Source organism: Drosophila sechellia, unplaced genomic scaffold (assembly GCF_004382195.2).
Source record: "Drosophila sechellia strain sech25 unplaced genomic scaffold, ASM438219v1 U_302, whole genome shotgun sequence".
NCBI lineage: Eukaryota > Metazoa > Arthropoda > Insecta > Diptera > Drosophilidae > Drosophila > Drosophila sechellia.
This window is the reverse complement of record NW_022611249.1, coordinates 1-53,898: the sequence shown is the minus strand read 5'-3', so window position 1 is coordinate 53,898 and position 53,898 is coordinate 1. Positions and strand designations below refer to the sequence as shown.

Genomic DNA, 53,898 nt, shown 5'->3' with positions numbered 1-53,898 from the left:
CCAGGATTCTATTGAAGGTCCAGTTTTCGCCAAGGCGCTGCACTCCAAGTCCATCGAGGTTTCGCAAATCTGCATATAGAGGACAAGCGCACAATATGTGCATCCAGTCCTCATATGGATCACCACAAGCGCAAGCAGTGGTATCGCTGAGGGCTCTCCCTTGCAAAAATGCGTTAAACGACCCGTGACCTGTCAGCAGGAAAGACGTCCTCATCGAGAATCCAAAGCTTGGATCTCGATAGGCGAGAGTGACGTATGGGATGAACTTGTGCGTCACCCGTCCTGGTTCGCTGTCGTCATCCCATCTGTTTTGCCAATTCTGCAGCAAGCACTCCTCTAGGCGAGTCTTCCTCTGCTTCCAGCTTAGACACGTAGTGTCCTCGCCGTATAGCCAGTCGTTCTCCTCCAGCGGGTATCCACGCTTCAGCTTGTACTTGACCGCTAAAAACTTAGCAGCCAAGTCAAGCGGGGGAGCTCCGCCAAGTACCTGCAGTGCCACTGTGGACACTGTTCGGCATACCGAAAGGCATCCAAGCAGGATTAGCCTCTGGCAGGAGGCTAGTCGTCTCCGGCGGCTACCTGTTCGCGGTGTCATACCATACCGGGGCACCAAACAGCACACAAGGTGCCATGAGTCGTCATATATGGTCCGCCTGGCTCGAGACTGAAGCCCCATCGGCTCGAAGCACACGCGCCAATGCTCCAACGACTCCGGTCATCCGCTGGCGAAGCGAAGCTATGTGCGTGAGGAATTTCATTCCTTCACTGACCTGAGCCAAGGTACGACAGCTACGCACATACGGAAGGTTCGCTCCAGCAAACCTCACCGTAGGGCACGTCTCAAGGCACCTTTCAGCAGCATTATTACCGTCTTGCTGGTCGAGACGGTAACGCCAACTTCCGCTCCCCACGCTTCTACGATGGACATCAGCTCTGCACTTTTTCCTCTAGCTCAGCTCGGAATTTCCCTCGACGAGAAGCAGCAAGTATCCGCGTATGCACTCAGCTGCAATACGGCTGGAGACGCTGAAGCAGTACATCCATCAGTATGTCCCAGATAAATGGGCCACTGATTGACCCCTGCGGGCAGCCTCTAGTTACCGGTACATCCACAGTACCGGAACTGCTTCGGATCACTGCTCTTCGGCCGGAGAAAAAGCTCTGCACAAGCCCATCTCCCGGCATCCCAAGTCGGCTAGTCGGCGGAGTGCAGCACTCCATTCGACGTTGTCGAATGCTCCTTTGAAGTCCACGAATGTGCCGAGCACGTATTGCGCCGGGCTGGCACAAACACTGCTCTTACGTGCCTCCAAGCATCCTCCACACATCGTCCTTGGCGAAATCCAAATTGCCATCTGCAGCCTTCCGGAAGAACTTCTCTCACACGATTCACCATGATGGCCTCGAGCACCTTACAAAGACTGGTAGCAAGCATATTCTCTATATGAGGAGGGCTCACATTTGTCCTTATCTGGCCCTTTGAGCAGCGAGACAACTCGTGGCACTTCCACTCAGCGGGAAAGTATCCTAATCGGATGCATCGGGAAAACAACGATGCAAGGTGCTCGGGTATGGCGCGCCAGACTGCCTTGCAGATAGTGCCATTAATGCCGTCCAAGCCGGGAGAGCGCCTGCTCTTCAACCGGGCAACACATGCATCAACCTCGAATACTTCGAGGGCCGGTGGGACTTCCTCCGCGATGGCAGTCGGTGCTTCGGACTCCGCAACTGGGAAGAAATTGCGGAGGAGCACTCGTGCACAGTCACCCCAATCGGTGATCATCTCGCCATTCACGCGGAGGCACCCAATCTCCGTGCACTTCCTGCGGCCTCGGCAAATCTTATAGACGCGCCCCCATGGGTCGTCGGCATGATCTCCCACGAAGCGTTTCCACTCATCCATTTTCGCCCTCCAAATGAGCTTCTTGTAGTTGGCTGAGGCCCGCCTCAGGTCGACCATACACGCTCTATTGCGGCATCATCATCATGACGCCTTCCATTTTGAAGTAGGCGACGAAGTCTCCGGACTTCGCGCCTTGCATCACAGAGGTCGGCAGTCCACCAACGTGCTCTCCTGCTGGGCAATCGGATGGACTTTCTTCCCAGCGCAATATCACATACATTATGTACTATACTGCGCAGGGTCGAAACTTGCTGGTCCAACGGCGACTCTGAGAAGTTTTCCGGAAGTTCGGCTGCTCTACTCACCATTTCCTCTTGAACATCGCCAACGTGCATTGGAGAAGTTCCAGGACGGCACAGGAGCTATGCTCTCAACTGCGCGCGCGGTAGTTGGTTCGGCCACAACAGTAATGATGTTGTGGTCACTCAATTCCCACTCGTCCACTCTCCACTCATATGTGGCCCACATAGATGCTGCCTCATTGACGATTGTCACGTCGATATCGCTTGTAGCTCTGTAATTATCGAACGTGTACACCTCTGTTGACTGGTTTAGGGCGGCGACTCTTGCCTCCAGCATCCACTCTGACAGCAGCTCACCCCGTCTGTAGTTAGCTTGCCCCTCGGCATGACGAGAGAGTTTGCTAAGCCACATGGGGGACACTGCATTCGCGTCGAGGCCCAGGATTGCGGGGGTTCTGCTGGCCTGCAGCAGGACCGCATCCATGTACCGGATGTACGGTTCCAGAGGTGCATCATACTGGCAGTATGCGGCGCAAAGGAAGATTGAGCCAAAACTCCCTTTCACGACCAGACATACGCCATAATCTGTGTGAGGGTCTCCACTGGCATACAGATGGCTTCCTGGTGATCCACTAGGATGGCTGCCTTCCCTCGCCGATCGATGAAAATTCTCATTCCTTCAGGCAGCACATCCATTCCGTCCCCGCCGAGATACGGCTCCTGCACCAGCGCGAACATAGACTCCGATCTCCTGAGTCGGACTCCGAGCTCGATGGTCGCAGCTCGGCCTCGGCCACAGTTCGCTTGGATGAAGCTAAACATTAGTGTCTAGCTTGCACCCTCGCCAGCAACGCCCCGTATATCGGGCAAACGCTCGAGAGCATGTAATGCCCCGAGGGTTGCCCTCTGTGGCGGCAGTTCCGGCAGTCCACCGGGTTTTGGCACTTTGCCGCAGTGTGGCCTTGTTGCCCGCACTGGCGACAGACACTATCCTTCTGCCGGCATTCGCTGACCTTGTGGTCGAAACCCACACATCTGTGGCAGGCGTATGTGCGGACCTGTGACCGGCATCGGAATGAGAACCACTTGATGTAGACACGACCTACATCAAGCTTCGCCATCGCCCGGTCGTCAACCTCCAGCGTCACATTTACTGTGGCGCCGTCAGCTACCGACCACGCCTTGGTCACCAGGTGCACTGACTTCTTAAACTGGGCCAGATTCATTTCGCTGTCGAAGTTGTTTTCGTGGAGCTCCTTCATAAACTCCTCAGGGCCGATAGCTGTGTCGACGTCATATACGACGACCTTCGGCTTCTCGGCCGCATTCCGTGCCACATTTAGGCCAACCTCGGCGAATCTTTTTGAAGCGACCACCTTCTGCAGCTCTCCCACCGAAGGAGTGCGAATGATCGCACCACCACCTCGACGGAGCTCACGGACCTCGTGTACTCTGACTCCGAGAGAGGGTGCAACCATCGTTCGCACCTTTTCCGCTATGTCTTTCCCCGATAGCGCAGGGTCGTCGCACTTCACCACCGCTGACCACGTCTCGCGGACCTTGGTAGTCCGCGGGGCAGCGATGGGTGCAACCTGCTGCATCTGGGGAGCATTGGCGGCCGTATTTTCAACAGATTCAACGACGGCGGCGGCGGTGGCGGCATAGCAAGCCGCGTCTCCAGCTCTCCGCACCGGAGCATTAGCGCCAACACCAGCTCATCGTAGCGGCTGATAGCATATGAGAGCTCTTCCGTGTCCACTTCTCCTAGTCTGCGGAAGCTGCTTCTCACCATGCGCTGTGTGGCCGACAGCTCTGCCATCATGGCTGCTTGCCCAGCACGGGCGGCAGCGGTGGCGGCAGTGGCAGTGGTGGCAACAATTTTAGCAGCAGTGAAAACGGCGGAGGCAGCAGTGTGGTCGGCAGCAGGGGCAGCAGTAGGATCAGCAGCGGTGGCAGCAGCGTGGGGGGGGGCAGCATCAATGGCAGCGTTCTCCGTAGCCGCCCGGGCGTCCTCCAGCGACGAAAACGGCTCCTCCAGTACCCCAACGGGTTCTGGCACTCCATTCGATGCCAGGGCAACCAATTTCGCCTGCGTTGGCGCCGAGCTCTTAGATGCCAGATGGCTTCTGCGCCTGCCTCGTCTGGACTTCATCGAGGCACTACTTCCGCTCAAGGCACTCGCGCTGCTGTCGCTCTCCATCGGCATAAATACGATGGTGGCTCCACCTACCGTCGACGCCAGCAACCGTATGCTCGTTTACTCGCTGACAAAAGGTAGTTGCTCTGGAACTCGAGCTCCACCTATCGGTAGAGTCTGGTAGCACTAAAACTCTCCCTAGACACAAACCTTAGCAGTGACTCCCACCAATAAGCTTTGTGACAGCTGATCAAAAAGCTTACTCGAAAAACTTACTCGTAAGTTCGCCTTCAGCACGTGCTAAGTGGAAAATTCCCAACAATTAATTGTTAATTACTTCCAAACCGCTTGTTTATAACACACGAAAATTAGCACACGACTTTCGCGGAGCACTAATTCACCGATTTTATTACTTTCCAAACACGGAAAACCAAGTTCTTCGCAATCTGTACACGAGCGCAACGAAAACACGTCCGTCGTTAATCCATTCATGCGCGTCACTCACTAGATAGGGACAGTAGGAATCTCGTTAATCCATTCATGCGCGTCACTAATTAGATGACGAGGCATTTGGCTACCTTAAGAGAGTCATAGTTACTCCCGCCGTTGACCCGCGCTTACTTGAATTTCTTCACTTTGACATTCAGAGCACTGGGCAGAAATCACATTGTGTCAACACCCGCTAGGGCCATCACAATGCTTTGTTTTAATTAGACAGTCGGATTCCCCAAGTCCGTGCCAGTTCTGAATTGATTGTTAATTGATAATCGTTATAATTGATAAGAACTAATTGGTTTAACCCAAATAGTATTCTTAAAAATTTTAGCAAGAAAGTTCCACAATTGGCTACGTAACTAAACTATCCGGGGAACAAGTAACTAACATAAATGCTAGAAACTCTATTTACCCAGAACGAGCACATAAACCATGTTATTGTTTCCCAATCAAGCCCGACTATCTCAATCTTCAGAGCCAATCCTTATCCCGAAGTTACGGATCTAATTTGCCGACTTCCCTTACCTACATTATTCTATCGACTAGAGACTCTTCACCTTGGAGACCAGCTGCGGATATTGGTACGGCCTGTTGAGAAGTTTGCGTGTCCCCACCATAAATTTTCAAGGTCCGAGGAGAAAATATCGACACAACAGTATATGTCATGCTCTTCTAGCCCATCTACCATATCTCTCTGCGAAAGACTTCCATGGTAGTACGGCTATAAAACAGAAAAGAAAACTCTTCCGATATCTCTCGACGGCTTCTTTATGGTCGTTCCTGTTGCCAGGATGAGCACGAGGCCCATATTTAATAACAAACGGATACTCAACAGGTTACGGAATTGGAACCGTATTCCCTTTCGTTCAAAATTATTCAAGTGTATTATATTCGCTTTGTTTATATAGTTAGGCATTTTTGTTTTACTTGAAAATTTTCGGCTTTCGCCTTGAACTTAGGACCGACTAACTCGTGATCAACCACTGTTCACACGAAACCCTTCTCCACTTCAGTCCTCCAAGGTCTCATTCGATTATTTGCTACTACCACCAAGATCTGTACCAATGGCAGCTCCATGCAGGCTTACGCCAAACACTTCTACGCATACCATTGTACCTTCCTACTCACTAAAGTTTCAAAATTTATATCACAAGTAATATAAATCATCTACTTTAGCGGTAATGTATAGGTATACAACTTAAGCGCCATCCATTTTAAGGGCTAGTTGCTTCGGCAGGTGAGTTGTTACACACTCCTTAGCGGATTTCGACTTCCATGATCACCGTCCTGCTGTTTTAAGCAACCAACGCCTTTCATGGTATCTGCATGAGTTGTTAATTTGGGCACCGTAACATTACGTTTGGTTCATCCCACAGCGCCAGTTCTGCTTACCAAAAGTGGCCCACTGGGCACATTATATCATAACCTTGAACTTCATATCAAGAAAGTTAAGGTTCTTACCCATTTAAAGTTTGAGAATAGGTTAAGATCGTTTCGACCCTAAGGCCTCTAATCATTCGCTTTACCAGATAAGATTATTTTATATAATATTAAAATGCACCAGCTATCCTGAGGGAAACTTCGGAAGGAACCAGCTACTAGATGGTTCGATTGGTCTTTCGCCCCTATACTCAATTCTGACAATCGATTTGCACGTCAGAACTGTTTCGGTCTTCCATCAGGGTTTCCCCTGACTTCAACCTGATCAAGTATAGTTCACCATCTTTCGGGTCACAGCATATATGCTCAAGGTACGTTCCAGTTAGAGGCATAAATAATATAAATATACATTATACATAACTATATAGAACGCCCCGGGATTGTGTTAATTAGCTATAAATAGCTAAAAAACTAATCCCATTATTAGTCAAGTTAATTACGCTATTAGGTTTACATCCCAATAACTTGCACATATGTTAGACTCCTTGGTCCGTGTTTCAAGACGGGTCCCGAAGGTATCCTGAATCTTTCGCATTGTTAATCATACAAGAGCATATAATAAACACAAAAATCAATGATAATTATGCCATTATATAATTCCGAAAAATTAACGCTCTGTAATAATATAAATCTATCAGCACTTTATCAAATTAATAACATTTATTCTGTGTTAAAATGCAAGCAATTTAATTGGAATAAACTATAAGTTATATTTTATGATAAATTTGGGATATGCTAATAGATTACAATGTCCTTATATGGAAAAAATGCACATTATTCTTAATAATATTATTTAAATATTACAATTTTAATGATGAATTTTCCATAACGGATATTCAGGTTCATCGGGCTTAACCTCTAAGCAGTTTCACGTACTGTTTAACTCTCTATTCAGAGTTCTTTTCAACTTTCCCTCACGGTACTTGTTTACTATCGGTCTCATGGTTATATTTAGTTTTAGATGGAGTTTACCACCCACTTAGTGCTGCACTATCAAGCAACACGACTCTTTGGAAACATCATCTAGCAATCATTAACGTTATACGGGCCTGGCACCCTCTATGGGTAAATGGCCTCATTTAAGAAGGACTTAAATCATTAATTTCTCATACTAGAATATTGACGCTCCATACACTGCATCTCACATTTGCCATATAGACAAAGTGACTTAGTGCTGAACTGTTTTCTTTTCGCTCGCCGCTACTAAGAAAATCCTTGTTAGTTTCTTTTCCTCCCCTAATTAATATGCTTAAATTCAGGGGGTAGTCCCATATGAGTTGAGGTTGTATATATAACTATATTTTGCCATAAATTCTTTATATATAAATGATAAAACAATCAATTAAATTCGTTATAAATAGTTCCAATAGTTCTTGTAAGCAAAGTCATTTTTATCCATTTAACGAACCAACGAAGAATAATAACAAAACCAAGATTTTTCTTTTTCCGAATCATTAATAAGAGACAATTCTAGATGAAAAATATTTCAATTTTTTATGCTAGACATTTCTCAGTATTATTTGATTGAAAAAGAAAATATTTCTCTTCGTTTTTCACATTCAAATGTGAGATAATGTTTTTCATTTCTTTTTTAATATTATGAATAAAATCATTATTTAATCCAATAATATACCATATGCTTATAAAAAATTTATAAACAACTTAATTAGCATAGTCTTACAACCCTCAACCATATGTAGTCCAAGCAGCACTATAAAATTAATTAAAGTACATAACAGCATGGACTGCGATATGCGTTCAAAATGTCGATGTTCATGTGTCCTGCAGTTCACACGATGACGCACAGTTTGCTGCGTTCTTCATCGACCCATGAGCCGAGTGATCCACCGCTTAGAGTTTTATAATTCAATTTTATATAATGTCAATATTGTTTTTATTGAAAGAAATTAAAAATACACCATTTTACTGGCATATATCAATTCCTTCAATAAATTTATTTTTATACCTAAAATAAATGTTGCGAAATGTCTTAGTTTCATATAAGCATTATGTATCATAATAATCTGGTTATGGTTTGCTATTTTGGGTGACACATACTGCAAAATTTATATAAAACATTAACCTGATGGATGACAGGTACAAACATTGTATATTTTAGGTTGTTGCATTAGCCAACGTATGCTCATAACATAGATGAACAATACATATTCGCAACGCGTGTATATTATGGTCCATATACACACACACTTATTTTGATTACCACACATTCAAAATTATTTTTATTTTAATTCGACTTCTACTTTCGAATTTAGTTTAGTTTCTTCGATTTCCATTTTCGAGAATTTGTTTTTATAGGAAACGCCGTTGTTGTAGTAAGTACTGCCACAAATACGCACAGCAACATTAATAATGTTAAAGTCTTTTTATGAGGTTGCCAAGCCCCACATATAAAATAAAAGCCATCTTCATTTTATTTTGACTTTAACTTTTGATTCCGTGGAATCATTTTGTAATATTTTTATTTTGGTAAATTGTATTTATTTGTATTATAACAAATATTTATTAACGATAAGGATATTATACAATAATGATCCTTCCGCAGGTTCACCTACGGAAACCTTGTTACGACTTTTACTTCCTCTAAATAATCAAGTTCGGTCAACTTTTGCGAAACAACCGTAACACGCAAGGCGTCACAGTGATCACGTCCGGAGACCTCACTAAATAATTCAATCGGTAGTAGCGACGGGCGGTGTGTACAAAGGGCAGGGACGTAATCAATGCGAGTTAATGACTCACACTTACTGGGAATTCCAAGTTCATGTGAACAGTTTCAGTTCACAATCCCAAGCATGAAAGTGGTTCAGCGGTTTACCCGGACCTCTCGGTCTAGGAAATACACGTTGATACTTTCATTGTAGCGCGCGTGCAGCCCAGGACATCTAAGGGCATCACAGACCTGTTATTGCTCAATCTCATTATTGCTAGACGCAATTTGTCCATTTAAGAAGCTAGTGTCCTTATAATGGGACAAACCAACAGGTACGGCTCCACTTACATAAACACATTCAAACACAATAAACATTTTACTGCCACCATGAATGAAGGCTAACATAAGCTTCAGCACCATAATCCTGAAGATATCTATTTAATATATTTGAGTCTCGTTCGTTATCGGAATTAACCAGACAAATCACTCCACGAACTAAGAACGGCCATGCACCACCACCCATAGATTCGAGAAAGAGCTATCAATCTGTCTTACACACTTATGTTCGGACCTGGTAAGTTTTCCCGTGTTGAGTCAAATTAAGCCGCAGGCTCCACTCCTGGTGGTGCCCTTCCGTCAATTCCTTTAAGTTTCAGCTTTGCAACCATACTTCCCCCGGAGCCCAAAAGCTTTGGTTTCCCGGGAAGCGACTGAGAGAGCCATAAAAGTAGCTACACCCAATTGCTAGCTGGCATCGTTTATGGTTAGAACTAGGGCGGTATCTGATCGCCTTCGAACCTCTAACTTTCGTTCTTGATTAATGAAAACATCTTTGGCAAATGCTTTCGCTTAAGTTAGTCTTACGACGGTCCAAGAATTTCACCTCTCGCGTCGTAATACTAATGCCCCCAAACTGCTTCTATTAATCATTACCTCTTGATCTGAAAACCAATGAAAGCAGAACAGAGGTCTTATTTCATTATCCCATGCACAGAATATTCAGGCATTTGAAGCCTGCTTTAAGCACTCTAATTTGTTCAAAGTAATAGTACCGGCCCACAATAACACTCGTTTAAGAGCACTAGTGCAGGTTTTTAAATAGGAGGAACATATGAAAAAATACAAGTATTTAATCACATATAAGAACTCCACCGGTAATACGCTTACATACATAAAGGTATAGTACTAACCACAATTGTAAGTTGTACTACCCGTATGAAGCACAAGTTCAACTACGAACGTTTTAACCGCAACAACTTTAATATACGCTATTGGAGCTGGAATTACCGCGGCTGCTGGCACCAGACTTGCCCTCCAATTGGTCCTTGTTAAAGGATTTAAAGTGTACTCATTCCAATTACAGGGCCTCGGATATGAGTCCTGTATTGTTATTTTTCGTCACTACCTCCCCGAGCTGGGAGTGGGTAATTTACGCGCCTGCTGCCTTCCTTAGATGTGGTAGCCGTTTCTCAGGCTCCCTCTCCGGAATCGAACCCTGATTCCCCGTTACCCGTTGCAACCATGGTAGTCCTAGATACTACCATCAAAAGTTGATAGGGCAGACATTTGAAAGATCTGTCGTCGGTACAAGACCATACGATCTGCATGTTATCTAGAGTTCAACCAATATAACGATCTTGCGATCGCTTGGTTTTAGCCTAATAAAAGCACATGTCCCATAAGGTTCATGTTTTAATTGCATGTATTAGCTCTAGAATTACCACAGTTATCCAAGTAACTGTTAACGATCTAAGGAACCATAACTGATATAATGAGCCTTTTGCGGTTTCACTTTTAATTCGTGTGTACTTAGACATGCATGGCTTAATCTTTGAGACAAGCATATAACTACTGGCAGGATCAACCAGAATAATGTTTTTCCTTCATATTCCATTCATATTTTTTGAATCGAAATAAGCAATATAATAGATATATAGATTTTTCACTTTATATAATTCCATGATTTTTATTATATTGAATAAAATTCAATATTTCGCCTTTGGGTAAAATTTTAAATATATAAATATAAGTAAAAAATCTATTCGATTACGGCCATTTTTATATAGCATTCGTAATCCATATTTTCATTTTTAATTTATACTTGTTTTACCAATATAACAAGAATTTCATATAATTATTGTAATATATATGTTTCTATAATTTTATCTTTTTATATATACATATTTCATTATAAAATATCATTTTATTTCCAACATACATAATTATTGTATCCACACATGTACAATTTTTGTTTAACCAATATAAATATTAAGTTAAATCATTTGCATTTTGAAGATAAATTTAAAATTTATCTCTTTTCATATATCTCTCTGGTAATATATAACATAAAACCAAGCGCATATGATAATATTTCCACATTTAATATATAATTTTATATTTCTTTCATAAGAATCCATATTTGTATTATACCGTAACGATATAATAATCCAACTATACGGCAGGTAATAAATTAATATTTGCCTGCCTCCAAAAATTAACGATAATATATGGAAACGATTTGTTATTCTATATATAATAGAAACTTGACTTTTGTTTCAACGATATTATCTAAAAAGCGTATATTCCTATTATCCGCGGAGCCAAGTCCCGTGTTCTATAGAACTGAGAAACAAATTTGTACGGATAATAATATACTTTATTTTATGTAACCAATATAAACATAATCCGAAATAAATATTTCGAATAATGCGGGAGGTCGGCAACCACTGCCTACCTATAGTAGTTTTTGAACCCGCTGTCCTCAAAGCGGGTATTTTCAATTCCGTTTGCCACCCAACATACGGTCTATTCTCTTATATATTAAGAGATTATAGGAACATTTCATTTTTTTTCCATTATTCATATATAATATGATTATTTTTTTTTTTATACATATAATAAATATTAATTTTTATATGTTTATTATTTAATTTACTCATATAATTGCCAAATTCATATGAATACATAAGTTTTGAACAATATGAGAGGTCGGCAACCACTGCCTACCTATAGTAGTTTTTGAACCCTCTGTCGTAATTCCGGTCGTTTACACTACTATACCCTCTCACTATAATGGCTTTTCTCTATAATACTAAGAGAATATGGGAATATCTCAGCATTTTTTCCCATATACATATAATAATTAACCATTTTCATATGTATATTATTTAATTTAATCATATAATTGCCAAAATCATATGAATACATAAGTTTTGAACAATATGAGAGGTCGGCAACCACTGCCTACCTATAGTAGTTTTTGAACCCTCTGTCGTAATTCCGGTCGTTTACACTACTATACCCTCTCACTATAATGGATTTTCTCTATAATACTAAGAGAATGTGGGAATATTTCAGCATTTTTTCCCTTATACATATAATAATTAATCATTTTCATATGTATATTATTTAATTTACTCATACAATTGCCAAAATCATATGAATACATAAGTTTTGAACAATATGAGAGGTCGGCAACCACTGCCTACCTATAGTAGTTTTTGAACCCTCTGTCGTAATTCCGGTCGTTTACACTACTATACCCTCTCACTTAAATGGCTTTTCTCTATAATACTAAGAGAATATGGGAATATCTCAGCATTTTTTCCCATATACATATAATAATTAACCATTTTCATATGTATATTATTTAATTTAATCATATAATTGCCAAAATCATATGAATACATAAGTTTTGAACAATATGAGAGGTCGGCAACCACTGCCTACCTATAGTAGTTTTTGAACCCTCTGTCGTAATTCCGGTCGTTTACACTACTATACCCTCTCACTATAATGGATTTTCTCTATAATACTAAGAGAATGTGGGAATATTTCAGCATTTTTTCCCTTATACATATAATAATTAATCATTTTCATATGTATATTATTTAATTTACTCATACAATTGCCAAAATCATATGAATACATAAGTTTTGAACAATATGAGAGGTCGGCAACCACTGCCTACCTATAGTAGTTTTTGAACCCTCTGTCGTAATTCCGGTGGTTTACACTACTATACCCTCTCACTTAAATGGCTTTTCTCTATAATACTAAGAGAATATGGGAATATCTCTGCATTTTTTCCCATATACATATAATAATTAATCATTTTCGTATGTATATTATTTAATTTACTCATACAATTGCCAAAATCATATGAATACATAAGTTTTGAACAATATGAGAGGTCGGCAACCACTGCCTACCTATAGTAGTTTTTGAACCCTCTGTCGTAATTCCGGTCGTTTACACTACTATACCCTCTCACTTAAATGGCTTTTCTCTATAATACTAAGAGAATATGGGAATATCTCTGCATTTTTTCCCATATACATATAATAATTAACCATTTTCATATGTATATTATTTAATTTAATCATATAATTGCCAAAATCATATGAATACATAAGTTTTGAACAATATGAGAGGTCGGCAACCACTGCCTACCTATAGTAGTTTTTGAACCCTCTGTCGTAATTCCGGTCGTTTACACTACTATACCCTCTCACTATAATGGATTTTCTCTATAATACTAAGAGAATGTGGGAATATTTCAGCATTTTTTCCCTTATACATATAATAATTAATCATTTTCATATGTATATTATTTAATTTACTCATATAATTGCCAAATTCATATGAATACATAAGTTTTGAACAATATGAGAGGTCGGCAACCACTGCCTACCTATAGTAGTTTTTGAACCCTCTGTCGTAATTCCGGTCGTTTACACTACTATACCCTCTCACTATAATGGATTTTCTCTATAATACTAAGAGAATGTGGGAATATTTCAGCATTTTTTCCCTTATACATATAATAATTAATCATTTTCATATGTATATTATTTAATTTACTCATACAATTGCCAAAATCATATGAATACATAAGTTTTGAACAATATGAGAGGTCGGCAACCACTGCCTACCTATAGTAGTTTTTGAACCCTCTGTCGTAATTCCGGTCGTTTACACTACTATACCCTCTCACTTAAATGGCTTTTCTCTATAATACTAAGAGAATATGGGAATATCTTAGCATTTTTTCCCATATACATATAATAATTAACCATTTTCATATGTATATTTTTTAATTTACTCATATAATTGCCAAAATCATATAAATACATAAGTTTGAACAATATCAGAGGTCGGCAACGGTCTTTCCTCTATAATACTAAGATAATATGGGAATATTTCATCATTTTTTCCCTTATACATATAATAATTAATCATTTTCATATGTATATTATTTAATTTACTCGTATAATTGTCAAAATCCTATGAACACATAAGAGAATACAATATGAGAGGTCGGCGCAACCATAATATAGTAGTTGATGACGAGGTGTTTGGCAACTTGACACAATCCATTAAAGTCTTTATATTAATTATATGAAAGGGACAATATCATATGCGTCACTAAATTGATGACGAGGTGTTTGGCAACTTGATACAATTCTTTAAAGTCTTTATATCAAAAATTATATGATAGGGACAATATCATATGCGTCACTAAATTGATGACGAGGTGTTTGGCAACTTGACACAATTCATTAGAGTCTGTATATTAATTATATGATAGGGACAATATCATATGCGTCACTAAATTGATGACGAGGTGTTTGGCAACTTGATACAATTCTTTAAAGTCTTTATATCAAAAATTATATAATAAGGACAATATCATATGCGTCACTAAATTGATGACGAGGTGTTTGGCAACTTGACACAATCCATTAAAGTCTTTATATTAATTATATGATAGGGACAATATCATATGCGTCACTAAATTGATGACGAGGTGTTTGGCAACTTGATACAATTCTTTAAAGTCTATATATCAAAAATTATATGATAGGGACAATATCATATGCGTCACTAAATTGATGACGAGGTGTTTGGCAACTTGACACAATTCATTAAAGTCTGTATATTAATTATATGATAGGGACAATATCATATGCGTCACTAAATTGATGACGAGGTGTTTGGCAACTTGATACAATTCTTTAAAGTCTTTATATCAAAAATTATATGATAAGGACAATATCATATGCGTCACTAAATTGATGACGAGGTGTTTGGCAACTTGACACAATCCATTAAAGTCTTTATATTAATTATATGATAGGGACAATATCATATGCGTCACTAAATTGATGACGAGGTGTTTGGCAACTTGATACAATTCTTTAAAGTCTTTATATCAAAAATTATATGATAAGGACAATATCATATGCGTCACTAAATTGATGACGAGGTGTTTGGCAACTTGACACAATTCATTAAAGTCTTTATATTAATTATATGATAGGGACAATATCATATGCGTCACTAAATTGATGACGAGGTGTTTGGCAACTTGACACAATCCATTAAAGTCTTTATATTAATTATATGATAGGGACAATATCATATGCGTCACTAAATTGATGACGAGGTGTTTGGCAACTTGATTCAATTCTTTAAAGTCTTTATATCAAAAATTATATGATAAGGACAATATCATATGCGTCACTAAATTGATGACGAGGTGTTTGGCAACTTGACACAATTCATTAAAGTCTGTATATTAATTATATGATAGGGACAATATCATATGCGTCACTAAATTGATGACGAGGTGTTTGGCAACTTGATACAATTCTTTAAAGTCTTTATATCAAAAATTATATGATAGGGACAATATCATATGCGTCACTAAATTGATGACGAGGTGTTTGGCAACTTGACACAATTCATTAAAGTCTTTATATTAATTATATGATAGGGACAATATCATATGCGTCACTAAATTGATGACGAGGTGTTTGGCAACTTGACACAATCCATTAAAGTCTTTATATTAATTATATGATAGGGACAATATCATATGCGTCACTAAATTGATGACGAGGTGTTTGGCTACAGGAAAAAATCATTTATTTATCGAATCATCAAGCAAAGGATAAGCTTCAGTGGATCGCAGTATGGCAGCTGCTCAACCACTTACAACACCTTGCCTGTTACAAAAGTCGTTTACAATTGATTCTAGGCTTTGTCATTGTATTAAATAATGCTTTTATATGTAACTAGCGCGGCATCAGGTGATCGAAGATCCTCCTAATTTACTATGTTACAAATTACATTGGCATCACATCCATTGTCGTTTATAAAATAAATTATAAACTTTAAATGGTTTAGAAGCCATACAATGCAAATTGCCCCTTATTTATCATTGCAGTCCAGCACGGATACGACCTTAGAGGCGTTCAGGCATAATCCAACGGACGTAGCGTCATACCACTGTTCGCTCGAACAAGTATTGTGCCATTGGTCCGTACCTGCGGTTCCTCTCGTACTACGCAGGAATGCTGTCGCAACAACGTTTTGTCATTAGTAGGGTAAAACTAACCTGTCTCACGACGGTCTAAACCCAGCTCACGTTCCCTTGCATGGGTGAACAATCCAACGCTTGGTGAATTTTGCTTCACAATGATAGGAAGAGCCGACATCGAAGGATCAAAAAGCGACGTCGCTATGAACGCTTGGCCGCCACAAGCCAGTTATCCCTATGGTAACTTTTCTGACACCTCTTGTTAAAAACTCTTTAAACCAAAAGGATCGATAGGCCGAGCTTTTGCTGTCCCTGTGTGTACTGAACACCGAGATCAAGTCAGCATTTGCCCTTTTGCTCTATGTGTGGTTTCTGTCCGCACTGAGCTGGCCTTGGGACACCTCCGTTATTATTTGAGAGATGTACCGCCCCAGTCAAACTCCCTACCTGGCAATGTCCTTGAATTGGATCATACCTGAGTAATTGGAGTTATACCAAATTTTCAAATCAAAAATACATAAATGCATCGTTTTATTAAAGAATTTGTTTGCGATTATATAACAAACTCGTGATACTTTGATCAAGAAGCTTGCATCAAAACCCAATACCATAAGATATAATAAATATATCCGTATAATGGCTAGGAAATGATACACGTTCCATTTAATCAAGTAAGTAAGGAAACAATAAGAGTAGTGGTATTTCATTGACGATACCAAACCGAGGTCTAATATCTCCCACTTATTCTACACCTCTTATGTCTCCTTACACTGCCAGATTAGAGTCAAGCTCAAAAGGGTCTTCTTTCCCCGCTAATTATTCCAAGCCCGTTCCCTTGGCTGTGGTTTCGCTAGATAGTAGATAGGGACAGTGACTTTCGGACCTCTCCGAACTTGTTTTACGTGGCGTGTTCCACACTGAAGGGATTACAACCACGACACCCTGAACACCCACAAGTGGTGCATGTATCAACATGGTGCATGAGTCTGGATACGCCAGACAAACGTCCCGGACTGGAAGCTATAGCTATGTACATAGCGACCACCCCGGTAGCAATTCGAGTACTTGCTTGCCGGGCAAGCACTCCCCCTTGCTGAGGAGCGAGATCTACCTAAAATCTCTACTGATCTCTGGGTCACAGCACCCGAGTTTTGCGCAACTAGCACCGTAACTCAAACGTCGAACACGAAGGCTCTACCCGCGATATGGGTATCAACCACAGCCACCACGATACTCCCACCAGGGGGCCTACCTCAATGTGCTGTCTTGGAGCAGCACAACCCGTGGTACCGAAAGAGAGGCTCGGTGGGCCTCCTCCTTTTGCTCCGACAAGCATGGTTAGAGGAACCAGTCGCTATATTAGTCGCCTCTTACGACAAGCAATAGCGGGCTGTGGAAGTATTCTCGCCCGCTAACCACACGGCGAAGTTTTGGGCTAAATACCCCTCCTCCTACGGAACACCTCGTCCGCAAACGCTGCCAGCCGTTGAATCCTCTGCTGATCTTCCAGGATTCTATTGAAGGTCCAGTTTTCGCCAAGGCGCTGCACTCCAAGTCCATCGAGGTTTCGCAAATCTGCATATAGAGGACAAGCGCACAATATGTGCATCCAGTCCTCATATGGATCACCACAAGCGCAAGCAGTGGTATCGCTGAGGGCTCTCCCTTGCAAAAATGCGTTAAACGACCCGTGACCTGTCAGCAGGAAAGACGTCCTCATCGAGAATCCAAAGCTTGGATCTCGATAGGCGAGAGTGACGTATGGGATGAACTTGTGCGTCACCCGTCCTGGTTCGCTGTCGTCATCCCATCTGTTTTGCCAATTCTGCAGCAAGCACTCCTCTAGGCGAGTCTTCCTCTGCTTCCAGCTTAGACACGTAGTGTCCTCGCCGTATAGCCAGTCGTTCTCCTCCAGCGGGTATCCACGCTTCAGCTTGTACTTGACCGCTAAAAACTTAGCAGCCAAGTCAAGCGGGGGAGCTCCGCCAAGTACCTGCAGTGCCACTGTGGACACTGTTCGGCATACCGAAAGGCATCCAAGCAGGATTAGCCTCTGGCAGGAGGCTAGTCGTCTCCGGGCGGCTACCTGTTCGGCGGTGTCATACCATACCGGGGCACCAAACAGCACACAAGGTGCCATGAGTCCGTCATATATGGTCCGCCTGGCTCGAGGACTGAAGCCCCAGTCGGCTCGAAGCACACGCGCCAATGCTCCAACGACTCCGGTCATCCGCTGGCGAAGCGAAGCTATGTGCGTGAGGAATTTCATTCCTTCACTGACCGTGATGCCAAGGTACCGACAGCTACGCACATACGGAAGGTTCGCTCCAGCAAACCTCACCGTAGGCGCACGTCTCAAGGCACCTTTCAGCAGCATTATTACCGTCTTGCTGGTCGAGACGGTAACGCCAACTTCCGCTCCCCACGCTTCTACGATGGACATCAGCTCTGCACCTTTTTCCTCTAGCTCAGCTCGGGAATTTCCCTCGACGAGAAGCAGCAAGTCATCCGCGTATGCACTCAGCTGGCAATACGGCTGGAGACGCTGAAGCAGTACATCCATCAGTATGTCCCAGATAAATGGGCCACTGATTGACCCCTGCGGGCAGCCTCTAGTTACCGGTACATCCACAGTACCGGAACTGCTTCGGATCACTGCTCTTCGGCCGGAGAAAAAGCTCTGCCACAAGCCCATCTCCCGGCATCCCAAGTCGGCTAGTCGGCGGAGTGCAGCACTCCATTCGACGTTGTCGAATGCTCCTTTGAAGTCCACGAATGTGCCGAGCACGTATTGCGCCGGGCTGGCACAAACACTGCTCTTCACGTGCCTCCAAGCATCCTCCACACATCGTCCTTGGCGAAATCCAAATTGCCATCTGCAGCCTTCCGGAAGAACTTCTCTCACACGATTCACCATGATGGCCTCGAGCACCTTACCAAAGACTGGTAGCAAGCATATTCCTCTATATGAGGAGGGCTCACATTTGTCCTTATCTGGCCCTTTGAGCAGCGAGACAACTCGTGGGCACTTCCACTCAGCGGGAAAGTATCCTAATCGGATGCATCGGGAAAACAACGATGCAAGGTGCTCGGGTATGGCGCGCCAGACTGCCTTGCAGATAGTGCCATTAATGCCGTCCAAGCCGGGAGAGCGCCTGCTCTTCAACCGGGCAACACATGCATCAACCTCGAATACTTCGAGGGCCGGTGGGACTTCCTCCGCGATGGCAGTCGGTGCTTCGGACTCCGCAACTGGGAAGAAATTGCGGAGGAGCACTCGTGCACAGTCACCCCAATCGGTGATCATCTCGCCATTCACGCGGAGGCACCCAATCTCCGTGCACTTCCTGCGGCCTCGGCAAATCTTATAGACGCGCCCCCATGGGTCGTCGGCATGATCTCCCACGAAGCGTTTCCACTCATCCATTTTCGCCCTCCAAATGAGCTTCTTGTAGTTGGCTGAGGCCCGCCTCAGGTCGACCAATACACGCTCTATTGCGGCATCATCATCATGACGCCTTCCATTTTGAAGTAGGCGACGAAGTCTCCGGACTTCGCGCCTTGCATCACAGAGGTCGGCAGTCCACCAACGTGCTCTCCTGCTGGGCAATCGGATGGACTTTCTTCCCAGCGCAATATCACATACATTATGTACTATACTGCGCAGGGTCGAAACTTGCTGGTCCAACGGCGACTCTGAGAAGTTTTCCGGAAGTTCGGCTGCTCTACTCACCATTTCCTCCTTGAACAATCGCCAACGTGCATTGGAGAAGTTCCAGGACGGCACAGGAGCTATGCTCTCAACTGCGCGCGCGGTAGTTGGTTCGGCCACAACAGTAATGATGTTGTGGTCACTCAATTCCCACTCGTCCACTCTCCACTCATATGTGGCCCACATAGATGCTGCCTCATTGACGATTGTCACGTCGATATCGCTTGTAGCTCTGTAATTATCGAACGTGTACACCTCTGTTGACTGGTTTAGGGCGGCGACTCTTGCCTCCAGCATCCACTCTGACAGCAGCTCACCCCGTCTGTAGTTAGCTTGCCCCTCGGCATGACGAGAGAGTTTGCTAAGCCACATGGGGGACACTGCATTCGCGTCGAGGCCCAGGATTGCGGGGGTTCTGCTGGCCTGCAGCAGGACCGCATCCATGTACCGGATGTACGGTTCCAGAGGTGCATCATACTGGCAGTATGCGGCGCAAAGGAAGATTGAGCCAAAACTCCCTTTCACGACCAGACATACGCCATAATCTGTGGTGAGGGTCTCCACTGGCATACAGATGGCTTCCTGGTGATCCACTAGGATGGCTGCCTTCCCTCGCCGATCGATGAAAATTCTCATTCCTTCAGGCAGCACATCCATTCCGTCCCCGCCGAGATACGGCTCCTGCACCAGCGCGAACATAGACTCCGATCTCCTGAGTCGGACTCCGAGCTCGATGGTCGCAGCTCGGCCTCGGCCACAGTTCGCTTGGATGAAGCTAAACATTAGTGTCTAGCTTGCACCCTCGCCAGCAACGCCCCGTATATCGGGCAAACGCTCGAGAGCATGTAATGCCCCGAGGGTTGCCCTCTGTGGCGGCAGTTCCGGCAGTCCACCGGGTTTTGGCACTTTGCCGCAGTGTGGCCTTGTTGCCCGCACTGGCGACAGACACTATCCTTCTGCCGGCATTCGCTGACCTTGTGGTCGAAACCCACACATCTGTGGCAGGCGTATGTGCGGACCTGTGACCGGCATCGGAATGAGAACCACTTGATGTAGACACGACCTACATCAAGCTTCGCCATCGCCCGGTCGTCAACCTCCAGCGTCACATTTACTGTGGCGCCGTCAGCTACCGACCACGCCTTGGTCACCAGGTGCACTGACTTCTTAAACTGGGCCAGATTCATTTCGCTGTCGAAGTTGTTTTCGTGGAGCTCCTTCATAAACTCCTCAGGGCCGATAGCTGTGTCGACGTCATATACGACGACCTTCGGCTTCTCGGCCGCATTCCGTGCCACATTTAGGCCAACCTCGGCGAATCTTTTTGAAGCGACCACCTTCTGCAGCTCTCCCACCGAAGGAGTGCGAATGATCGCACCACCACCTCGACGGAGCTCACGGACCTCGTGTACTCTGACTCCGAGAGAGGGTGCAACCATCGTTCGCACCTTTTCCGCTATGTCTTTCCCCGATAGCGCAGGGTCGTCGCACTTCACCACCGCTGACCACGTCTCGCGGACCTTGGTAGTCCGCGGGGCAGCGATGGGTGCAACCTGCTGCATCTGGGGAGCATTGGCGGCCGTATTTTTCAACAGATTCAACGACGGCGGCGGCGGTGGCGGCATAGCAAGCCGCGTCTCCAGCTCTCCGCACCGGAGCATTAGCGCCAACACCAGCTCATCGTAGCGGCTGATAGCATATGAGAGCTCTTCCGTGTCCACTTCTCCTAGTCTGCGGAAGCTGCTTCTCACCATGCGCTGTGTGGCCGACAGCTCTGCCATCATGGCTGCTTGCCCAGCACGGGCGGCAGCGGTGGCGGCAGTGGCAGTGGTGGCAACAATTTTAGCAGCAGTGAAAACGGCGGAGGCAGCAGTGTGGTCGGCAGCAGGGGCAGCAGTAGGATCAGCAGCGGTGGCAGCAGCGTGGGGGGGGGCAGCATCAATGGCAGCGTTCTCCGTAGCCGCCCGGGCGTCCTCCAGCGACGAAAACGGCTCCTCCAGTACCCCAACGGGTTCTGGCACTCCATTCGATGCCAGGGCAACCAATTTCGCCTGCGTTGGCGCCGAGCTCTTAGATGCCAGATGGCTTCTGCGCCTGCCTCGTCTGGACTTCATCGAGGCACTACTTCCGCTCAAGGCACTCGCGCTGCTGTCGCTCTCCATCGGCATAAATACGATGGTGGCTCCACCTACCGTCGACGCCAGCAACCGTATGCTCGTTTACTCGCTGACAAAAGGTAGTTGCTCTGGAACTCGAGCTCCACCTATCGGTAGAGTCTGGTAGCACTAAAACTCTCCCTAGACACAAACCTTAGCAGTGACTCCCACCAATAAGCTTTGTGACAGCTGATCAAAAAGCTTACTCGAAAAACTTACTCGTAAGTTCGCCTTCAGCACGTGCTAAGTGGAAAATTCCCAACAATTAATTGTTAATTACTTCCAAACCGCTTGTTTATAACACACGAAAATTAGCACACGACTTTCGCGGAGCACTAATTCACCGATTTTATTACTTTCCAAACACGGAAAACCAAGTTCTTCGCAATCTGTACACGAGCGCAACGAAAACACGTCCGTCGTTAATCCATTCATGCGCGTAGATAGGGACAGTGACTTTCGGACCTCTCCGAACTTGTTTTACGTGGCGTGTTCCACACTGAAGGGATTACAACCACGACACCCTGAACACCCACAAGTGGTGCATGTATCAACATGGTGCATGAGTCTGGATACGCCAGACAAACGTCCCGGACTGGAAGCTATAGCTATGTACATAGCGACCACCCCGGTAGCAATTCGAGTACTTGCTTGCCGGGCAAGCACTCCCCCTTGCTGAGGAGCGAGATCTACCTAAAATCTCTACTGATCTCTGGGTCACAGCACCCGAGTTTTGCGCAACTAGCACCGTAACTCAAACGTCGAACACGAAGGCTCTACCCGCGATATGGGTATCAACCACAGCCACCACGATACTCCCACCAGGGGGCCTACCTCAATGTGCTGTCTTGGAGCAGCACAACCCGTGGTACCGAAAGAGAGGCTCGGTGGGCCTCCTCCTTTTGCTCCGACAAGCATGGTTAGAGGAACCAGTCGCTATATTAGTCGCCTCTTACGACAAGCAATAGCGGGCTGTGGAAGTATTCTCGCCCGCTAACCACACGGCGAAGTTTTGGGCTAAATACCCCTCCTCCTACGGAACACCTCGTCCGCAAACGCTGCCAGCCGTTGAATCCTCTGCTGATCTTCCAGGATTCTATTGAAGGTCCAGTTTTCGCCAAGGCGCTGCACTCCAAGTCCATCGAGGTTTCGCAAATCTGCATATAGAGGACAAGCGCACAATATGTGCATCCAGTCCTCATATGGATCACCACAAGCGCAAGCAGTGGTATCGCTGAGGGCTCTCCCTTGCAAAAATGCGTTAAACGACCCGTGACCTGTCAGCAGGAAAGACGTCCTCATCGAGAATCCAAAGCTTGGATCTCGATAGGCGAGAGTGACGTATGGGATGAACTTGTGCGTCACCCGTCCTGGTTCGCTGTCGTCATCCCATCTGTTTTGCCAATTCTGCAGCAAGCACTCCTCTAGGCGAGTCTTCCTCTGCTTCCAGCTTAGACACGTAGTGTCCTCGCCGTATAGCCAGTCGTTCTCCTCCAGCGGGTATCCACGCTTCAGCTTGTACTTGACCGCTAAAAACTTAGCAGCCAAGTCAAGCGGGGGAGCTCCGCCAAGTACCTGCAGTGCCACTGTGGACACTGTTCGGCATACCGAAAGGCATCCAAGCAGGATTAGCCTCTGGCAGGAGGCTAGTCGTCTCCGGGCGGCTACCTGTTCGGCGGTGTCATACCATACCGGGGCACCAAACAGCACACAAGGTGCCATGAGTCCGTCATATATGGTCCGCCTGGCTCGAGGACTGAAGCCCCAGTCGGCTCGAAGCACACGCGCCAATGCTCCAACGACTCCGGTCATCCGCTGGCGAAGCGAAGCTATGTGCGTGAGGAATTTCATTCCTTCACTGACCGTGATGCCAAGGTACCGACAGCTACGCACATACGGAAGGTTCGCTCCAGCAAACCTCACCGTAGGCGCACGTCTCAAGGCACCTTTCAGCAGCATTATTACCGTCTTGCTGGTCGAGACGGTAACGCCAACTTCCGCTCCCCACGCTTCTACGATGGACATCAGCTCTGCACCTTTTTCCTCTAGCTCAGCTCGGGAATTTCCCTCGACGAGAAGCAGCAAGTCATCCGCGTATGCACTCAGCTGGCAATACGGCTGGAGACGCTGAAGCAGTACATCCATCAGTATGTCCCAGATAAATGGGCCACTGATTGACCCCTGCGGGCAGCCTCTAGTTACCGGTACATCCACAGTACCGGAACTGCTTCGGATCACTGCTCTTCGGCCGGAGAAAAAGCTCTGCCACAAGCCCATCTCCCGGCATCCCAAGTCGGCTAGTCGGCGGAGTGCAGCACTCCATTCGACGTTGTCGAATGCTCCTTTGAAGTCCACGAATGTGCCGAGCACGTATTGCGCCGGGCTGGCACAAACACTGCTCTTCACGTGCCTCCAAGCATCCTCCACACATCGTCCTTGGCGAAATCCAAATTGCCATCTGCAGCCTTCCGGAAGAACTTCTCTCACACGATTCACCATGATGGCCTCGAGCACCTTACCAAAGACTGGTAGCAAGCATATTCCTCTATATGAGGAGGGCTCACATTTGTCCTTATCTGGCCCTTTGAGCAGCGAGACAACTCGTGGGCACTTCCACTCAGCGGGAAAGTATCCTAATCGGATGCATCGGGAAAACAACGATGCAAGGTGCTCGGGTATGGCGCGCCAGACTGCCTTGCAGATAGTGCCATTAATGCCGTCCAAGCCGGGAGAGCGCCTGCTCTTCAACCGGGCAACACATGCATCAACCTCGAATACTTCGAGGGCCGGTGGGACTTCCTCCGCGATGGCAGTCGGTGCTTCGGACTCCGCAACTGGGAAGAAATTGCGGAGGAGCACTCGTGCACAGTCACCCCAATCGGTGATCATCTCGCCATTCACGCGGAGGCACCCAATCTCCGTGCACTTCCTGCGGCCTCGGCAAATCTTATAGACGCGCCCCCATGGGTCGTCGGCATGATCTCCCACGAAGCGTTTCCACTCATCCATTTTCGCCCTCCAAATGAGCTTCTTGTAGTTGGCTGAGGCCCGCCTCAGGTCGACCAATACACGCTCTATTGCGGCATCATCATCATGACGCCTTCCATTTTGAAGTAGGCGACGAAGTCTCCGGACTTCGCGCCTTGCATCACAGAGGTCGGCAGTCCACCAACGTGCTCTCCTGTTGGGCAATCGGATGGACTTTCTTCCCAGCGCAATATCACATACATTATGTACTATACTGCGCAGGGTCGAAACTTGCTGGTCCAACGGCGACTCTGAGAAGTTTTCCGGAAGTTCGGCTGCTCTACTCACCATTTCCTCCTTGAACAATCGCCAACGTGCATTGGAGAAGTTCCAGGACGGCACAGGAGCTATGCTCTCAACTGCGCGCGCGGTAGTTGGTTCGGCCACAACAGTAATGATGTTGTGGTCACTCAATTCCCACTCGTCCACTCTCCACTCATATGTGGCCCACATAGATGCTGCCTCATTGACGATTGTCACGTCGATATCGCTTGTAGCTCTGTAATTATCGAACGTGTACACCTCTGTTGACTGGTTTAGGGCGGCGACTCTTGCCTCCAGCATCCACTCTGACAGCAGCTCACCCCGTCTGTAGTTAGCTTGCCCCTCGGCATGACGAGAGAGTTTGCTAAGCCACATGGGGGACACTGCATTCGCGTCGAGGCCCAGGATTGCGGGGGTTCTGCTGGCCTGCAGCAGGACCGCATCCATGTACCGGATGTACGGTTCCAGAGGTGCATCATACTGGCAGTATGCGGCGCAAAGGAAGATTGAGCCAAAACTCCCTTTCACGACCAGACATACGCCATAATCTGTGGTGAGGGTCTCCACTGGCATACAGATGGCTTCCTGGTGATCCACTAGGATGGCTGCCTTCCCTCGCCGATCGATGAAAATTCTCATTCCTTCAGGCAGCACATCCATTCCGTCCCCGCCGAGATACGGCTCCTGCACCAGCGCGAACATAGACTCCGATCTCCTGAGTCGGACTCCGAGCTCGATGGTCGCAGCTCGGCCTCGGCCACAGTTCGCTTGGATGAAGCTAAACATTAGTGTCTAGCTTGCACCCTCGCCAGCAACGCCCCGTATATCGGGCAAACGCTCGAGAGCATGTAATGCCCCGAGGGTTGCCCTCTGTGGCGGCAGTTCCGGCAGTCCACCGGGTTTTGGCACTTTGCCGCAGTGTGGCCTTGTTGCCCGCACTGGCGACAGACACTATCCTTCTGCCGGCATTCGCTGACCTTGTGGTCGAAACCCACACATCTGTGGCAGGCGTATGTGCGGACCTGTGACCGGCATCGGAATGAGAACCACTTGATGTAGACACGACCTACATCAAGCTTCGCCATCGCCCGGTCGTCAACCTCCAGCGTCACATTTACTGTGGCGCCGTCAGCTACCGACCACGCCTTGGTCACCAGGTGCACTGACTTCTTAAACTGGGCCAGATTCATTTCGCTGTCGAAGTTGTTTTCGTGGAGCTCCTTCATAAACTCCTCAGGGCCGATAGCTGTGTCGACGTCATATACGACGACCTTCGGCTTCTCGGCCGCATTCCGTGCCACATTTAGGCCAACCTCGGCGAATCTTTTTGAAGCGACCACCTTCTGCAGCTCTCCCACCGAAGGAGTGCGAATGATCGCACCACCACCTCGACGGAGCTCACGGACCTCGTGTACTCTGACTCCGAGAGAGGGTGCAACCATCGTTCGCACCTTTTCCGCTATGTCTTTCCCCGATAGCGCAGGGTCGTCGCACTTCACCACCGCTGACCACGTCTCGCGGACCTTGGTAGTCCGCGGGGCAGCGATGGGTGCAACCTGCTGCATCTGGGGAGCATTGGCGGCCGTATTTTTCAACAGATTCAACGACGGCGGCGGCGGTGGCGGCATAGCAAGCCGCGTCTCCAGCTCTCCGCACCGGAGCATTAGCGCCAACACCAGCTCATCGTAGCGGCTGATAGCATATGAGAGCTCTTCCGTGTCCACTTCTCCTAGTCTGCGGAAGCTGCTTCTCACCATGCGCTGTGTGGCCGACAGCTCTGCCATCATGGCTGCTTGCCCAGCACGGGCGGCAGCGGTGGCGGCAGTGGCAGTGGTGGCAACAATTTTAGCAGCAGTGAAAACGGCGGAGGCAGCAGTGTGGTCGGCAGCAGGGGCAGCAGTAGGATCAGCAGCGGTGGCAGCAGCGTGGGGGGGGGCAGCATCAATGGCAGCGTTCTCCGTAGCCGCCCGGGCGTCCTCCAGCGACGAAAACGGCTCCTCCAGTACCCCAACGGGTTCTGGCACTCCATTCGATGCCAGGGCAACCAATTTCGCCTGCGTTGGCGCCGAGCTCTTAGATGCCAGATGGCTTCTGCGCCTGCCTCGTCTGGACTTCATCGAGGCACTACTTCCGCTCAAGGCACTCGCGCTGCTGTCGCTCTCCATCGGCATAAATACGATGGTGGCTCCACCTACCGTCGACGCCAGCAACCGTATGCTCGTTTACTCGCTGACAAAAGGTAGTTGCTCTGGAACTCGAGCTCCACCTATCGGTAGAGTCTGGTAGCACTAAAACTCTCCCTAGACACAAACCTTAGCAGTGACTCCCACCAATAAGCTTTGTGACAGCTGATCAAAAAGCTTACTCGAAAAACTTACTCGTAAGTTCGCCTTCAGCACGTGCTAAGTGGAAAATTCCCAACAATTAATTGTTAATTACTTCCAAACCGCTTGTTTATAACACACGAAAATTAGCACACGACTTTCGCGGAGCACTAATTCACCGATTTTATTACTTTCCAAACACGGAAAACCAAGTTCTTCGCAATCTGTACACGAGCGCAACGAAAACACGTCCGTCGTTAATCCATTCATGCGCGTCACTAATTAGATGACGAGGCATTTGGCTACCTTAAGAGAGTCATAGTTACTCCCGCCGTTGACCCGCGCTTACTTGAATTTCTTCACTTTGACATTCAGAGCACTGGGCAGAAATCACATTGTGTCAACACCCGCTAGGGCCATCACAATGCTTTGTTTTAATTAGACAGTCGGATTCCCCAAGTCCGTGCCAGTTCTGAATTGATTGTTAATTGATAATCGTTATAATTGATAAGAACTAATTGGTTTAACCCAAATAGTATTCTTAAAAATTTTAGCAAGAAAGTTCCACAATTGGCTACGTACAATGTACAAACTGCCAAGAGTACGGCCACACAAGGTCGTATTGTACACTTCGCCCGGTGTGCGTAGTCTGTGGAGATCTCCACGACTCCAAACAGTGTCAAACTAACAAAAAAAATGCATGTGAGAAAAAATGCAATAACTGTGGGGGCAATCACACAGCAAACTACAGAGGCTGTCCAATCTACAAAGAGCTGAAAACCCGTCTTCACAAAAGAATGAACACGGCGCGGGCACACCAAGGAACAGCTACGCTGATACCATCAGAGACAAATCCTGAAGTAATTTTCTCGAAAGCAGCAAGTTTCGCTCCCTGGCCTACATCCAACACTAACAAGACAACATTTGCAAACGTTTTAAAATCAGGTATGACGCCTCCAACCCAAAATTCCCGAACTCCACATGAAGTGTACACAAAATTAGACACACAACAAAACTATAGCCCAGCTGCGCAGCAGGAAACAAAAACTGAAGCTATGATCCAAGCCTTACAACAGAGCATGATGGAATTTATGACATTCATGAAGACCACCATCCAAGACATGATGCGTAATCAAAACCTTTTGATACAAATGCTTGTAGCCCAACAAAACAAATAAACAATGGCTACCTTACGCATAGCTACGTGGAACGCCAATGGCGTCTCACAGCGCAAACTTGAGCTAGCTCAATTCCTACATGAGAAGCATATCGACGTTATGCTTCTTTCGGAAACTCATCTCACAAGCAAATACAATTTCCAAATAAGAGACTACCATTTCTACGGTACAAATCATCCCGACGGAAAAGCACACGGTGGCACCGCCATACTCATAAGGAACCGTATGAAGCACCACTTTTACAAAGAATTTGCGGAAAATCATCTTCAGGCCACATCCATCAACATTCAGCTGGAAGACAACACTCTCCTTACACTAGCGGCCGTATACTGCCCCCCCCGTTTCACAGTATTAGAAGATCAATTCCTGGATTTCTTCCAAGCACTAGGGCCACACTTCATTGCAGCAGGCGACTACAACGCTAAACACACTCACTGGGGATCGCGACTTGTGAACCCAAAAGGAAAACAGCTTTATAAGACTATAATTAAAGCCACTAATAAACTCGACCATGTTTCCCCCGGGAGTCCTACATACTGGCCATCAGACCTCAATAAGCTGCCTGACCTGATCGACTTCGCAGTTACGAAAAATATTTCCCGCAGTTTGGTTAAAGCTGAATGTCTGCCGGATCTGTCATCTGACCACTCGCCTGTACTAATTCACCTCCGCCGGCACGCAGAAAACGTTAAACCACCATCCAGACTGACTTCCCACAAAACAAACTGGCTCAGGTATAAAAAATATATAAGTTCACATATTGAGCTAAACCCAAAACTCAATACTGAATCTGATATAGAGAGCTGCACGTGTGCATTGCAATCCATCCTTACTGCAGCAGCTCTAACTGCAACGCCCAAAATAACAAATAATACAATTAATTCAAAAAAGACCAACGTACAAATCGAGCAACTCGTCCACGTAAAACGACGCTTACGCAGAGAATGGCAATCCTCCAGATCCCCAACTGCAAAACAAAAGCTAAAAGTAGCCACACGGAAACTGGCCAACGCTCTGAAACAAGAAGAGGACGACGATCAGCGCCGATACATAGAGCAACTCACACCAACAGGCACAAAACAAAAGTCACTGTGGCGAGCCCTCTCAACTCTTCGCCCACCGACTGAAACCGTTTTGCCGATAAGGAATTCCTCAGGTGGCTGGGCCCGTAGTGATGAAGACAGAGCCACCACATTTGCCGCTCACCTACAAAATGTGTTCACGCCAAACCAGGCTACTAGCACATTCGCGCTACCGTCCTATCCCGTAAACTGCCACCAGCAACACACCCCAATTGTGTTTCGCCCAAAAGAAGTAACTAAAATAATCAAAGACAATCTCAGCCCGAAAAAATCCCCCGGCTGCGACCTTATAACACCGGAAATGATCATCCAGCTGCCACATTCTGCAGTTCGCTACATAACCAAGCTCTTTAATGCCATCACCAAACTTGGTTACTTTCCACAACGATGGAAGAGGTCGATTATCATAATGATTCCAAAGCCTGGTAAGAACCACACAGTCGCTTCATCTTACAGACCAATAAGTCTACTCTCATGTATCTCGAAACTATTTGAAAAATGCCTGCTGATCCGACTTAATCAACATCTGATATACCACAATATAATCCCAGCCCACCAATTTGGATTTCGCGAAAGCCATGGAACCATTGAACAGGTGAATCGTATTACAACGGAAATAAGAACTGCATTTGAATATCGCGAATACTGTACAGCAGTATTTTTAGACGTATCCCAAGCATTCGACAGAGTCTGGCTCGACGGCCTAATGTTTAAAATTAAAACATCCCTACCCGAAAGCACACACAAACTTCTAAAGTCTTACCTCTATAACAGAAAGTTTGCAGTGCGGTGCAACACTGCCACTTCCACTGATCATACAATTGAGGCTGGAGTCCCCCAAGGCAGCGTTCTTGGGCCAACATTATACCTCATATATACAGCCGACATCCCTACAAATAGTCGCTTAACGGTATCCACATTTGCCGACGACACAGCTATCCTTAGCCGTTCAAGGTCCCCTATCCAAGCCACAGCACAGTTGGCACTGTACCTCATCGACATTGAGAAGTGGCTCTCTGACTGGCGAATAAAAGTAAACGAGCAAAAATGCAAGCACGTGACGTTTACGCTAAACAGACAAGACTGTCCTCCGCTCTTGTTGAACAACATACCACTCCCGAAAGCAGATGAGGTAGCATACCTAGGAGTACACCTTGACAGAAGACTCACATGGCGCAGGCACATTGAAGCCAAAAAAACCCAACTTAAACTCAAAGCCAACAACTTACACTGGCTCATCAACTCTGGTTCTCCGCTCAGCCTAGACCACAAGGTCTTGCTCTACAATTCTGTATTGAAACCTATCTGGACCTATGGCTCACAGTTATGGGGCAATGCCAGCAACAGCAATATTGACATCATACAGCGAGCACAATCAAAGATCCTGAGAACCATCACTGGGGCACCGTGGTACGTTCGGAGTGAAAACATCCAAAGAGACTTAAATATCCCATCAGTTACCAACGCAATCACGGAACTTAAGGAAAAATACCATAGCAAGCTTTACACGCACCCCAACCACCTAGCGCGAGGTCTAATCCAGCTCAGCAGCCGTTCCCGACTCCGGCGAAAGGACCTACCAACCCAGCGAATAAATTATTAGGGCCGCTTAATCATAGAACAGTTGGAAAAATAATACAACTGTTCAAAAAATACTTGTTATAGTTAAGATTTTTAAACTTATTGTTAGTTCTTATACAAGAAGATTCAATAAATAAAAGAAAAGCAAAAAAAAAAAAAAAAAAAAAAATTGGCTACGTAACTAAACTATCCGGGGAACAAGTAACTAACATAAATGCTAGAAACTCTATTTACCCAGAACGAGCACATAAACCATGTTATTGTTTCCCAATCAAGCCCGACTATCTCAATCTTCAGAGCCAATCCTTATCCCGAAGTTACGGATCTAATTTGCCGACTTCCCTTACCTACATTATTCTATCGACTAGAGACTCTTCACCTTGGAGACCAGCTGCGGATATTGGTACGGCCTGTTGAGAAGTTTGCGTGTCCCCACCATAAATTTTCAAGGTCCGAGGAGAAAATATCGACACAACAGTATATGTCATGCTCTTCTAGCCCATCTACCATATCTCTCTGCGAAAGACTTCCATGGTAGTACGGCTATAAAACAGAAAAGAAAACTCTTCCGATATCTCTCGACGGCTTCTTTATGGTCGTTCCTGTTGCCAGGATGAGCACGAGGCCCATATTTAATAACAAACGGATACTCAACAGGTTACGGAATTGGAACCGTATTCCCTTTCGTTCAAAATTATTCAAGTGTATTATATTCGCTTTGTTTATATAGTTAGGCATTTTTGTTTTACTTGAAAATTTTCGGCTTTCGCCTTGAACTTAGGACCGACTAACTCGTGATCAACCACTGTTCACACGAAACCCTTCTCCACTTCAGTCCTCCAAGGTCTCATTCGATTATTTGCTACTACCACCAAGATCTGTACCAATGGCAGCTCCATGCAGGCTTACGCCAAACACTTCTACGCATACCATTGTACCTTCCTACTCACTAAAGTTTCAAAATTTATATCACAAGTAATATAAATCATCTACTTTAGCGGTAATGTATAGGTATACAACTTAAGCGCCATCCATTTTAAGGGCTAGTTGCTTCGGCAGGTGAGTTGTTACACACTCCTTAGCGGATTTCGACTTCCATGATCACCGTCCTGCTGTTTTAAGCAACCAACGCCTTTCATGGTATCTGCATGAGTTGTTAATTTGGGCACCGTAACATTACGTTTGGTTCATCCCACAGCGCCAGTTCTGCTTACCAAAAGTGGCCCACTGGGCACATTATATCATAACCTTGAACTTCATATCAAGAAAGTTAAGGTTCTTACCCATTTAAAGTTTGAGAATAGGTTAAGATCGTTTCGACCCTAAGGCCTCTAATCATTCGCTTTACCAGATAAGATTATTTTATATAATATTAAAATGCACCAGCTATCCTGAGGGAAACTTCGGAAGGAACCAGCTACTAGATGGTTCGATTGGTCTTTCGCCCCTATACTCAATTCTGACAATCGATTTGCACGTCAGAACTGTTTCGGTCTTCCATCAGGGTTTCCCCTGACTTCAACCTGATCAAGTATAGTTCACCATCTTTCGGGTCACAGCATATATGCTCAAGGTACGTTCCAGTTAGAGGCATAAATAATATAAATATACATTATACATAACTATATAGAACGCCCCGGGATTGTGTTAATTAGCTATAAATAGCTAAAAAACTAATCCCATTATTAGTCAAGTTAATTACGCTATTAGGTTTACATCCCAATAACTTGCACATATGTTAGACTCCTTGGTCCGTGTTTCAAGACGGGTCCCGAAGGTATCCTGAATCTTTCGCATTGTTAATCATACAAGAGCATATAATAAACACAAAAATCAATGATAATTATGCCATTATATAATTCCGAAAAATTAACGCTCTGTAATAATATAAATCTATCAGCACTTTATCAAATTAATAACATTTATTCTGTGTTAAAATGCAAGCAATTTAATTGGAATAAACTATAAGTTATATTTTATGATAAATTTGGGATATGCTAATAGATTACAATGTCCTTATATGGAAAAAATGCACATTATTCTTAATAATATTATTTAAATATTACAATTTTAATGATGAATTTTCCATAACGGATATTCAGGTTCATCGGGCTTAACCTCTAAGCAGTTTCACGTACTGTTTAACTCTCTATTCAGAGTTCTTTTCAACTTTCCCTCACGGTACTTGTTTACTATCGGTCTCATGGTTATATTTAGTTTTAGATGGAGTTTACCACCCACTTAGTGCTGCACTATCAAGCAACACGACTCTTTGGAAACATCATCTAGCAATCATTAACGTTATACGGGCCTGGCACCCTCTATGGGTAAATGGCCTCATTTAAGAAGGACTTAAATCATTAATTTCTCATACTAGAATATTGACGCTCCATACACTGCATCTCACATTTGCCATATAGACAAAGTGACTTAGTGCTGAACTGTTTTCTTTTCGCTCGCCGCTACTAAGAAAATCCTTGTTAGTTTCTTTTCCTCCCCTAATTAATATGCTTAAATTCAGGGGGTAGTCCCATATGAGTTGAGGTTGTATATATAACTATATTTTGCCATAAATTCTTTATATATAAATGATAAAACAATCAATTAAATTCGTTATAAATAGTTCCAATAGTTCTTGTAAGCAAAGTCATTTTTATCCATTTAACGAACCAACGAAGAATAATAACAAAACCAAGATTTTTCTTTTTCCGAATCATTAATAAGAGACAATTCTAGATGAAAAATATTTCAATTTTTTATGCTAGACATTTCTCAGTATTATTTGATTGAAAAAGAAAATATTTCTCTTCGTTTTTCACATTCAAATGTGAGATAATGTTTTTCATTTCTTTTTTAATATTATGAATAAAATCATTATTTAATCCAATAATATACCATATGCTTATAAAAAATTTATAAACAACTTAATTAGCATAGTCTTACAACCCTCAACCATATGTAGTCCAAGCAGCACTATAAAATTAATTAAAGTACATAACAGCATGGACTGCGATATGCGTTCAAAATGTCGATGTTCATGTGTCCTGCAGTTCACACGATGACGCACAGTTTGCTGCGTTCTTCATCGACCCATGAGCCGAGTGATCCACCGCTTAGAGTTTTATAATTCAATTTTATATAATGTCAATATTGTTTTTATTGAAAGAAATTAAAAATACACCATTTTACTGGCATATATCAATTCCTTCAATAAATTTATTTTTATACCTAAAATAAATGTTGCGAAATGTCTTAGTTTCATATAAGCATTATGTATCATAATAATCTGGTTATGGTTTGCTATTTTGGGTGACACATACTGCAAAATTTATATAAAACATTAACCTGATGGATGACAGGTACAAACATTGTATATTTTAGGTTGTTGCATTAGCCAACGTATGCTCATAACATAGATGAACAATACATATTCGCAACGCGTGTATATTATGGTCCATATACACACACACTTATTTTGATTACCACACATTCAAAATTATTTTTATTTTAATTCGACTTCTACTTTCGAATTTAGTTTAGTTTCTTCGATTTCCATTTTCGAGAATTTGTTTTTATAGGAAACGCCGTTGTTGTAGTAAGTACTGCCACAAATACGCACAGCAACATTAATAATGTTAAAGTCTTTTTATGAGGTTGCCAAGCCCCACATATAAAATAAAAGCCATCTTCATTTTATTTTGACTTTAACTTTTGATTCCGTGGAATCATTTTGTAATATTTTTATTTTGGTAAATTGTATTTATTTGTATTATAACAAATATTTATTAACGATAAGGATATTATACAATAATGATCCTTCCGCAGGTTCACCTACGGAAACCTTGTTACGACTTTTACTTCCTCTAAATAATCAAGTTCGGTCAACTTTTGCGAAAAAACCGTAACACGCAAGGCGTCACAGTGATCACGTCCGGAGACCTCACTAAATAATTCAATCGGTAGTAGCGACGGGCGGTGTGTACAAAGGGCAGGGACGTAATCAATGCGAGTTAATGACTCACACTTACTGGGAATTCCAAGTTCATGTGAACAGTTTCAGTTCACAATCCCAAGCATGAAAGTGGTTCAGCGGTTTACCCGGACCTCTCGGTCTAGGAAATACACGTTGATACTTTCATTGTAGCGCGCGTGCAGCCCAGGACATCTAAGGGCATCACAGACCTGTTATTGCTCAATCTCATTATTGCTAGACGCAATTTGTCCATTTAAGAAGCTAGTGTCCTTATAATGGGACAAACCAACAGGTACGGCTCCACTTACATAAACACATTCAAACACAATAAACATTTTACTGCCACCATGAATGAAGGCTACATAAGCTTCAGCACCATAATCCTGAAGATATCTATTTAATATATTTGAGTCTCGTTCGTTATCGGAATTAACCAGACAAATCACTCCACGAACTAAGAACGGCCATGCACCACCACCCATAGATTCGAGAAAGAGCTATCAATCTGTCTTACACACTTATGTTCGGACCTGGTAAGTTTTCCCGTGTTGAGTCAAATTAAGCCGCAGGCTCCACTCCTGGTGGTGCCCTTCCGTCAATTCCTTTAAGTTTCAGCTTTGCAACCATACTTCCCCCGGAGCCCAAAAGCTTTGGTTTCCCGGGAAGCGACTGAGAGAGCCATAAAAGTAGCTACACCCAATTGCTAGCTGGCATCGTTTATGGTTAGAACTAGGGCGGTATCTGATCGCCTTCGAACCTCTAACTTTCGTTCTTGATTAATGAAAACATCTTTGGCAAATGCTTTCGCTTAAGTTAGTCTTACGACGGTCCAAGAATTTCACCTCTCGCGTCGTAATACTAATGCCCCCAAACTGCTTCTATTAATCATTACCTCTTGATCTGAAAACCAATGAAAGCAGAACAGAGGTCTTATTTCATTATCCCATGCACAGAATATTCAGGCATTTGAAGCCTGCTTTAAGCACTCTAATTTGTTCAAAGTAATAGTACCGGCCCACAATAACACTCGTTTAAGAGCACTAGTGCAGGTTTTTAAATAGGAGGAACATATGAAAAAATACAAGTATTTAATCACATATAAGAACTCCACCGGTAATACGCTTACATACATAAAGGTATAGTACTAACCACAATTGTAAGTTGTACTACCCGTATGAAGCACAAGTTCAACTACGAACGTTTTAACCGCAACAACTTTAATATACGCTATTGGAGCTGGAATTACCGCGGCTGCTGGCACCAGACTTGCCCTCCAATTGGTCCTTGTTAAAGGATTTAAAGTGTACTCATTCCAATTACAGGGCCTCGGATATGAGTCCTGTATTGTTATTTTTCGTCACTACCTCCCCGAGCTGGGAGTGGGTAATTTACGCGCCTGCTGCCTTCCTTAGATGTGGTAGCCGTTTCTCAGGCTCCCTCTCCGGAATCGAACCCTGATTCCCCGTTACCCGTTGCAACCATGGTAGTCCTAGATACTACCATCAAAAGTTGATAGGGCAGACATTTGAAAGATCTGTCGTCGGTACAAGACCATACGATCTGCATGTTATCTAGAGTTCAACCAATATAACGATCTTGCGATCGCTTGGTTTTAGCCTAATAAAAGCACATGTCCCATAAGGTTCATGTTTTAATTGCATGTATTAGCTCTAGAATTACCACAGTTATCCAAGTAACTGTTAACGATCTAAGGAACCATAACTGATATAATGAGCCTTTTGCGGTTTCACTTTTAATTCGTGTGTACTTAGACATGCATGGCTTAATCTTTGAGACAAGCATATAACTACTGGCAGGATCAACCAGAATAATGTTTTTCCTTCATATTCCATTCATATTTTTTGAATCGAAATAAGCAATATAATAGATATATAGATTTTTCACTTTATATAATTCCATGATTTTTATTATATTGAATAAAATTCAATATTTCGCCTTTGGGTAAAATTTTAAATATATAAATATAAGTAAAAAATCTATTCGATTACGGCCATTTTTATATAGCATTCGTAATCCATATTTTCATTTTTAATTTATACTTGTTTTACCAATATAACAAGAATTTCATATAATTATTGTAATATATATATTTCTATAATTTTATCTTTTTATATATACATATTTCATTATAAAATATCATTTTATTTCCAACATACATAATTATTGTATCCACACATGTACAATTTTTGTTTAACCAATATAAATATTAAGTTAAATCATTTGCATTTTGAAGATAAATTTAAAATTTATCTCTTTTCATATATCTCTCTGGTAATATATAACATAAAACCAAGCGCATATGATAATATTTCCACATTTAATATATAATTTTATATTTCTTTCATAAGAATCCATATTTGTATTATACCGTAACGATATAATAATCCAACTATACGGCAGGTAATAAATTAATATTTGCCTGCCTCCAAAAATTAACGATAATATATGGAAACGATTTGTTATTCTATATATAATAGAAACTTGACTTTTGTTTCAACGATATTATCTAAAAAGCGTATATTCCTATTATCCGCGGAGCCAAGTCCCGTGTTCTATAGAACTGAGAAACAAATTTGTACGGATAATAATATACTTTATTTTATGTAACCAATATAAACATAATCCGAAATAAATATTTCGAATAATGCGGGAGGTCGGCAACCACTGCCTACCTATAGTAGTTTTTGAACCCGCTGTCCTCAAAGCGGGTATTTTCAATTCCGTTTGCCACCCAACATACGGTCTATTCTCTTATATATTAAGAGATTATAGGAACATTTCATTTTTTTTCCATTATTCATATATAATATGATTATTTTTTTTTTATACATATAATAAATATTAATTTTTATATGTTTATTATTTAATTTACTCATATAATTGCCAAATTCATATGAATACATAAGTTTTGAACAATATGAGAGGTCGGCAACCACTGCCTACCTATAGTAGTTTTTGAACCCTCTGTCGTAATTCCGGTCGTTTACACTACTATACCCTCTCACTATAATGGCTTTTCTCTATAATACTAAGAGAATATGGGAATATCTCAGCATTTTTTCCCATATACATATAATAATTAACCATTTTCATATGTATATTATTTAATTTAATCATATAATTGCCAAAATCATATGAATACATAAGTTTTGAACAATATGAGAGGTCGGCAACCACTGCCTACCTATAGTAGTTTTTGAACCCTCTGTCGTAATTCCGGTCGTTTACACTACTATACCCTCTCACTATAATGGATTTTCTCTATAATACTAAGAGAATGTGGGAATATTTCAGCATTTTTTCCCTTATACATATAATAATTAATCATTTTCATATGTATATTATTTAATTTACTCATACAATTGCCAAAATCATATGAATACATAAGTTTTGAACAATATGAGAGGTCGGCAACCACTGCCTACCTATAGTAGTTTTTGAACCCTCTGTCGTAATTCCGGTCGTTTACACTACTATACCCTCTCACTTAAATGGCTTTTCTCTATAATACTAAGAGAATATGGGAATATCTCAGCATTTTTTCCCATATACATATAATAATTAACCATTTTCATATGTATATTATTTAATTTAATCATATAATTGCCAAAATCATATGAATACATAAGTTTTGAACAATATGAGAGGTCGGCAACCACTGCCTACCTATAGTAGTTTTTGAACCCTCTGTCGTAATTCCGGTCGTTTACACTACTATACCCTCTCACTATAATGGATTTTCTCTATAATACTAAGAGAATGTGGGAATATTTCAGCATTTTTTCCCTTATACATATAATAATTAATCATTTTCATATGTATATTATTTAATTTACTCATACAATTGCCAAAATCATATGAATACATAAGTTTTGAACAATATGAGAGGTCGGCAACCACTGCCTACCTATAGTAGTTTTTGAACCCTCTGTCGTAATTCCGGTGGTTTACACTACTATACCCTCTCACTTAAATGGCTTTTCTCTATAATACTAAGAGAATATGGGAATATCTCTGCATTTTTTCCCATATACATATAATAATTAATCATTTTCATATGTATATTATTTCAGTCGCGATCGAACACTCGACGAGTGCAGACGTGCCTGCGGATCGACAGCAAATTGTTAGCAAATTGTTAGCAAATTGTTCACAGTTGTAAGTCCCGTTACTTGTGCCCAGCCACTTCGCGTCGCGTGATCTTGTCGCGCGTTTTGATTGGCCCAGCCAACGTACCTAACGGTAGTTCGCACTAACACCATCGCACACCCGAGTGTGCGTGTTATCAGCGCAAAAAACCCAGTGCTCGAAGCAGCGGTATAATTGCAAAGCAGCAGCCACGTGCTGCCTGGCTCACCGGCTTACGGTGCCCAGCTTCCCCCCCCCCCCCCCTCCTCACTCCTTATCAACTTTGGAGAAGATGGACTGGCAGGCCCCCCCGCGCACCCACAAGCTTGGAACAACACCACGCAAAAAGGCTCTGAGAACACGCAAGAGCAGCTCCAGCAGCGAGGGAAGCACCTCGCATACAGAGCCGGGCGAGATAAAGCGAAAACCGGCAAAGAAAGCACAGGGAGAGGAGCTGGAAGATAAGCCAAGCACTAGCGCAGCTCTGCGCAAGAAGCTCGCCAACAACGCCTTCGCTTTACTCTCGACCGAAGAAGACGAGTACGACCAAGAGAGCTCTGATGACGAACCCGGACCTAAAGACGATTCCAAGCCCAAGACCCCCGAGAAACCAAAGCCCACCCCGAAGACCATCAAGCCACCTCCGATTTTTATCCCCGATGTGACCAACATCTCGGCACTCGTCAAGATGATCACGACTCTTGTAGGCCCGAAGAACAATTTTACCTACAAGACCGTGAATGGCAACAACGTACGTGTCATGATGCCGGACAAAGAGTCCTATACAGCTCTGCGTCTCCAACTTGTGGCCCAAAACAAGAGGCATCGGACTTTCCAGCCGAAAGATGAACGTGCATACAAGGTTGTCATCAAAGGACTCCACCACTCCACCGATCGTGAGGAAATCATTGAAGACCTTCGCAGACAAGGGCACGCTGTTAGAGATCTGCACAATCCCATTGGCAGAAGAACTAAAGAACCGCTGGGAATATTCTTCGCCAACCTGGAGCCTTCCAGCAACAACAAAGACGTCTACCAAGTCAAGCGGATCTGCAGGTCGGTAGTAACCATTGAACCGCCGCAGAAGTTCAACGACGTGCCTCAATGCTTCAGGTGCCAAGGATTCGGTCATACACAGCGTTACTGCTTCCTGGAATACCGATGTGTAAAGTGTGGAGGCCCTCACGAATCGAGGGCATGTGAGAAGAGGGAGGACGACAAAGCGTGCTGCTTCCACTGCCAGGCGGACCATCCTGCGTCTTTCAAGGGATGCCCTGCATACAAAAGGGCCAAAGCACTCGCTGCTCCGAAAACAAGGCCCGTCGCTAATGCTAACAAGGCGCCGCCCGTGGCATCACCAAACGTCACCTCTGGCAGGAGCTACCGAGACGCCCTCAACGGAGTGCACGCAGCACCGCAGAATCCCACAACCCCAGTCCAAACCCAAACAGAAACCCCACACTCCGGTCAGATAGAAGCGATGTTCGCTCGCATGGAAGGAATGATGGAAAGGATGATGGAGCGCATGTTCACCCAGATGACACAGCTGGTGGCCACCATTCTCAACAGCAAGTCATGCAACTAAAGCTCCACCTAGTCGTCTGGAATGCGAACGGCCTGCAGAACAGCAAGGCCATAGTCGAGCACCATCTGAAGACCCACCAGATCGATATCCTACTCGTAGCCGAAACCCACTTCTCCCCCAGATCCCACTTTAATATCAGCGGATATGACCTCATCCATGCAGACCATCCTTCTGGCAGAGCACGCGGTGGAGCAGCCATCCTCATCAGGAGCGGTATTCAATACCTAGAGCTGCCCGCGTTTCAGCAAGACTGGGCACAATGTCCTGTCATCAGGATTGTCAGCCCGCAAGGAGATTTAGACATTGGAGCGGTCTACTTTCCCCCCAGATACCGCATAACAGCATCTCACCTCAGTGAGTTCTTCGAGCATTTTGGGCCCCGCTTCATAGCAGCTGGAGATTATAACGCCAAACATTCTTGGTGGGGATCGCGCGCCAACAACCCCAAAGGGAAAACTCTGTTTGGGTACCTGCAACGCCACCGACTGGACTGCCACTCCACTGGCGAGCCCACTCACTGGCCAACGAATCCCCTCAAGACTCCAGACCTACTGGACTTTGCTGTGTCGAAAGGCATAGGGCATGCGAAGATCAGCTGCACAACAAATGCTGATCTCCTGTCAGACCACTGTGCAATAAACGTGCTAATCAACACGCCAGTCCTCAGGAAAACCCCGCTCAGAAGGCTCACTGGAAAATATACCGACGCCGCCAAGTTCGCGTCCTGGATGCTCTCCACCGTCAATCCGAACCCATCCTCAACACACCCAGGAACATTGATGAAGCTATCGGGAATCTCACCAGGCAGATGCAAAACGCTGCGGAATTCGCAAGCCCACCGCCACCAAAGACTGCGAGAACACCTAGCAGGGACCTCCACCTCTGGTCCCCGGAAATTGCGGCACTCGTGACTGAGAAGAGGCGTCTCAGGAGAGTTTGGTTCTTGACGCGCAATCCAAGAGACAAAACAGCGCTCAATCACGCCACAAAGGAGTTGAAGGACAAGATCTCCAGCCTACGCCAGGACTCCTTCCTCAGATTCCTCGAGGAACTCTCTCCCGGGGACCCAGACCACAATCTGTGGAACGTCACCCGCCACATTAAACGACCAGCCAAAAAGGTTTCCGCAGTGCGCAAAGCAGATGGATCCTGGTGCCTTTCGGATGCTGAAAGAGCAGAAGCTTTCGCCGAACACCTTTACAACGCCTTCTCTCCGTTCGACTGCTGCACTGCCGAAGAACATGCTGAAACAGCCCGGTTTCTCAATAGCCCAAGCTCTCCCGGTCCCCCGTTGGAACCAGTCGACCCTGAGGAAGTTGCGCAGGAGATTGCTCTACTGAAGAACAACAAATCTCCAGGCCTGGATCGTATAGATGCGGCGGCCCTAAAAATGCTCCCATCCCGCTGCACACAAATGCTGGCCAGCATTTACAACAGCTGCTTCCGGCTAGGGTACTTCCCGGAAGAGTGGAAAAGAGCAGAGGTTATTGTCCTCCTCAAGCCTGGTAAGCCTGAAGCCAATCTCGCCTCCTATCGTCCGATTAGTTTGCTGGCAATCCTCTCCAAAATACTCGAAAGAGTATTTTTGCGCAGAGTATTGCCAGTACTGGATGAGGCTGGTTTGATCCCCGATCACCAGTTTGGCTTCAGGCGCTCCCACGGAACACCAGAGCAATGCCACCGGCTAGTCGAACGGATCCTCGAGGCATTCGAGCAAAAGAAATACTGCTGCGCTGTAATGCTCGACGTGAAGCAGGCATTCGACAGAGTTTGGCATCCTGGACTCCTCCATAAACTCAAATCCTACCTCCCAAGCCCCCATTTTACCCTCCTCAAATCCTACACTGAGGGAAGAGCATTCCAAGTCAGATGCGGAAGTGCAATAAGCCTACCCAGACTGATCAGAGCTGGAGTTCCGCAAGGCAGTGTGCTCGGACCAATACTGTACACCCTTTACAACCGCAGACCTTCCCATAATCCCCTCCAGGAACCTAACTATAGCGACTTATGCAGATGACACGGCTTTCCTCGCCTCCTCATCCGACCCACGAGAAGCCTCCGAAACAATCCAAAGGCAAATGGACGCGCTACATCCCTGGCTCAGCAGGTGGAACATCGTAGTGAACGCGGAAAAATCTACCCAAACAACATTTGCACTAAGGAGAGGAGACTGCCCACCGGTCACGCTAAACGGAGTCATCATTCCCAACGCACCCGCACCCAAGTACCTAGGACTTACCCTGGACCGCAGGCTCACTTGGCGTCCCCACATCGTCAGCAAACGCATACAGGCCGATGCGCGTCTGAGGCAGATGCATTGGCTTATTGGGAGAGGGTCCAAGCTAAGGCAGAACCACAAAATCCTGGTGTACAAGGCAATTCTCAAGCCCATCTGGACCTACGGGATACAGCTATGGGGCACGGCAAGCCACACGAATCGCCTGCGTATACAGCGGTTCCAGAATAGGTGCTTGAGAATTGCCTGTAATGCGCATCCCTACCACGAGAATGTCGCCATACATAGGGAACTTGGAATCCCACAAGTCGCTGATGAAATCTCCAGGCTCAGCGAGAGATACCTGAAAAGGCTCGAAAACCACCCTAACCACCTCGCCACCAACCTGTTAGACAATAGCCAAACAAGCAGACGTCTCATGAGGAGACACCCTCTCGATCTTCCACAACAATAGACAACACATATAAAACCCGCCACAAATACATGTACAATAGTATCCCTTAAGCTAATGTTCCCCCGCAAAACCATTTAATTATTGTCCACTAGGACAGATTTTAAATAAATAAACGCACGCTAAAGAAAAAAAAAAAAAAAAAAAAAAAAAACTAAATTGATGACGAGGTGTTTGGCAACTTGACACAATTCATTAAAGTCTTTATATTAATTATATGATAGGGACAATATCATATGCGTCACTAAATTGATGACGAGGTGTTTGGCAACTTGACACAATCCATTAAAGTCTTTATATTAATTATATGATAGGGACAATATCATATGCGTCACTAAATTGATGACGAGGTGTTTGGCTACAGGAAAAAATCATTTATTTATCGAATCATCAAGCAAAGGATAAGCTTCAGTGGATCGCAGTATGGCAGCTGCTCAACCACTTACAACACCTTGCCTGTTACAAAAGTCGTTTACAATTGATTCTAGGCTTTGTCATTGTATTAAATAATGCTTTTATATGTAACTAGCGCGGCATCAGGTGATCGAAGATCCTCCTAATTTACTATGTTACAAATTACATTGGCATCACATCCATTGTCGTTTATAAAATAAATTATAAACTTTAAATGGTTTAGAAGCCATACAATGCAAATTGCCCCTTATTTATCATTGCAGTCCAGCACGGATACGACCTTAGAGGCGTTCAGGCATAATCCAACGGACGTAGCGTCATACCACTGTTCGCTCGAACAAGTATTGTGCCATTGGTCCGTACCTGCGGTTCCTCTCGTACTACGCAGGAATGCTGTCGCAACAACGTTTTGTCATTAGTAGGGTAAAACTAACCTGTCTCACGACGGTCTAAACCCAGCTCACGTTCCCTTGCATGGGTGAACAATCCAACGCTTGGTGAATTTTGCTTCACAATGATAGGAAGAGCCGACATCGAAGGATCAAAAAGCGACGTCGCTATGAACGCTTGGCCGCCACAAGCCAGTTATCCCTATGGTAACTTTTCTGACACCTCTTGTTAAAAACTCTTTAAACCAAAAGGATCGATAGGCCGAGCTTTTGCTGTCCCTGTGTGTACTGAACACCGAGATCAAGTCAGCATTTGCCCTTTTGCTCTATGTGTGGTTTCTGTCCGCACTGAGCTGGCCTTGGGACACCTCCGTTATTATTTGAGAGATGTACCGCCCCAGTCAAACTCCCTACCTGGCAATGTCCTTGAATTGGATCATACCTGAGTAATTGGAGTTATACCAAATTTTCAAATCAAAAATACATAAATGCATCGTTTTATTAAAGAATTTGTTTGCGATTATATAACAAACTCGTGATACTTTGATCAAGAAGCTTGCATCAAAACCCAATACCATAAGATATAATAAATATATCCGTATAATGGCTAGGAAATGATACACGTTCCATTTAATCAAGTAAGTAAGGAAACAATAAGAGTAGTGGTATTTCATTGACGATACCAAACCGAGGTCTAATATCTCCACTTATTCTACACCTCTTATGTCTCCTTACACTGCCAGATTAGAGTCAAGCTCAAAGGGTCTTCTTTCCCCGCTAATTATTCCAAGCCCGTTCCCTTGGCTGTGGTTTCGCTAGATAGTAGATAGGGACAGTAGGAATCTCGTTAATCCATTCATGCGCGTCACTAATTAGATGACGAGGCATTTGGCTACCTTAAGAGAGTCATAGTTACTCCCGCCGTTGACCCGCGCTTACTTGAATTTCTTCACTTTGACATTCAGAGCACTGGGCAGAAATCACATTGTGTCAACACCCGCTAGGGCCATCACAATGCTTTGTTTTAATTAGACAGTCGGATTCCCCAAGTCCGTGCCAGTTCTGAATTGATTGTTAATTGATAATCGTTATAATTGATAAGAACTAATTGGTTTAACCCAAATAGTATTCTTAAAAATTTTAGCAAGAAAGTTCCACAATTGGCTACGTAACTAAACTATCCGGGGAACAAGTAACTAACATAAATGCTAGAAACTCTATTTACCCAGAACGAGCACATAAACCATGTTATTGTTTCCCAATCAAGCCCGACTATCTCAATCTTCAGAGCCAATCCTTATCCCGAAGTTACGGATCTAATTTGCCGACTTCCCTTACCTACATTATTCTATCGACTAGAGACTCTTCACCTTGGAGACCAGCTGCGGATATTGGTACGGCCTGTTGAGAAGTTTGCGTGTCCCCACCATAAATTTTCAAGGTCCGAGGAGAAAATATCGACACAACAGTATATGTCATGCTCTTCTAGCCCATCTACCATATCTCTCTGCGAAAGACTTCCATGGTAGTACGGCTATAAAACAGAAAAGAAAACTCTTCCGATATCTCTCGACGGCTTCTTTATGGTCGTTCCTGTTGCCAGGATGAGCACGAGGCCCATATTTAATAACAAACGGATACTCAACAGGTTACGGAATTGGAACCGTATTCCCTTTCGTTCAAAATTATTCAAGTGTATTATATTCGCTTTGTTTATATAGTTAGGCATTTTTGTTTTACTTGAAAATTTTCGGCTTTCGCCTTGAACTTAGGACCGACTAACTCGTGATCAACCACTGTTCACACGAAACCCTTCTCCACTTCAGTCCTCCAAGGTCTCATTCGATTATTTGCTACTACCACCAAGATCTGTACCAATGGCAGCTCCATGCAGGCTTACGCCAAACACTTCTACGCATACCATTGTACCTTCCTACTCACTAAAGTTTCAAAATTTATATCACAAGTAATATAAATCATCTACTTTAGCGGTAATGTATAGGTATACAACTTAAGCGCCATCCATTTTAAGGGCTAGTTGCTTCGGCAGGTGAGTTGTTACACACTCCTTAGCGGATTTCGACTTCCATGATCACCGTCCTGCTGTTTTAAGCAACCAACGCCTTTCATGGTATCTGCATGAGTTGTTAATTTGGGCACCGTAACATTACGTTTGGTTCATCCCACAGCGCCAGTTCTGCTTACCAAAAGTGGCCCACTGGGCACATTATATCATAACCTTGAACTTCATATCAAGAAAGTTAAGGTTCTTACCCATTTAAAGTTTGAGAATAGGTTAAGATCGTTTCGACCCTAAGGCCTCTAATCATTCGCTTTACCAGATAAGATTATTTTATATAATATTAAAATGCACCAGCTATCCTGAGGGAAACTTCGGAAGGAACCAGCTACTAGATGGTTCGATTGGTCTTTCGCCCCTATACTCAATTCTGACAATCGATTTGCACGTCAGAACTGTTTCGGTCTTCCATCAGGGTTTCCCCTGACTTCAACCTGATCAAGTATAGTTCACCATCTTTCGGGTCACAGCATATATGCTCAAGGTACGTTCCAGTTAGAGGCATAAATAATATAAATATACATTATACATAACTATATAGAAACGCCCCGGGATTGTGTTAATTAGCTATAAATAGCTAAAAAACTAATCCCATTATTAGTCAAGTTAATTACGCTATTAGGTTTACATCCCAATAACTTGCACATATGTTAGACTCCTTGGTCCGTGTTTCAAGACGGGTCCCGAAGGTATCCTGAATCTTTCGCATTGTTAATCATACAAGAGCATATAATAAACACAAAAATCAATGATAATTATGCCATTATATAATTCCGAAAAATTAACGCTCTGTAATAATATAAATCTATCAGCACTTTATCAAATTAATAACATTTATTCTGTGTTAAAATGCAAGCAATTTAATTGGAATAAACTATAAGTTATATTTTATGATAAATTTGGGATATGCTAATAGATTACAATGTCCTTATATGGAAAAAATGCACATTATTCTTAATAATATTATTTAAATATTACAATTTTAATGATGAATTTTCCATAACGGATATTCAGGTTCATCGGGCTTAACCTCTAAGCAGTTTCACGTACTGTTTAACTCTCTATTCAGAGTTCTTTTCAACTTTCCCTCACGGTACTTGTTTACTATCGGTCTCATGGTTATATTTAGTTTTAGATGGAGTTTACCACCCACTTAGTGCTGCACTATCAAGCAACACGACTCTTTGGAAACATCATCTAGCAATCATTAACGTTATACGGGCCTGGCACCCTCTATGGGTAAATGGCCTCATTTAAGAAGGACTTAAATCATTAATTTCTCATACTAGAATATTGACGCTCCATACACTGCATCTCACATTTGCCATATAGACAAAGTGACTTAGTGCTGAACTGTTTTCTTTTCGCTCGCCGCTACTAAGAAAATCCTTGTTAGTTTCTTTTCCTCCCCTAATTAATATGCTTAAATTCAGGGGGTAGTCCCATATGAGTTGAGGTTGTATATATAACTATATTTTGCCATAAATTCTTTATATATAAATGATAAAACAATCAATTAAATTCGTTATAAATAGTTCCAATAGTTCTTGTAAGCAAAGTCATTTTTATCCATTTAACGAACCAACGAAGAATAATAACAAAACCAAGATTTTTCTTTTTCCGAATCATTAATAAGAGACAATTCTAGATGAAAAATATTTCAATTTTTTATGCTAGACATTTCTCAGTATTATTTGATTGAAAAAGAAAATATTTCTCTTCGTTTTTCACATTCAAATGTGAGATAATGTTTTTCATTTCTTTTTTAATATTATGAATAAAATCATTATTTAATCCAATAATATACCATATGCTTATAAAAAATTTATAAACAACTTAATTAGCATAGTCTTACAACCCTCAACCATATGTAGTCCAAGCAGCACTATAAAATTAATTAAAGTACATAACAGCATGGACTGCGATATGCGTTCAAAATGTCGATGTTCATGTGTCCTGCAGTTCACACGATGACGCACAGTTTGCTGCGTCTTCATCGACCCATGAGCCGAGTGATCCACCGCTTAGAGTTTTATAATTCAATTTTATATAATGTCAATATTGTTTTTATTGAAAGAAATTAAAAATACACCATTTTACTGGCATATATCAATTCCTTCAATAAATTTATTTTTATACCTAAAATAAATGTTGCGAAATGTCTTAGTTTCATATAAGCATTATGTATCATAATAATCTGGTTATGGTTTGCTATTTTGGGTGACACATACTGCAAAATTTATATAAAACATTAACCTGATGGATGACAGGTACAAACATTGTATATTTTAGGTTGTTGCATTAGCCAACGTATGCTCATAACATAGATGAACAATACATATTCGCAACGCGTGTATATTATGGTCCATATACACACACACTTATTTTGATTACCACACATTCAAAATTATTTTTATTTTAATTCGACTTCTACTTTCGAATTTAGTTTAGTTTCTTCGATTTCCATTTTCGAGAATTTGTTTTTATAGGAAACGCCGTTGTTGTAGTAAGTACTGCCACAAATACGCACAGCAACATTAATAATGTTAAAGTCTTTTTATGAGGTTGCCAAGCCCCACATATAAAATAAAAGCCATCTTCATTTTATTTTGACTTTAACTTTTGATTCCGTGGAATCATTTTGTAATATTTTATTTTGGTAAATTGTATTTATTTGTATTATAACAAATATTTATTAACGATAAGGATATTATACAATAATGATCCTTCCGCAGGTTCACCTACGGAAACCTTGTTACGACTTTTACTTCCTCTAAATAATCAAGTTCGGTCAACTTTTGCGAAACAACCGTAACACGCAAGGCGTCACAGTGATCACGTCGGAGACCTCACTAAATAATTCAATCGGTAGTAGCGACGGGCGGTGTGTACAAAGGGCAGGGACGTAATCAATGCGAGTTAATGACTCACACTTACTGGGAATTCCAAGTTCATGTGAACAGTTTCAGTTCACAATCCCAAGCATGAAAGTGGTTCAGCGGTTTACCCGGACCTCTCGGTCTAGGAAATACACGTTGATACTTTCATTGTAGCGCGCGTGCAGCCCAGGACATTAAGGGCATCACAGACCTGTTATTGCTCAATCTCATTATTGCTAGACGCAATTTGTCCATTTAAGAAGCTAGTGTCCTTATAATGGGAAAACCAACAGGTACGGCTCCACTTACATAAACACATTCAAACACAATAAACATTTTACTGCCACATGAATGAAGGCTAACATAAGCTTCAGCACCATAATCCTGAAGATATCTATTTAATATATTTGAGTCTCGTTCGTTATCGGAATTAACCAGACAAATCACTCCACGAACTAAGAACGGCCATGCACCACCACCCATAGTTCGAGAAAGAGCTATCAATCTGTCTTACACACTTATGTTCGGACCTGGTAAGTTTTCCCCGTGTTGAGTCAAATTAAGCCGCAGGCTCCACTCCTGGTGGTGCCCTTCCGTCAATTCCTTTAAGTTTCAGCTTTGCAACCATACTTCCCCCGGAGCCCAAAAGCTTTGGTTTCCCGGGAAGCGACTGAGAGAGCCATAAAAGTAGCTACACCCAATTGCTAGCTGGCATCGTTTATGGTTAGAACTAGGGCGGTATCTGATCGCCTTCGAACCTCTAACTTTCGTTCTTGATTAATGAAAACATCTTTGGCAAATGCTTTCGCTTAAGTTAGTCTTACGACGGTCCAAGAATTTCACCTCTCGCGTCGTAATACTAATGCCCCAAACTGCTTCTATTAATCATTACCTCTTGATCTGAAAACCAATGAAAGCAGAACAGAGGTCTTATTTCATTATCCCATGCACAGAATATTCAGGCATTTGAAGCCTGCTTTAAGCACTCTAATTTGTTCAAAGTAATAGTACCGGCCCACAATAAACACTCGTTTAAGAGCACTTAGTGCAGGTTTTTAAATAGGAGGAACATATGAAAAATACAAGTATTTAATCACATATAAGAACTCCACCGGTAATACGCTTACATACATAAAGGTATAGTACTAACCACAATTGTAAGTTGTACTACCCGTATGAAGCACAAGTTCAACTACGAACGTTTTAACCGCAACAACTTTAATATACGCTATTGGAGCTGGAATTACCGCGGCTGCTGGCACCAGACTTGCCCTCCAATTGGTCCTTGTTAAAGGATTTAAAGTGTACTCATTCCAATTACAGGGCCTCGGATATGAGTCCTGTATTGTTATTTTTCGTCACTACCTCCCCGAGCTGGGAGTGGGTAATTTACGCGCCTGCTGCCTTCCTTAGATGTGGTAGCCGTTTCTCAGGCTCCCTCTCCGGAATCGAACCCTGATTCCCCGTTACCCGTTGCAACCATGGTAGTCCTAGATACTACCATCAAAAGTGATAGGGCAGACATTTGAAAGATCTGTCGTCGGTACAGACCATACGATCTGCATGTTATCTAGAGTTCAACCAATATAACGATCTTGCGATCGCTTGGTTTTAGCCTAATAAAAGCACATGTCCCATAAGGTTCATGTTTTAATTGCATGTATTAGCTCTAGAATTACCACAGTTATCCAAGTAACTGTTAACGATCTAAGGAACCATAACTGATATAATTGAGCCTTTTGCGGTTTCACTTTTAATTCGTGTGTACTTAGACATGCATGGCTTAATCTTTGAGACAAGCATATAATACTGGCAGGATCAACCAGAATAATGTTTTTCCTTCATATTCCATTCATATTTTTTGAATCGAAATAAGCAATATAATAGATATATAGATTTTTCACTTTATAATTCCATGATTTTTATTATATTGAATAAAATTCAATATTTCGCCTTTGGGTAAAATTTTAAATATATAAATATAAGTAAAAAATCTATTCGATTACGGCCATTTTATATAGCATTCGTAATCCATATTTTCATTTTTAATTTATACTTGTTTTACCAATATAACAAGAATTTCATATAATTATTGTAATATATATGTTTCTATAATTTTATCTTTTATATATACATATTTCATTATAAATATCATTTTATTTCCAACATACATAATTATTGTATCCACACATGTACAATTTTTGTTTAACCAATATAAATATTAAGTTAAATCATTTGCATTTTGAAGATAAATTTAAAATTTATCTCTTTTCATATATCTCTCTGGTAATATATAACATAAAACCAAGCGCATATGATAATATTTCCACATTTAATATATAATTTTATATTTCTTTCATAAGAATCCATATTTGTATTATACCGTAACGATATAATAATCCAACTATACGGCAGGTAATAAATTAATATTTGCCTGCCTCCAAAAATTAACGATAATATATGGAAACGATTTGTTATTCTATATATAATAGAAACTTGACTTTTGTTTCAACGATATTATCTAAAAAGCGTATATTCCTATTATCCGCGGAGCCAAGTCCCGTGTTCTATAGAACTGAGAAACAAATTTGTACGGATAATAATATACTTTATTTTATGTAACCAATATAAACATAATCCGAAATAAATATTTCGAATAATGCGGGAGGTCGGCAACCACTGCCTACCTATAGTAGTTTTTGAACCCGCTGTCCTCAAAGCGGGTATTTTCAATTCCGTTTGCCACCCAACATACGGTCTATTCTCTTATATATTAAGAGATTATAGGAACATTTCATTTTTTTTCCATTATTCATATATAATATGATTATTTTTTTTATACATATAATAAATATTAATTTTTATATGTTTATTATTTAATTTACTCATATAATTGCCAAATTCATATGAATACATAAGTTTTGAACAATATGAGAGGTCGGCAACCACTGCCTACCTATAGTAGTTTTTGAACCCTCTGTCGTAATTCCGGTCGTTTACACTACTATACCCTCTCACTATAATGGCTTTTCTCTATAATACTAAGAGAATATGGAATATCTAGCATTTTTTCCCATATACATATAATAATTAACCATTTTCATATGTATATTATTTAATTTAATCATATAATTGCCAAAATCATATGAATACATAAGTTTTGAACAATATGAGAGGTCGGCAACCACTGCCTACCTATAGTAGTTTTGAACCCTCTGTCGTAATTCCGGTCGTTTACACTACTATACCCTCTCACTAATGGATTTCTCTATAATACTAAGAGAATGTGGGAATATTTCAGCATTTTTTTCCCTTATACATAAATAATTAATCATTTTCATATGTATATTATTTAATTTACTCATACAATTGCCAAAATCATATGAATACATAAGTTTGAACAATATGAGAGGTCGGCAACCACTGCCTACCTATGTAGTTTTTGAACCCTCTGTCGTAATTCCGGTCGTTTACACTACTATACCCTCTCACTTAAATGGCTTTTCTCTATAATACTAAGAGAATATGGGAATATCTCAGCATTTTTTCCCATATACATATAATAATTAACCATTTTCATATGTATATTATTTAATTTAATCATATAATTGCCAAAATCATATGAATACATAAGTTTTGAACAATATGAGAGGTCGGCAACCACTGCCTACCTATAGTAGTTTTTGAACCCTCTGTTCGTAATTCCGGTCGTTTACACTACTATACCCTCTCACTATAATGGATTTTCTCTATAATACTAAGAGAATGTGGAATATTTCAGCATTTTTTCCCTATACATATAATAATTAATCATTTTCATATGTATATTATTTAATTTACTCATACAATTGCCAAAATCATATGAATACATAAGTTTTGAACAATATGAGAGGTCGGCAACCACTGCCTACCTATAGTAGTTTTTGAACCCTCTGTCGTAATTCCGGTGTTTACACTACTATACCCTCTCACTTAAATGGCTTTTCTCTATAATACTAAGAGAATATGGGAATATCTCTGCATTTTTTCCCATATACATATAATAATTAATCATTTCGATGTATATTATTTTAATTTACTCTAAGAGAATATGGGAATATCTTGCATTTTTTCCCATATACATATAATAATTAATCATTTTCATATGTATATTTTTAATTTACTCATAAATTGCACAAATCATATGAATACATAAGTTTGAACAAT

At 42.9% G+C, this 53,898-nt stretch overlaps 6 non-coding genes and 2 pseudogenes across 6 annotated transcripts; all 8 read right to left on the bottom strand.

The window, feature by feature from the left end:
* Nucleotides 1-4,734: 4,734 nt before the first annotated feature.
* LOC116803182 lies at nucleotides 4,735-7,503 on the bottom strand (annotated as a pseudogene).
* A 394-nt stretch (nucleotides 7,504-7,897) lies between these two features.
* LOC116803183 lies at nucleotides 7,898-8,076 on the bottom strand. Its single transcript, XR_004363449.1, has one exon. It is a non-coding gene; the product is annotated as a 5.8S ribosomal RNA (ribosomal RNA).
* Nucleotides 8,077-8,763: 687 nt separating this feature from the next.
* On the bottom strand, nucleotides 8,764-10,759 carry LOC116803185. Its single transcript, XR_004363450.1, has one exon. It is a non-coding gene; the product is annotated as a small subunit ribosomal RNA (ribosomal RNA).
* Nucleotides 10,760-34,478: 23,719 nt separating this feature from the next.
* On the bottom strand, nucleotides 34,479-34,657 carry LOC116803179. Its single transcript, XR_004363446.1, has one exon. It is a non-coding gene; the product is annotated as a 5.8S ribosomal RNA (ribosomal RNA).
* Nucleotides 34,658-35,344: 687 nt separating this feature from the next.
* Nucleotides 35,345-37,339, bottom strand: LOC116803186. The gene has a single exon (XR_004363451.1). It is a non-coding gene; the product is annotated as a small subunit ribosomal RNA (ribosomal RNA).
* Nucleotides 37,340-44,312: 6,973 nt separating this feature from the next.
* Nucleotides 44,313-48,273, bottom strand: LOC116803181. Its single transcript, XR_004363448.1, has one exon. It is a non-coding gene; the product is annotated as a large subunit ribosomal RNA (ribosomal RNA).
* Nucleotides 48,274-48,667: 394 nt separating this feature from the next.
* Nucleotides 48,668-48,845, bottom strand: LOC116803184 (annotated as a pseudogene).
* A 686-nt stretch (nucleotides 48,846-49,531) lies between these two features.
* On the bottom strand, nucleotides 49,532-51,521 carry LOC116803180. The gene has a single exon (XR_004363447.1). It is a non-coding gene; the product is annotated as a small subunit ribosomal RNA (ribosomal RNA).
* Between the last annotated feature and the right edge of the window lie 2,377 nt (nucleotides 51,522-53,898).